Here is a 72,089-nt window from a genome sequence, read left to right as displayed (position 1 = left end):
AGGACACTTAGACCCCCTTAAGACTGATGCATGACTTCTGGTAAGCTCCTAGCATGTGTATAGGAACTAGTATTGTTTTTAATATGTTTTCTAAGTAATACTTTTACCTTAAGGCTAAATGTTTGTTTATAAAGAGCTGTGTGGTGACTTGTAACTGTTTGTTTGCAGCCTTCAAAGAGAAAGCAAAGCACAGATGCTGAGCTTTATGCACTCTGGCTTGCTGAGGATATCACAATGTATGCAGGGAACCGTCCAGCTTGGAAAAACTTTGGTCGGGAGTGAGTAAGTTGCGGGTCTGCGACCAAGAGAGTTGACAGCTGGGAGCCAGAAACCTTTAAGTGGGTGCCTTTGGTGGACTAAAGAGGGGATATACAGATGCTGTTACCATGAAAATGTGACACCTCCCAACACATGGGTGATCTGAGGTGAAATGTTAAGTATTTGACAAATACTGGATAAGATACGCTGAACACACAGCAGCTGACATTTCTCTAAAAGTTATTATCACACAGCACTAACTGCCATATTTTTTTTTAAACTTTACACATGTCATTGCTATTTACAAAAGCCAGTAGACAGTGGAGCGGAAGACTTCGTTGAAAATGCCAAGGAGAGCTCAGAGCTCTGTATGTTCTCTCTTAAGGTCATAGGAGAAAGGAGAATGTAAGTTGAATTTTTCATGACAATCTGGTGTCACAGTAAAAATGAGGGGGAAAAAAATGAAAACAGAGTTTTTCTTCTCTACAAGGAAACTCCAATAGCAAAGTGTCACCAGAAAGTCCTGACTAGCATACTGCAGCAGCAAATACAACATTGCCCTTTGCTTTCCCAAAAAGTGCAGGCTAAACAAAAGTAATGTTTTCAGTAGAACTTAGACACTACACCTAACAACTTGTTTAAATGAAAGGTATGAAAATAAACAGCCACATAAATGTTTTGACATAAGGAACTGGTCTATAGGGGTTTTTTGTTTATTAATTTCATGTTTCTCCATGGGCTGTTCTTATCCTCTTTCTCCCCGACAAATTAACTGAAGTGCAAACCCACCCAGCTACATCAGTGTTGTGTTCTTTCATAAAGTGTAAGGATTTAATATTGATTATCATTTTGATCAAAGGAAACAAAGAAGGAACAAATAAGTCTTGGGCTGTGCACAAGCATCAGAATTTGGCCCTGAGAATAACACAGTAAAGAAAACTGTCATTAAAGAGGCTTGTCTTATCTAGAAATGTACAAGCCTTGGTATTCACACACAGCTCTTATCTAATTAAATTAGCATGCTACATATTTAAACATAATGGGCCAATTCCCTTGTCAATTGCACAGGTGCAATTCCTAGAATTTGTCCCTCTTTTTCCGGATCACATTTTCCCTTATATTTATTAAACAGGTAGATACGTTTTAAGTGATAGATTTAATCCATTTTCATTTTCTCACTGGAATGATGTGCATGTGCTTTGCTCAAAGCGAATGATGGGCCTGAATACCCCTCCTCTCTCACATGCATTAGACAACAGCTCTTGGATTTTTTGCAACCCTAAAGTAGTTTTCAGGGAATCACAGCAATTAGTGATGGAAAAGTCTATAACCTAAATCAAAAGAAACATGGAACTTGCATTCAATAAAATTAATATTAATATTTGCAAAGTGCTCTGGAGCAAAAGAGAGCTAAAAGAATGCTAAATATTGATAATTACTATTAAATCATCTCATCCATGTCAACCTTCCCAATTTGCATTGCCTTATAATGCATTTTAAAAAAAGAAAGATGAACATTTTAAATAAGTTATTTTGGTGCTTAGGAATTGATTTAAAACTAAGTCTCAGGGATACAAAGCACTCTTCAAAAACAACTTACAGCAACATCTGAAGAGAGCATGGGACTGGGACTCAGGAGTCCTGGCTTGTATTCCCAGCTCTGCCACTGGGTAACCTGGGGGCACCCATCCATGTGCCTCAGTTTCCCCATGTTGTAAAATGGGGATAATGATAATGACCCCCCTTTGTAAAGTGCTATAAAAGAGCAAGGTATTATAATTATTATTTATTACTATCTCAGAAGAACATATTTAAGCATTAGAATGTACTTCAAAATATTACATTTTTCGTTTCATTATTTTATTTACTCCAGTAAATCAAAATAATTTTCCTTACTCTCTTTATCCAAAACTTAGGCCCTGTTTTCACAAAACACTTAAGAACATTCACTTAAGTGCTTTACTGAATTGAGGTCTAAGTGCCACCATTTTCTCACTGTGGAATATTCACGTGTGGATATTATTTCTAAGGAAAATGAAGACATAGAGCCAGCTTCTGTATTCTTCAGATACCCAAAACTCTCATTCAAAAGAGAAGGAATGCAGAGAAGGACCTGCAATTGGAAATAGTTATAGATCGTTACTCTTATAAAAAAGAAGTTTTAGATCAACTTTGCCTCCTTTAATTCTTGTTGCTCTCTGAGAGTATAATAAGTGAGAGGCCCCATCCTACATTCCTTATTCAGGCAAAACTCCCAGTGACTTTTGTGGGAATTGCGCTTTAGTAAAGGCTGCAAGACTAGGCCTAGGTATTAGATTTTACAGAAATATAGAATATAGTTTTTAGATGCATTGCTCTAGAGATCTGAAGATGTAAGTTGCTCAGAGAAGAAGGGAAATTTTCCATTGAATAAGAGCAGAGTCTGTCTCTAAGTGCGATAAGATTAACAAAATTCCCGTTGAAAAAATGAATTAGGACTATTTGTACCCATCTATGTTCTTCACAGCTTTCAAGTGTTCTGCCATATTCTTCTACTGCTGGCAGGTTGAGGGGGTTTCCATGTTTTTGGTAATACCGTAGGTATTGTTTGTTTGCACAAGTCAAAAGATAGAGGGAAGCCCAGTGCCAGGGCTGGACATTGACAAACTGCTGTATGCAAAGCCAGTCTAACACTAATCTCTAAGTCAGCTTGGAAAATAATCATTTTAATGATAAAGCTTTTCTCTTCACATCTTCACCAAAGCGCTCTGGAAGCCACAGAGCATCACAACAAAATTAAAATTCAGTGAAAACACAATTAAAGTCCCCCCTCCCGCCAGCCTCATTAAAATTTCAAATGAATGAAACCAATTGAAGAGATTCACTATAAAAAGAAGGGGGTGATAAAAATATGGAAGAAAGGAGGGTAATAAATACATGGCTGATAGTGAAAAATACCTTGAAAAAAAAAGTCTGAAGGTGTTCTGTGTAACTGGAGAGGGATTGACTGAGATGAATATCAAAGGGGAATGTAGTTCACTCTTTAAGCCTTATCACAGCAATGGAGTAATCGCCTGTTGACCTGAGATGTAACAGTCAGATTCCTAAAATGGGGTGGGCTCTGAGCCTAGATACTTAGCAGGGCAAAGTGTATGGTGGAGGTCTCAAATAGACCATAAGCCTACATTAAAAAACAACAGTGCTAACCCTCTTTCAGGCACTTGGAAGCCAATGCAAAGAATACAGAGAATGACATATGATCATTCCAACCAGTGAACAAATATTTTACTGCATTGAAAACATGCTGTTAGGAGCATATCACAGATAAAGAAGAGCCCCGCTGCACAACAAAAAAACCCTACATATTAAGCATGGCTTTCTCTTGGAAGGCAACAGTCTGATGTGATAACAAGATCCTTAACCTGACTCACTGCCTCTTAATAAATCTCTTCATTTAATGGGGAGATGAAGGAAAAGACTACCTTCATGACAAGACAACAGCCTCTACTCCAGAGGAAGTTGCACATCTCCAAAATGTGTAGTGTAAGGATTTTTGGCTGATTAGATATCACGGTGACCAGATATACTGCATACAATGGCTACATAGACTTTATGATAGCCTCCTTCTGTTCCAAACTCTTGAGCTAAAGGAGTAGCTGTAGTAATAAGCTGTAGTAATAAGCTTTATATCTAGAGCTTCATCACCCTTGTAGGTTCCAGTTCATGAGATTACAAGTATTAAACTCTGTAGGATCTGTTAATTGGTGTTATGGAACCTAAACATGCCAGAAAGGCTCCATTTTTCACCTGTGCAACAATGTGGATTTTGAGGAGCAGTGTCTAGACTAGTGGTTCTCAAACTTTTTTTTCGTGGACCCCTTTAATTTCTGAGTGTCTCAGCGGACCACTTAATGATCTTTCCAAATGTTGTTTATACTGTTAGATAATTATTGTAAATAGCTATATTGTAAATAGCTATATAAAAAAACCTTAATAATAATTAATGTTTTTGTTCTGCAAATAAAAGCATACAACTCATATTTTAATATCAATAGTCTTACCTTTCTAATGCGATAGATGTGCCCTCTCTCCCGTGACACAGCAGCCTCCACGCTGGGGCTGGGAAGGAGGGGGGTCTCTCCCTCTCTCCTCCACTGCGGCAGCCCTGCGCTGGAGCTGGGAAGGAGGGGAGTCTTTCCCCCATCACAGCAGCCACAGAGCTGAGGCTGGGAAGGAGGGGGTCTCTCCCCAGCAGCCGCAGCCCTGGAGCTGGGGAAAGTCACCTCTTTCTCTGGATGTTGCAATCCTGCACGTCCCAAATTCCCCCCATTCCCTCTTCTCACCCCACTGGCCCCTCCCACCTACCCCCTATTCCCCCCAAGGCCACCACCTCATCTTACATGTGCATCTTCTCGTAGGTCCAGGCACCTAATTAGTGGAGCCGCGCAGGCATGGCTCCACTAATTAGGTGGGTGGCCCTTCATTCTCTCGTGTGCTGCCACCCAGGCATGCACCTTAAAGGGAACTATCCACAGACCACCTGAATGGAGCTTGCGGACCGCTGGTGGTCCACGGACCAGAGTTTGAGAACCTCTAGTCCAGACCTCTTGGTCTGCAGAGAAATGAAGCTAGAGAAGGCGCACCCAGTGCCCCCAGAAATCTCCAAGGGGGTGGAACTGGGTCTGCTAGAAAGCAGAGGAGGGAAGGCCACTGCCTGAATGGACAACAACAGTAAGGCTGGGGGGTTACAACAATCATATGGTGAGACTATCACCAAGATACTCAATCAGCTGCACAGAGAATCCCACACAGCGCTCACTCGCTCTGTGTGTGCACGCATGTGCATGTGTATATATACATATATATGTAAAGGGGGGTAGGGCAAGCAATAGAGACTAGGGAGCTGAATCCTTGCATGTTCATGTGAATATCTCTGGCACTTTGCCCTGTTCCTGGTGCATTTAAGGGCCTCCTCCTCCCTTCTGTTTCAAGAGAAAAAGCTCATACAAATTTGCTATTTCTTTACTCACAGAGCTGTTTTCACAGACTTCCTATTTCTCTGTTCTTAGATCTCTCCTTTGATGTGAAACGTTCCCTAGGAACTGTTTATTCCGATAACAAAAATAATGACTTGGTTGTTCTGGGCTCAGCTGCTTATTTTTACCCACCTGCTCCAGTCTCCAAAGCCTTGGTTAAGTACGTATCATATGCACTGTGACAGTGCAAACAAATATGTGCTCCTGTGGGTGTGCACTTACTCACTCTGCTATGCACTGGTATCTGTTTGGGAATTTCCAGTCACTCGGTGCTCAGGCTGCCGCTAAAATAACTTTTAGGCATAAAGCTTATGAATTAATCATTGTTTTAATCCAATGAAAGCTGAGCTGTGCTAGATCCTCTCTGTCACCTGCTACCTATTTCTGTCTTGGGTATTAAGACCGCTGTATATAACAAGGTTATATTTTTTTCCACAAGTACTGGGAAGGAATTTTCAGTTTTAAGAAATAAACCTGCCTTCTGCAAGGAGTGGCTGGTATGGTAGTAGCAAATGTATCGATTAGATGTGGGTTCTTTTTTTTTGTTTTCTGTGTGTGTGTGATGTTCTTACAGCGGTGTACACGAAAACCAAATAGCCCATTACAAAGAGGGCGAATATTATGCAATTCAGATTCTGTAGCTACATGTCAGATATTCAAAAGCATTCCTAATGTCCCTTTTCTTCTTCATCTGACCAGGAGGAAGAATGATCTAGAGATTAGGATGGTAGCCAGAGACCTGGGTTCAACACTCACCTGTACCACAGATTTCCCTGTATGATCTGAGCCCTGTGAGTGGATCTTCAAAGGTGTGTATGTAGTGTGGAGGATGGAGGTGCCTGGGGAATTGGAAGGGACCCAAGGAAATATTGGAGGGTCCGTGGAAGGAAGGGCATCGATAACTATGGGAGGGAAGAGGGAGCTGGACACCAAGAGAGGATTAGAACGCCACGCCCCAATTTAAATCCAAACCATTTGGCCTCAGCCAGATCCCACTTTTATACCAAAGTTTCCACTTTGACTGAGAAGTGGGGAGATTAAATTACTACTCAGAAGTTAAAATCTGCTCAGCTCAAAATCCCACAAAGAATCTTCCTGATTCCTGACTTTTTCTGTAACCATGATAACAGCCTTTTCTCCAAGCAAAGGAGAGCCTGTGGAATTATATGATGCCGAATATTATCTAGAGACATTATTAGTCTTCAGAGGTGAGTTTGGCATCTCTAAAGGGAAAGGTGCCATTCAACCTCTAGGAAGGACTAGCATTTTCATACCCCTACCGTTTACATATCCTGCTTTCTGACCCCAATATATGAAATGCCACTTCTGGAAGAGAGTACCACCAGAATAACATTACAGTGCAAAAAGCAGTAATTTGTTGGCTCTGTGATGTTATTCTCAAAAGTAATGCAGTCTGAGGCAACTCAGAGGTGTTTCTAAAAATTATGCCACAATTTGGCAAGGATTTTGAGTGTAGATATAAGTGCAGCTATTTCAGTATCTACATATCTAATCAGATCTCTTCTATTGCCCATACTGTACAATGAGATTCTGTAGAGTTGCTTTACATATGGATGGCAATATAAAACAATGGAATCTGTTCTAAAGGGGCATGGACAACCTGAATGTTCTGAAACCGTCCAATTGCCAAAATCTGAGATTTTAAAACTCAAGAGTTTAAATTTCTTTCCTAATGATAGGTTTCAGAGAAGCAGCTGTGTTAGTCTGTATTCGCAGAAGAAAAGGAGTACTTGTGGCACCTTAGAGACTAACAAATTTATTTGTATCATTGATCAACCTCAGCCTGGACCAGTCCACACAAGAGATCCACTTCCTGGACACTATGGTGCTAATAAGCGACGGTCACATAAACACCACCCTATACCGGAAACCTACTGACCGCTATTCCTACCTACATGCCTCCAGCTTTCATCCAGACCACACCACACAATCCATTGTCTACAGCCAAGCTCTACGATACAACCACATTTGCTCCAACCCCTCAGACAGAGACAAACACCTGCAAGATCTCTATCAAGCATTCTTACAACTACAATACCCACCTGCTGAAGTGAAGAAACAGATTGACAGAACCAGAAGAGTACCCAGAAGTCACCTACTACAGGACAGGCCCAACAAAGAAAATAACAGAACGCGACTAGCCATCACCTTCAGCCCCCAACTAAAACCTCTCCAACGCATCGTCAAGGATCTACAACCTATCCTGAAGGACGACCCATCACTTTCACAGATCTTGGGAGACAGGCCAGTCCTTGCTTACAGACAGCCCCCTAACTTGAAGCAAATACTCACCAGCAACCACACACCACACAACAGAACCACTAACCCGGGAACCTATCCTTGCAACAAAGCCCGTTGCCAACTGTGTCCACATATCTGTTCACGGGACACCATCATAGGACCTAATCACATCAGCCACACTATCAGAGGCTCGTTCACCTGCACATTTACCAATGTGATATATGCCGTCATGTGCCAGCAATGCCCCTCTGCCATGTACATTGGTCAAACCGGAGAGTCTCTACGTAAAAGAATAAATGGACACAAATCAGACGTCAAGAATTATAACATTCAAAAACCAGTTGGAGAACACTTCAATCTCTTTGGTCACTCGATTACAGACGTAAAAGTGGCAATTCTTCAACAAAAAGACTTCAAAAACAGACTCCAACGAGAGACTGCTGAATTGGAATTAATTTGCAAACTGGATACAATTAACTTAGGCTTGAATAGAGACTGGGAGTGGATGGGTCATTACACAAAGTAAAACTATTTCCCCTTGTTTATTTCCCCCCACTCACCCCCCTCTGTTCCTCAGACCTTCTTGTCAACTGCTGGAAATGATCCACCTTGATTATCACTACAAAAGGTTTCCCCCCGCCCCCGCTCTCCTGCTGGTAATATCTCACCTTAAGTGATCACTCTCGTTACAGTGTGTAGGTAACACCCATTGTTTCATGTTCTCTACGTATATACATCTCCCCACTGTATTTTCCACTGAATGCATCCGTTGAAGTGAGCTGTAGCCCACGAAAGCTTATGCTCAAATAAATTTGTTAGTATCTAAGGTGCCACAAGTACTCCTTTTCTTTTCCTAATGATGTTTACAAAGCTTTTTGGGTGAGTGCCAAGCCCTATTAATACCACCAAACATAATCCCCCTTTCCTCTCTGTGCACATCTACCTGCTGCCTCTTCAGCTTCAGTTTTGCTGCTGCTGCTACTGCTAAATGCTTTCATGCAGGGCCTAGAGAAGAAAGTGCATAGGAGCTTCCTAAGACCTGTACAAGAGAATGATGTCATCCTGTTTTAGGGCATGAGACCTGACATGTGACTTCCCATCAACAGGAAAATTTCCTGTTCACAAAGTGCTGTCAAATGCACTTGGTAAACAAAATGAAAACCAGAGAAAAATATTTGCTATAATCTCTTTTGCTTATATTTTATCTGGTTCTTGCAACAGTAACTGGTACACATTTTAAAATGGCAATGTGATTTTCAAGATATTGGTTTCCCTTTAGGTGACCACTAAAGAGCTCTACAAAAGTTGATTGCTTAGTGGAAGGAGCTTTCTACTAAAGGTTCAGAAGAATTGTATGCAATATGACTGGAGATACTTTCAGATGCTCAGTTAAGACTGGAGGTTGCCTGTATCGTTTTCACCCAAATAACACTACTATTCATGAGAGAGACAGTCTTTCAGGCTTACACAGAGCTCTTCTTCAGCTCTGCGTAAGCTCAAAAGTTTGTCTCTCTCTCTCTCTCCCCAACAAAAGTTGCTCCAGTAAAAGATATTAACTCACCAGCCTTGTCTCTTTAATATCCTAGGACCAACATAGCTACAACAACTCTGCATGCTCCTATTCATGTAATATATGCAGAAAATAAATGTATGGTAATAGAAAAATGAATGTGGAATGCAATATATTGTAAGTAATGTAAATGGCATTGAGCTAGATTTGCTATACTCACATTTTAGTAGGGAAGAGTCTTCTAAAAAAAAAAGAGGAGAGGAGAAACCAAAATGTCCACAGTGATTCAGAGATGAGCTCATATGGCTTGACTTCTATATTGATTTTTGTTTCTGCCTAGCAACATGACTTCATAGTGATTATATAAAAATACAAAGGAAACTGAAAGCTGCTGTGTTGCTCTTGTAAAAAACCAGCAAAAATTATTGAATTATATCATGGAAATGTCATTAAATTAGTCTTTGGAGATTCCGACATTAAAATGCAACACTAGACTATTTGATCAGTGAGAAGTTAAATGTAAGAGCCTTCTTGTATCTGAATTAGGCGTTGTCCTTTAATTTAACTAAATAAACCTGTATATGGAGTCCTGTTCAAACATATCACAGACAGCAAACATTCTCTTTTTGTTGAACAAAATGCAAAAGAGATAGTGGGTGGAAATCAGCCTAGAAAAACACACTGTCCATCATAGCCTATTTCAGATAGGAGAGAGTTTATTAAACAGCTGTATATATTTTCAAGGAAAGGGGAAAATTTTCATTGGTATATTTCCAGATACTGCAGCAACATTATCAGAAGCACATCTTCTGGAAGAGGTTCTAGGGATAGTTAATAAATGTGGTGGTGGCTATTGAGGGAAGAATACTGAAAATATTGTTCACAAACATTTGTTTGGAGTTTTACATCAATGTGCTTTGACATTGTTTATCCTTTGTGTTTGCTTTCCATGCATATTGTAGTTGAATGAGTTCCCTGGCAGGTATGCTTTTGCCAGGAGCTGAGCACCAGCATCCAGGAAGGGGTTGAGTGCCTTCAACTTCCATTGGAATAAAGAGATTGATCCTGTAGGGAACGGTGTTCCACTTTGTTTGCCTCTAAGGATCAGACCCTCAGAGAACTCTGCTCTGCTTTTGATGGTTTAACTCAAGAAAGATGCTATATAGCTAAGATTGTTCTTCTCTGGATCTTTTCAGTGAAGATAGCTAGAGGCATTGCAGCATTTCATATGGTGGGAGAGAATAAAATCTAGGATTATTTAGCATGAAAAAGATGAGTTATAAGGGTGTTAACTGAGATACTGTATTTAATCTGAAAAGGAGACTGATCATTCCCTTTCTTTTATGCTACCTCATAATGCAGTATCAGAATGAGTCATGCAGTGACATTTAAAGCAGGTAGATTTTAAAGTAATAAAAGGATATACTTTTTCACACATCCTGCAATCCCCTTGTGGGATTTAGTAGCAAAGATGGTCATGGAGATAAATGCTGACATCCACACTGTGGCTTGTAAAGCTTTCTCCTTTCAGTCCACCCTCCACCATTTGATCCTCTCACCAAAGTCTCTTTTTTAAAGACTCCAAAAGTGGGTAAGAGGTGAAATAGCCCATTCCCTCATAATTGTGTCCAGTTAGGCCTAACTTTGAACATACCAATTTTGGTCCACTAATTTCCTATTCCATTCTCCTTTGTTTACAAGTCATGATCTTATAACAGTCTTTGGATGGTATCAACAGACATTCCTGTTTGGACTAATTCAGTCTTTTTGTCTTTAACTGTTGCTGACTTTTATAAATTATTTTATGTAACAGGTTGAGTTGGACTTTTGTCATATTGGACAATTTAGAGTATAGGTCTCCGCACAACAACACTGCCTCGTGCAGTGGGGCCCGGGTCCCTGACTGGGGGTTCTGGACACTGCTTCAATACAAATATTAAGTAATAATTAAATAGTGAAGACACAAACTACTCACCACAGGAATCAGGAAGAAATTTCTCCCTTCCCTCATGTTACAGTATTGCACAATTGACTGGGGGCATTATGGGTTTTTTCTTTTCCCCTGAAGTATCAGTTATAAGCCAGGCTTGGGGGCCGGATGCCAGCCTACATGGACAGCTATAGAAAAATTCTGTAGTGTTAGTACTGTATATTGAGAACAAAAAAAGTCTAGTTTGCAAAAATGTTATTACATTGATTATCACACAACAAAAAAGCCACAGTAAAAATACTTCCTATTTATATGCATCACCCATAGCGCTCTCTGAAATGTCATCTATTGTGTGTATCTGGCATATATCTAATCAGCAAATCTGGTTGTCATGAATAGCTTTCTTAGAACTATAATTGGTTACCAATGCTGAAACCTTATCTCAAGAAGTGTTTAAAACCTGTGCTCCAATAGTCAGTTATGCTTCAGTAGTTCAAACGACTGTAATTTTCAAGATGGATTTTAATCATTTGATATAAGTCAGCATTTGACATTTTAGATTAAAGTACACATATAGTCATTGAAGGCTATATGTTGCTAAGTGTTACTTAACAGTACAATTTGGATAATACATGGAGATGGAAATACCATCCTGCGGAGGAGTGAAGTTCACATGCAAGCTTTGCCTATATACAAACTTGCACAGGTTTAGCTATACCAGTGCAAACTCCTGTGTGGACACTCTTATTTCAGTTTTCTGTGGCTTATTTTGGTTTAGTATATACCTGTTTCTGATCAACATAAACTACACCAAAGTAAGTTCAGATTAAACCAAAATTAGAATGTCCACACAGGAGTTTGCTCCGGTTCAAATAAATTGGTTTAAATTCACACCTTCAGATCATCCACATACAGTTAAACTGGTGCAACCCTACATATGACCAAGTCCCCAGACTTATTTAAATGGAGCTACCATATTGGTGGTCAGATACAATGGTCATAGGCATGATATAAGAACTTAGCTAGATGGAAAACACAGCAACATCATAGAAAAAAAAAGTGAAAGGCATTCAAGCTTCACTCCATCCACTGAATGAGAAACTAACATGTCCAGCCACCCTTAGAGTAATGACAAATAAAGGAGGTTGTTGAAGGTAACTGAGAGCTACCATGTAGTGATTGGAGTACAGCAGAACTACCATGTGGTGGTTGCATTACTGTTCTAAAAACTATCTTCATAAGATAACTCATTCACGTTCCCCTGTATCTGTACAGATCTAACAGATTTGTATTGGACCTGGTGGAAATGCCCTTTTTCACAAATGAAAACTTTTGCAAAAAAATGAAAATTTTCATTTTTCATTGATACTTTTATTTATTTAAATTGAAGACATCTTTGAAATGGTTAATAACATTTTTGTTTACTTAAAGCTGGGGTTTTTGGGTAACTTTTTTTTTCATTTCCTTTCACTTTTCTCTCAAAGTGTAGTTGTTTTCCATTTGTTTCTTCTCCCTACCTCTTTCCTCTACCATTACATATTGCTTATCCTTTATGTGGGGGTTAAGAAGATCTTACTACTAAATATATGAGTGGAAAGCAATATATAAGAAGTATTATTTATTTATTTGGCTTCTCAAAATATTTTGTGCAAAAATTGCCTTTTTGTAAAAATGAAACTTTTCATTAAAAATGGCAGGGAACATCATTTTGAATCCGACATGAAGTTTTCTGCTAGATTTTTAATCAGTATTTAATCAGTTATTTATCAAAATATTTTTTAAAACCATAATTGAATGTATTGAATTTTTAAAATGTTCAAAAATGATGTTGATACATACAATATGACATTTCAATTAAAATATTAATAGCTAATGCAAAAAATTTTAAATAAAAAATGGGTTCATTTCAAATCCTGTGAAATGGGAAGAACTTCAAAATTACAATATTTTTCACATTTCCCCATTTTTTTAACCATCTCTGTTATCAATCATGAGAAGAGCAAGTGAACCTTCTGCATGGCCTAGCGTCTAGAAATCAAACTGTACCTTCTTTTGGCTTTGTTCCTTCCTCACGATAAAGTCACTGCTGTTTGTCAGTTCTCTTTGTGTTTTACACAGTCCTGCCTGTGCATTTTCCATGCCTTTTGGTTGAATTAACTTGAGACTTTAAATAAACAAAAGTCTACAGGTTGCTAAGAATGAAAAGATTAAGGTTGTTTCCCAACTGCTTCCTGCTTGTATACACTGTATGCAGTGGGTAATGCGTCGTGTCATTAGGCCCATATTCAATTGCATGTGTGGCTGGGAGGGCATGTTTGTGTTTCATTTATTCAGATACTGTTAGACATCCTCAGTGTTCATCTGCAGGAGAACTGAAAATGTGTCATGCGCTATTACACAAGCAAATTTAATGCCCCAAAATAAACATGCACTATTAGCTTGCAGGCAGTAATTGAAGTAAAAACAGGTGTTTCCTATATTCTGTGTGATTGCCTACACATATGGCTTCTTTTATATTAGCCTTCAATTACTTTGTAGTGTTAACTCCAGCACAAAAAGAAATAGTACTAATTATAAAGAGTGGGATTTAAGAGTGTGCTTTGGTATAGAGCCAAATTAAATCTAAGCAGGATAGCCCTTCTAATATTTAACTAATTAAACTAAATGAGCACACAACTTTTGAGCCACCAAATTATGGTTTTTGCCACTGTAGTAATTTAATTTCTTGATTTGACTTAGCAAATTAAGACTAAATGTAATATCTGGTACAAAAAAATCCTGCTTATCTGTTATTTGGTATTAACATTCTATATTTGCACTCTAGAATCAATAAAAATACTATGGACACCAAAGGCCATTTTAAAACTTTCCAGTAGAAAGCCTTGTTTTCCTTTTGAAACCGTTTAGCTCTCCTATGATATCATACTTGCTTTGTAGAATCAGTGACAAGAACCACAGAGTTTATCATGAGATGCTGGTGGTATTAGTAACATTCACTTTTTATAACACTTTTTTACAATGAATCTGTCATCTGGTTTAAGATATTCAGACAGGACAATGTTGAAAAGACCAGAAAAGTTTCAGGATCTAACCTAGAGATCTAGCTCATTAGAGAACTACCTAAATGCTCAGGGTGAAAATCGAGGTATAGTACAACACTGGCATAAAGCTCCAACTTGCACTACCCTGGTCGTGTTCCGTGCATGCCACTAGGTGCTGAGTTATGAGCACTTGTAATGGTTACAACTGTCCAAGATTGGTGTAACATTTGTCATCTGACAAAAAAAATGTTTATTAACCATGGCCCCCTTCTCTACTGCAGTAAGAGCAAGGAAGGCGTGTGGTGTCCAAGCCTCTGTGTTGGCTGTATGTGTCTACAGGAGCACCCTTGCACTGATCCGTGCACCCAACTTTTGCTGCCAAATTACACAGTGGTACAGTGCAAAGGATCAGTAAAGCCCCCCAAGGATGTGGTCCATTGTCTCTTTAAGAATAAATCTTCCTGTGCTTACCATCAAGGTTGTTAACAGTTTATCCATGAGGAAAGAACAATATTTTAGCTTTGTGGATTCTAATTATTGAAATAAGGCCCCTGTGAGCAAATAAAAATGCAGAGTTCCATTCTATATATGCAATTGACTCAAATGTATGAAGTTACACCAGAACTGAATTTGCCTTGTGTTTCACTTTATGACTTTTTTACAAAGAAATATTGATATGTGCATGATTGTTCCTTACAAACAGTATTTCTCCCACCCCAAAACATAAAATGCAGGCGTTCACCCTGAAGATGTTTGATCCTTTCAACACATCTGGGTCAGATTTCAAGTTCTTATCAAAATCAGAAACAAGGTAAGTTTTACCTGGCTTTGGTTTTCATGATTAAACTTGCATAAGTATGATTAGTCCATATTGTGGTGGTATTCTCCAAATTATACAAAGACGAGGGAATTTCATTGATCTATTTGGACTTTCCTCCAAGGTGTTTTGATTATTGATGACTGGTTTCTCATTTTGACAAGTCTCACTGTTTTGCTGCTGTGTCTTAAGTGTCTTTATTATCTGGTATCAGTATCTTTGTAGATGATATGCTGCCATTGATAGGTGTTTGCAGGCTTTTGGATCTGCCAGACCTATCATTTGTGGCAGATTTTGACAGGTGTTTTTGAGTGATATCTTGAATGGGAAAGCTTATGCATCAAATTTGCTGCTAGTGTAAACAGGTACAACTTCATTGATGTCAATGGAGATGAACCCCATGACACTAGCAATGAATATGACCCGCTGTCTATAGTGTGTGTCACCAGTTGTAGTGAGCACATTAAGGAGAAGAGCATAAAGTGCATCCATATATAGAATACATTACCATTCTCAGATTAAATTTGTTCCAGTGTTGAGATCCCACAGAAGGCCCTATAGCGTATATAAGCCATATATTAAGGTGATTGAAATGGTTCACAGGGGGCCTTGTTCAGGCTTCACCTGCAAAGGGCTGAATTTCAGCCATAATATACAGAGATGCACATACTTTTTTGAGATTTTGTACTTGGAGTTAAACTCAAGCCAATAGTGTCTATTAATGAGTTTATTTTATTTTCCATACTTTTACGGATCATCTGGTTAAACGATGGCTTCTTGTAATTTGGCAACATCCATTTCTTCTTTTCAATTAGCGATCTACAACCAATGACATTATTTCTCATTCACTGATTATTTATTTTCTGCCTCTTCAGAAAATAAAAACAGGAATATGTATATGTGACGTCAAGCCACAGATGTATGCACCAGTTCTGTGGGCAAAATTTGAAAATCTGGCCATTTGAATCACTGGAAATCTAGTTTGTTGGGGCGGGGAATGTAGCTCTTTCAGAGTTAGGAAGGGAGTACTATTATCATCTGTAAGATATATAGAAGATGTATTTTCTGATTGTAACTATTAAGATTTTGTAAGAAAAATTCAATATAGAAAAAAGGTAGTTGGTTGCTCTGTGTTCATATGATCTGGAATTAGTATTTCACCTTGGCAGCTTCAAATATTTCTGTTTTCTCAAGTAGTCATGGTGATGACATGCTCCCCATTATAACATTCTTCAAGTGCAAAACATAAATCGCTTCTTCTACGTGAGACCATTCAGAATTAACAAATAAACAGGGCCTGATTCTGAGTGGTGCTAAGCACCTATATATCCCAGTGAAGTCAATGGAGGCTGTAGGTGTTTAGCGCCTGTCATAATCATACCTACTGTATAGTTATTGACACTAGCCAGTTCAGTATATTCAGTCCTTGGTGTTATCAGCACTCACTGCTTCTGTTAGAATATAATGTCTTCATTTTCCTGGACTGCTACCTTAGGGGCTTTTTGTTGCTCTCTTAGCTTTGCACTGTGCAGACCTTTCTTAATTGTAGTAATCTCCCAAAGCAGTTCCTCAGACTACTTGGATATATATTTGTTCTTTCCTTTGTATCAATACTACAACCTCTCACACAAATTTGCTTTTTGGCTCCTACTCCCCCTCCTCCTTGAATGCAATTTAGGATGTGTTTGTCACTGAACATTTAAACAGTTCAACAGAGGCAGTTTCTGTGTGTGAGTGGTTAAGTTAAAGCTGCATAAGGGTGCTTCTGATTCACATTACAGCATCTCTGTTGCAGGCTGGTTTCAAAACATAGAAGCATGAGTGGAGATTGGAAGATAAGTCTGCATTGTTTACTTAATTCTGTTCTATCTTTAGCATGTACAATGCATGCGGAAGTTTTGTTGCCCTTTTTGACCCGAGCAGCTAGTCAAATGTTCTAGGCAGCAGCAGAAACTGAGCGAGTCTGGTATTCTCTTTGATGAAATCTTGTTCGTTTATCAGGAATGAACAATGTCCTGCTTCTCCAAACGCAGGATGAAGCAAGAACAAAAGGAGCAGTTTCTTAGCTTAAAGCTCAAGCCTCTTAACCAACAGACCCAAAGCTCTCTCTAGCTTTTTGCAGGATCACATTGTGCTCACAGACTACAGCTTGGCTTTCTTGCTTTTTGCCTTTGTCCTTCTCTCTGTTTCTGTCTGTTCTCAGTTTTTGTGTGTTCTCTTACACACCCACTCACATACACCTGGTCACAATACCCAGTGGAAACCCCTGCCCACATGGTGCTAGTTTCTGGACAACTCTTTAGGCCTTGTTTTAGGGTAGTCTCTTCACTGTCTTCTATAACTATTTTAAATGAATGATGCATTCACACATCAGTTTGAACAAGGTTTTAACTCATGCCATAAAAGTATGATAGTATGTGCAGACACCTAGATTTTCCCAGGTGGTCTCTGTTCTTGTGTACATGTTTTCTGTAGATGCAGAAATGTACATTCAAATATGTAGTCAGTGCTGAAAATCTGGCCTAGAATCTTTAAAAGTTTTATTTGCAGGGACACAGGGAAAAAAAGTACTGGGTGAATTTCTGGTCCCATTAAAGTCAGTGATAGTTTTGCCATTGAGTTGAATAGGGAAAGGATTTCACACACTGGATGAAATGACTATTTTAGTGTAATATTTACCTGAGAGTCTTGGAGCAATTTACCAAATGTTAATGAAATATTCCTCAAAACATCCCTGCGAGATAGGCATTTACATGTAGGAAAACTAAAGCACAAAGAAATGAAATTATTTACTTTGGCAGTTAGAATCAGAAATGAGACAAGAGCCTACGGTCTCCTGCCCAGGAGCCTGATTTTGTCTGTTTACTCTGATGTTACACTGCTATACTTCTTTTGACTTCAGTAGCATTATTCCTGATTTATGCCAACTTGAAGATAAAATCAGGGCCAGAGGGTTGAAATCCTGACCGCACTGAAGGCAACAGAAGAATTCTCATGGACTTCAGTGGGGTCAGGGTTTTGCCCAAAATATTTAGATACTACAGTGATGATGAACATACTAAAAATGTACAGATAAACAAATTCCTAATTTTGCACTTTAACCCTAAGACCATCCTTTGCCTCAAGAATTTTAATGATTCTTCTTAATTTATGGACTGAAAAATGAGCCTTTTCATTAATCTTTCTCTGTCCAAAGGTCAATTTTATCTTTGTCCACCTCCTATGCCATTCAAGAAACAAGTCTGCTGAAAAATGAAAAGTAATATGGGTTTAGAAAATCACTTTGTCTTTATGTTAAATTGAAGTTGTGCATTTAGAAATTTCTTTTTTTTTAAATTGGTCTGATTGTATATTAGCATATATTTAGCCACAGTACCCCTGGGTGCATCATGGAATAAACACATCTGTCACTCATAAACAGTGCAAAGTCATGGAGCATGAAACAATTATTCTTGGCTTCACCTGATTCTGCTGTACAGGCTATTGCTTTTACATTGCATTATTATTAGACAGGAATATAATGAGCTAAAACCTTCATTTTTATGACATAAGTACATAAGAACGGCCATACTGGATCACACTGAAGGTCCATCTAGCCCAGTATCCTGTCTTCTGACAGTGGCCAATGCCAGGTGCTCCAAAGGGAGTGAACAGAACAGGTAATTGCCAAGTGATCCATCCCCTGTCGCCCATTCCCAGCTTCTGGCAAACAGGCTAGGGACACCATCACTGTTCATCCTGACTAATAGCCATTAATGGACCTATCCTCCATAAAAACCAGGGTCAAGATTTTCAAAACAATCTAAGAGATTTAGACATGCAATCCCATTCATTTTAACTGAGATTCTGTAATATGAATTAGAATCACCCTTTTACATCTTTGACATAATTTCTTACACATAGATACTGCTTTTATCGATTTGTTTAAATATTGAGTGAAAAATTTATCACACAAAGCAATATGAACTTGCAATGTTATAATATTAATAAAAATGAAATAAATATCTAGGTAGCCCAAGAAACTGAACTGAGCGATTACCACAATTAAGAAGAGACCTATAATGTAATTGTCCAGGAAACTGAAGAAATCATATTCTTGGCACTGAACACGGATAAAATCAAGGAATGATTAAAATGAATTAAAATTAATGGAAGATTTGTCCTAATCCCGTAATTGGCTTTGAAAATCTCAACCTAGGTTACCATACTTCAGTAAATATGAGTATTCAAAATTAGCCGCACTAAATTCCAATATGAGTACCATTATGTTAATTGCTGTTCTATTTTAGCCTGTCTAGTCCAGTGGCTCTCAACCTTTCCAGACTACTGTGCCCCTTTCAGGAGTCTGATTTGTCTTGTGTACCCCCAAATTACACTTCACTTAAAAACTACTTGCGTACAGAACCAGACATAAAAATACAAAAGTGTCACAGTACACTATTACTGGAAATTTGCTTACTTTCTCATATTTATTATATAATTATAAAATATATCAATTGGAATATAAATATTGTACTTGCATTTTAGTGTATAGAGCAGTACAAACACGTTGTTGTCTGTATGAAATTTTAGTTTGCACTGACTGCACTAGTGTTTTTTATGTAGCCTGTTATAAAACTAGGCAATTATCTAGATGAGTTGATGTACCCTCTGGAAGACCTCTGTGTACCTCCAGGAGTACAGATACCCCTGGTTGAGAACCACTGGTCTCGTCTATTACTTACATCATCCTTCTTCTTCCCTTGGCCTCTCTAAACCTCTTGCTTCTATAATCTTACTACTTCTGTCTCCTGTAAATGTGATTAGTCTTTCTTGCCAGAATCTTTTGTCCTCTCACCACCTCTACCATCTTCTGTGTCTTTTGACTTCCTGCCTCATTTGTTTGGCACTTCAGCTGAGGAGCCCAGCTCTGCCAAATGATTGACTACAGGTATCATAAGGCATTCAGACACCATAGTAATGGGCATGGTTTAAGAACCTGAATAAAGCAGAATACAAAACTACGCTCCCATGGCACTTCTCTGAAGTTTAAAAGCAGCTTGCTTTTTCTTCGTAAAGTGTTCTGGTGATTGCAGGTTTGTTCAGCATTACTTTTCTCTTCTACCAGACCTCACCCCCACTGATGCTTCAACTACCTTTGTCAGATTTATTTTGTATTAGGAAACTAAGAATACAATTCCACTCTTGGAGCTGCATGGCAGATCTCCACTTGATTCTAGAGTGTCTGTCTAATCAATTTTTATCTAGATATTTATTCTGAGCTCATCACCATAGAATATGAGCACCTTGGTATCTGATTTCATTACATTTTGGAAGAACAGTATATCAGACTAGAGACTACCTTTGGATCTGAGAGGAGGATTTTGCCCAAAGGGAGAAGCTGTTAACTGCTCTTACATTTTAGGTGGCCCCTATGAAACAGAATAGACATGCTGGTCAGGCTGAGGAATAGTGCCAGGAAAACTGCATCTGTGCCATGATTTTGACATTTAAAAACAACTTTTTGATTTCCGTGTGCTGCATATCATTGACTGACTTGACATCAGTGGGAGCCCTGCAATTGAATGAGGGCCAAATTTGATCTTTACACCATAATGTCTCTGAGAGGATTAAGTAGGCCATGTAAGCTATAGCATACAATGTTAACATTTCTTATAGCGTGATTGCACTTTTTCTTTTCTCATACCTTTTTCTTAACTTTATATTTGTATGCACTATATGTAATGACAGGCCAAATTTGGAACATCATGGGAACAGTGCGGTTGAGTTTGGGTGGTGGGCAACAGCATGGCAAATGTATGTACAAATGCCATGTTCAGCTACATCCCTGGAAAGAGTATTCAGGTGAATTGTCTATTCTTTGTAAAAATAAACTGGGAGCATTAAGCAACCCACATGTAGTTGTTCAACTACAAAACCAAACTAACCAACTGTTTAGGATAGATGGTTAATGTCAGGCAAAGCAAGCATAGTGACTAGTCTTCAGGAGGGTTTCTGAGCTGTGGGGAGAGGGAAGAGAATGAAATGGCAGCTGAATAGCTAAATAAAATATAAAGGGGGAAATTATGAACAGATAAAATGATATATATTTATATAATATTCTGTTCTTAACAAATGTCAGCATTACTGGAGAACAGAGCCATGCCATGATATGGCAATATAATATTTTAATTCTTTAAAAATTAACAATGATACTTTATTTTAAAGATCCCTAGCACATAGACTGGGGAGCGGTGCAAATTAATGCATACCTGTGGTGCGATGGAAGTATCAGGGGACATTGTGCATTAATCAAGCATTACTGCATAGTAGGTTTTGTCTTATTAGCTTAATTGAGAAACGTTTTGTTCTCCCAGCTCTTCCCTTTTATTGCTTCTCTGTCTTGACCACAGCTCTTCCCAAGGATGGCTAGCAGCTAAAAAAAAAAAAAACCCCACACTGTAAAGGTTTTGTTTTTAATCAGATGATAAAATCTTTACTCATTTCCAGTTTTAGTACAGGATGAATCTTAGAGTTTGTGGGGGAAAACAGCAACCGTATGTTCATCTTGAGGTACTGCCAGGAGTCTGCCAACGCACTTGCCTCACAGTTCAATTACTGCCTTATTAAAAAAGAAGTTGGATCTAAAGCCAGTGTCAAGCGGAGCGGAGATTCGCGGCCGAGAGGGCATGAGACTATCTAGATGCACAGCTCACTCAGATGCAGCCGCTAGTCGCTGTCCATCCCAGCCATGCTGAAATGTGCCATACTTTGGACTGCATTTGAGCAAACCTGCACTTAGACACAGAAGGAATCTATAGTACTCTGCGCCTTCCCTGTCTCAAGCTGTTTTAACTGCACGCTTACTTCTAAGCACCTAGGATAATCGTTCTTCATCCTGACGTACTGAAAAAGATTGTACTACTAGAGAGGGGAAATAAAAATAAACCCCTTACGATTCTGAACGCTTTGTACTGTGCTAAATATCATTATTGGGAAGACGTGTAATTAAATAGGCACTACTTCCCATTTATTTTCGTGATTAAAATTTGACTTTGAAATACTTTTTCCGAGGGGTAACATCAAATATTTAGGATGTGCCTCTAACTCATTGTCCCGTCGACCCTTTCCCCAGAAAACAGCTCTTCCCGTTTAAACAGAGCAAGAAAGCGAACCGGTTTCGGATGTGTATCCTTTATCTCCATCTGCGAGCATGTGCTAGGCAATGTTATTCTGCGCGCAGCACACACTGTCATTTCCACTGTCACGCCTGTTCCCACTGCCGTGATTTTTCAAACCCCTAGTTTTAAAATCCTCCGGGAGTAAGGAGGTAAACTAAAGTTGGCTCATTAGAAAACTGCACGTCCCTTTGCTGCTATGGGAGCTGGAGCTGCTTCGGACGAGGTTAGTGCTAGCTGTTTATCTCTTGGACAGAACCCCTTTACAAGTCATCTGCCGGGGCAGTGCAAGCATTTTCCAGGGCGGTTAGAGCCAGTCTGTGAGCTGCGTCGGGCATTAACTCGTGCCTTCTGCAGGTTAGAGCAGCCACCTCCTGGAAGAGGAGCCTAAAGCCCCCTGATAAGAAAAGGCACAATACTGTTTGCTAGTGCCATGCACTTGACAGAGAGCTTATCTCTGGCAGCGCTTAGGGAAGCTATTAATGGTGGAGGATGTGTGTGGGCAGGGGTAGAGGGGTTCAGCTCCTAGCAGAGGGTTGGCTGGGTTTTATTTTTCCTCCTCTTACTTGAATGTGCGTCTGTCCCTCCGGCTTATTTTAGCAACCCCCCCTTCCCCCTCCCCGCTTGGGAATAACCCGCTCGCTCGGGGGCCAGCTACATTTGACGTCAGGCTGGCGTTCGTAGTTTTGACGTGTAAACACTCGGTTCCAGCCCGGCGCGGGAGAGGGTTTGGGCGCCGTTCAGCCCCGAGCCAGAGCCGTGGCGCGCTTGGCTGGGAGACGCTGCGCCCTCCAGCCTGCCGGGTGTCCGCATAGCAACCAGGAGCGAAAGGGCTGCAGCCGGGGCGATCGATCCGCCGCCTGGTCCCCCCCTCCCCGCGTTTCTTTGATTTCCCGCGTCCCTCGCCGGGCCATGGACGGGAGGCGCCGGGTGGCTCTGGCTCTCCTCTGCGCCTGGTGCGCGGCTGCCAGCCTGGCCGGCGCGGAGAAGCAGTTCGTCAATGAATGGGCGGCGGAGATCCCGGGCGGTCCGGCGGCAGCCCAGGCCATAGCGGAGGAGCTGGAGTACGAGCTGCTGGGCCAGGTAAGGGGCAGCCGGCAGGTAACTTTCGGACGCCTCTCCCCGGGCACGGACCGGCCCCATGTAGCCTGGAGCGCCCCCCCTCCCCCCGCACACACGGTCCCAGCCCTGGGCTCGCTGGGGCGGGGAAGGCGATGGCGGGCGCCGATCCAGTTCGCTGCGGCGGGCCCGGGTTCGCTCGGGGGGCTGCGCGCAGACGCGCAAGGCGGCAGGGCCCCGGTGCCCGGGGGCGAGGAGTGCCGGCCTCGGGGCTGCCTTGAAACTCGCGCCCCCAGGGGAGTGTTTGCAGCTCCGAGTCCTCTCGCGCCCGGCCCCGCCCGCGCCAGGGAGGTGGGTCCAATATGGCAGCACCGCGTTCCCCGGGTGTCTGGTGTGAGTGGCCGGCGGCTGCCAGCCCTCGGCGCGGGGCGCGGGACTTGCAGCGGCAGCGGGCGAGCCGGCAGACAGATGCCCGCGGCCCGCCAGCTCCCCCGGCAGGGAACGGAGCCTTGCTAACTTTGCTTTCCCCGGGAGCTGGTTCTTCCCTCCCCCGCCTGTGCGCGTTACGGAGGGAGATGCCGTAGCCCGTACCTAGCCAGCGGACAGCGAGCCCTCCCCTGCCTCGTGCAAAGCCAGGGGCTTCCGCCCCCGCCGCCCCGGGCTCTCTGCTTAGGCAAACTTCTGGCCCGGCGGTCGGGGCGGGGGGTGTCTGGCGGCGCTGGCTCGCTCCTCCAGCGCTCGGGATGCCGTGATGTCAGCGTTGTCAGGGATGAGTAACTGCCTTGACGTAACAGCATCCTTGCTGCTCCGCTTCTTCTGGAGCTCCAGCCCCCTGGGTCCTGCTGCTCCAGCCAATGAGATGGGCGGCGTTAGGAACCAAACCACCGTGCAAGGGTAAAAAAAGCCTGTATCTAAGGTTTCAGAGTAGCAGCCGTGTTAGTCTGTATTCGCAAAAAGAAAAGGAGGACTTGTGGCACCTTAGCGACTAACCAATTTATTTGAGCATAAGCTTTGGTGAGCTACAGCTCACTTCATCTAAGTAACCCAAGTAGGAGAGAGGATGCTGAAGATAGAGAGCCTGGGGACCCTAGTCTAAAATCCATCTCTCCTCTTCCAGTCCCCCATTGGCTAGCGCCACACAGTTTTCCCAAACAGTGTCTTGCCCCGCTGATTGTCAGGGGGAAGACAGGCCCTCTCCATCAAAGAGGTTTATCCTTTCCTAAAACAAACTGCAGTATGTATAATAGTAGGTCCATGATTATGGCCCGGACCTGGTCCCCCTGAAGACAATGGCATAACTGCCACTGACTTTAGTAGGATATGGATGGATATGTGTATTACTCCCAATATGTCATATGGAAATATAGATTTCATAGCTGTAAACAATAAACTGGGATAGAGAACCCCATCAGTCTAGTTTGCATGCACAAGGAGCTCATATTTGTATAGTCACTGGCTACACATTTGAATACTCCAAGAAAATATACGTTCCCTTATTCAATCCCATCAACATCCTAAAGAGATGCTGTCGGCAGTAGCATGTGCCATGGTCAGAAATAAAACCTTGTCCTTAAAATGTAATTTAATTAAGATATGTCAAAATAGGGACCAAGTTTTACTTTAATTTATACCAGTGTAAATCAAAAGTAACTACTTTAGCTTCAGTTTGGAGTGTGCCTCTTGTTTTCCCATCATTATGCCAAATAACACACAGCTTTTGTTAGTGATCAACACCTTAGCTTGGAGATAATTTTATTTTAGAATACAAATATTATAAACTGTACATTTATTCTAGTTTTCACTCATCTGAAGATGGACTCTAATTCTGACAAGTTATGAATGTTGATATTTGTTTGCAATAGGAGAAGTATCTGGCAGTATGGAAAATATTCCTTTGTTTTATAGATTGGATCACTCGAAAATCACTATCTATTCAGACACAGAAGCCATCCAAGAAGATCTCGAAGAAGTGCCATTCATATCACTAAGAGACTCTCCGATGATCATCGTGTAAGTGTAGCATTTACCCTTTCTGATATCCAGCATCCATGTTGTCAGCTTATTGCTTGACTTGTAATGTGGTCACAGACACATTTTGCAAGTCAAATATATTCTTCCATCCATACTCGTGTGGAGTAGTACATTATTCCATGAACAGGCCCATTGACTTCAAGGAGTAAGGCACTAGTCAAGGTCTGTAAGACTGGCAAAATCTGGTCCTAAGCTGCTGTGTATTTTTCTGCAAATTGCTCTTTTATAATTCCAGACCTGCAGTAATTCTGGATTGAAATGCCTATGTGTGGTTGGTGAAAATACATACAAAGAACTTCAGGGCTTGATCGAAAGTCTGTTGAAGTAAATGGCAGTCTTTCCATTGACTTCAGAGGACCTGACGGAAAGCTCATTCTGTGCTATTTCTAGGAAATCTAGGTCTAGTTCATTGTGCTTATATATTAGAAAAAATTAGAAAAAAGTGCTGAGATTTTGCTGCAATACTCTGTTTCAATAACTAGCTGTCCAATTAACATTTAAAAAGGGCCTGTTACGGGGCCCAGTCTTTCAGTATTTGAGCACTCAAAACTCTTATGGAAATCAGACAAGGCTGGCCATCTGATTGAAACCGTCAAGAGGAGTTTTGACTTTGTAGGGTCTTAGTTACACCGGTGAAACAGATCCTCCATTTATCTAATTTTGTGGATGGTAAAGGTGGTGGCTGCTTTTTAAACACACCAGGTAACTGGTTAGTTTTTCAGTAACTAAAAGCCTAGCTTAAAAGTTAGGAAATTTAATAAATTTTAAAACTACTATCTAGTGGAACAGCAAAAATCTAAATCTAAACTTCTTATAATATTTAGAGATCCAGTTGTGAAAAAACATTTAATCATTTAAGAACAAAAATATTTAAGTGATCAGTTACTCAAAGAAAAAAATTAGACTGTGAGCTTTTGTTAGGAGGCAACATTCAATATGAGAAGCTAGTCAGAGATGAGAAAAAATGGGTTAGGATATACTTTGTTCTGCTTGCTCTGTTTCAAAGTCACACTTCCCCTTGTGTCTTACTGCTAGAATTTCCTTTGATAGTGGAGATAGGTTCAAGCTGAAAAATGTGAACATTCTAAATTTGGAGATGTTTATATACAGGATTTGGGTTTGGCTGATTGTAAATAAGGGTTGCATTTCCAAATTCACATCCAGATCTGGCTTCACATTTTCAACACCCCGATAATACCAGGTTGATCTGATACAGAGTTTAGGTTCAGTTCTCTCCATTTGATCCAGTTACATTTAATTTATCCATTACTGGGGGAAATACCACCAGTTTTGTTTATAGTATATTTCTCTGCTATAACACAGAGAGTGGGGGCAATTGCGTGACTGACTTTGATGACAATCATTATTGCATATTTATCTATTGAAGTAAAGAATAGAGGGCTTTGAAATATTGCAGGTGACATTTGCAAAATCATCTCCAATTTGCTTTTTATTTACCATCTAGTATTCAGATAAGCTATTTGAAAGAGTGAGACCTAATTATGTAAGTATATACAGAAAACCAAAAGCAATGCTGTAATGCTATACAGTTATACATAGACATCTTCTCTAAAGATCTATACCTGTTCAAGAGCAGCCCATCTTAAAAGAATTAAATACATTTTTAAAAGACAGTTAATAGAATCCTGCCTTTAGCTATGTTTGTAGCATTTCATTTACTTTAGTAGGGCTGTGTGGGTGTAAATTAAGGAAACTTTTGGCCTATAGTATTGAGAATATTAATTTGTTTTATCGAAATGCAGTAAGTAAGATCCTGGAGCTATGCCTCTTTATAATCTGCCCAGTGTTTAAAGTAAAATATGTAATGCTTTTAACTGTTTTAAAAATGTGTAATTTTCTGGTCCCTAACTTCTTCCAATATTCAGACTAGTTTAAGAAATCCATTTTCTATCAACAACATTACATCAAATTCAAGGGATAATTTTAACTATTCTGTATATCAATGGCTCCCAATGGGTTAGTACAGAGCCTTGTTTCTCTCTATTAGATTGACAGTTTGAATCAAGCCAAACTACATAGTGACAAAAATTTGGCTTGTTAGACTATGTTTTTCACAGATATATGAGTTTGGTGATCTCGACTCATGTCCCAGAGGGCAGTTGTCCTCATCACAAAAATGATGAGCACAGCTGACACTAATTGTTAACAAGCATTAACTGACAAAGAGGCCAAGCACTGAATGGACATAGAGGAGAGTGAAGGATTACTGTCCTTACTTATGTAGAAGTGGTCCTCCTGCACATTGATGGGGCAGTAGTAGAATATTTCTTGCACTAATACAATCCATGCTATTCCGGTTAAGTGGATAAGGAGAGGACTACAGTCTCCAGGGCTGTCACTCAGCACACATTTTTAGCACTAAATGTACACAAAGTAGGAAAATCTATATTATGCAGTGTACTCTCAAATTACATATGTGCAGCGGCCTCAGTTTTTTTTAGCTATATTCTCTTATTTGGAGCTTTTCATTAACTTTCCCTTATGTGAAATACATTTAAATCATATCAGTATTACAATTCATTAAATTAGGTTTTTCATACTCACAATTGTGACATATCCTGTGACAGATGTGTAAAGCAAAAAGGTATGAGAGCACAGCCTAGAGAGATGAGTCCTAATAAAAAAACCTAATCTAATGTTTAGAGCAAAGGGTTAGGGAACCAGGAACATCTTGGGCTGAGGACTTGTTGTAGGATCTTGGCAAGTCACCTAGCTTGTTTTCACTTTACCAAGCTGGAAAATGGAGCAAAAAGCAAGTCTATATTAGACACCAGCTATGGGCCAGATTCTGATACCCTTACTCCTGTTGAATAGCATCTTACTTCAATGAATAGTTCCCCAACTGAATAAATAGCATTATTTGCAGAATAAAGTTACACTCAGCATAAGTAAGGGTATCAGAATCTGTCTCTGTTAAAATTGAACTGAATTTTTCTGGGTAAATAGACAAAGGAGTAATTCATTCCAAGAGACAAAATGAGAAACCTTTTGAAAATACCATCAAGTAAATTAGACATAGTCACGTATATCTATAACTGGCATGCAATTACATGCATAGAGACATTCACAAACACACTTGAACGTATTCATTTTGGTGTAACCCCACTGACTTTAATAGAGTCACACCAGTGTTGAATTTGGTGTACTATTCGCTGCTTTCTAATTGTTCACACTTTGAAGTGGAATGTGATCATAAGTGCCATTTGGAAAGAGGCTTTGAGGGACAGATGGACTATGAGTAGCAACATCGCTGTGACTGTAGCAAGAATGGCTCTTTTTCCCTCTCTAAAAATTCACGGTTCCTGTTCTTTCTAGTTCACACAGAGAGATATTAAATTGTAGGCTGAAGAGTGAAACAAATGGTGTTTTTGCTTGTTTGAGTCACTACCACAGATTAGGCAATCTTCTAACAGCTATATACTTTTAACAAATAAAAGGTACATTATAGGGCATTTGCAGAGAAAAGATTTTCACTCTAGCTGTACTTTAAATGATTTTATAGTACCGTGGTTTCACTGAATCTTCCTTCTGCTTAAGATACACTTTAATGCAGAAATGCACTTTGCAGCAACGAACCCTTCACTTTCCCCCTTAGATTCCAAGGTTCTGTTTTACAATGAAACACTCTCAAAACCAGTTAATCTCTGTGAGTTTATATGTTGTTATTGTTGATAAAAATACTTGTAGGTGTCATGGGCAGAGCAACAATATGAAAAAAAGCGAACTAAGCGTTCAGCCTTGAGAGACTCAGCAGAAAACCTTTTCAATGATCCTATGTGGAATCAGCAGTGGTACCTGGTAAGAGTTTATTTTTATATGGTATTAGCAGGCAATGAACCTTATTTCTACTAATCACTTGTGCTATTTTATTGATGTCAAAGAGGGTGCACAGAAGGGAGCAGACTGTAGCCACTTTCTTTGGTGTAGCCCATGGAAATGATAGGTCTCAGCATTTGATATCACCAAGCAACATTCTTTTTCTTTAAGCCACGCAAAGGCTATGTCATCCAGTTTCCAGTTCAAGTTTCTGATCACTGGAATTATGTGATACCTTAAAAAGCTGTTAAACAGTTAAGAGCCATGTTTACAATAACATGAATTTTAGCCTTACCAGATAATACCAGCATCTCTAGTTTTATCTCTTTAGTTGGTAGCATATTTTCTGTGTTGGAGCTAATAATGCACACTGCATAGGTCAACAGAGAATAACGCTTCAAACCTGCCAGGTGCTGAGCACCCCAACTTCTGTTGACTTTGGCTGGAGCTGAAGGTGCTCCTCATAGGATCAATCATTAATGAAGAGGTGGCAGAGGATGAGGTTTCCTGCCCTAAACATGTTTTTTGACCTCCTGTGACAACCCAGCTAAATACAGCTGAACAGCTGAGTTTTACATTGCTTTTCTGAAAATCTGCTGGACATATCATAACTAAACTTAAGCCTGTTCACCACATATGATCACACTGTGCATCTACTTATGCCTGTACCTTCAGACTTCATTGGCTCCAAAAGAGGGAATGAGGGTAAGGTACTGTCGGAGGCCCCAGGCAGTGCTGGTTCTAGGGACGGGCACTTGCCCTGGGCACTAGCTTCACTGCTGTGCCCCTGTGGATTTTTTATTTGCTCTGCTTTGATTGACCAGCTTTTCTCTTACCCCAGTGCTGTTTGGTCAGATGTGAGTTTTTTGTTTTGTTTTTGTTTTTTTGCAATGGAGACTATTCAGAATCTTATATTTCCGGGAGGCCTTTTCCCTGTGTTCTCTTTCCAGCTCATTTTCAATGGAGAGAATGCAAATATAGAGAAAGGCAGTGTGGTCTTGTGGAAAAGGAAATGGACTGGAATCTAGGAGACCTAGTTTCTCTTCCTGTCACTGCCACTAACTCACTGTGTGGCTCTGGCCCAGTCATTTCTCCTCTTTGCATCTCAGTTTGCTCATATGGGGATCATGATACTTACCCTCCTTTACAAAGTGTTTTTGAAATCCTCAAATAAAAAGTGCTATTTAAGGGTTAAGTATTTTTTTAAGGTGCTTCCCTGTTCATGTAATAAATACATTGCTCATTGGCTCCTCTGATGACAAAATAGAACTCCCTGCCCCAGGTTATCCTCACACATTCATCAGAAAAGCAATTAAATGATAGATCCTACAGAACAACCCTATGACCTAGAATATTTCCCTGAACTGCAGCTGCTAGAAAACAGGGCATTGTAATGCAAGAAATGTTGTTCCCGCAGTGCATTTCATTATCTGGATCTCACGCTTGGTTCAGCATTCTTCTGGAAACAAAGATGTACAAACATTTAAAAAATTCCTATTTAATAATGTATTTATGTGCTGAGAAACACAAAGAAAACATTAGTGATTGAATCTGTGCCTGTGTTTTTATAGAGGTATTAAGTAAAGCTGTCATATATTGAAATATATATATGGTTATGGTTAACATTACAAAAAAAATCCGTTAAAGAGTTAATCTTTAAAGACACTTCCTTAAAAGGAAAGCCAGCATAGGTGAGTCATGTTTCCAAGAGATTTTCCACTGAGGTAGTAAATAGGAAATTGTGATCCAGCACAGTCCTTCATAATCAACCCATCATTTTAATTCCTTCCATTTCCTAATTGTTTTCCACTAGCTAACCTGGACATCAAAGGAGAGACAATTTAGAGAAAACACAGCTCCTCATATCCTGGGTGGCTTCAGTTTGGTTCTCAGTGGGTGAAAAAGAACCAACCTTTGTAGATTTGACTAATAACTCAAATATCCAAGGATCATCCAGCATATCCTGCTCCTCAATCTCCCTTACTCCTGTTATCAGACACAGGATGCCCTTTTCTTACCTAAGATATCTTTTGGGAGCATCATAAGTCATAAGGTGAATGGAATGAGGGAAGCTGGGTAAGGACAGGGAGGTTTGTCAGTATCCCAGCTATTTGAACAGGCCAATCTTTGTTGATTTTTTGTAAAACTTGGGTGGAATTTACAAATTCTGGTCACACTCAAACCAAGGTTGATTTAAAGCACATTTGTAATATGGCTCAAACACAGCTTTGAACAGGTGTCATATGAATGTATAAATGTTAAAATGCTTACTATCATTTTTCCTCCCAGCAAGATACAAGGGTGACTCCATCTCTGCCAAAACTGGATCTCCATGTTATTCCTGTATGGCAAAAAGGGATTACAGGCAAAAGCGTTGTTATAACAGTGCTCGATGATGGCTTGGAGTGGAATCACACTGACATATATAATAACTATGTAAGTTTGTGCTTTAAGAATGCTGTAGAATAAATCAACCAATTGCAGATGTTTATATACAAACATTCTTCTTTGGCTTTTTCTCTGTTCAGTAAGACAGCTCCCACATGACAGAGAAACTGAAATACTCATCCCAAGCATAATTTGGACCCTGGTCTGTATCACTAGGAATTAAGTAATAAGCTCACCAGGATAGTGGGTTCTTCAGGGTGGTTTAGTCCCTGGGCATGTTTAGACATCATGGTTTAATGCTGAATTATTAAAATTCTAGTGGTCCTTTGTGGATTTTATAATCACAGCATCATAGAAATGTAGGGCTGGAAGGGATCTTGAGCGCTCACCAAGTCCAGCCCCCTGTGCTGAAGCAGGACCAAGTAAACCTAGACCATCCCTTACTGGTGTTTGTACAATCTGTTCTTAAAACCTGATGGGGATTCCACAACCTCCTTTGGAAGCCAGTTCCAGAATTTAACTACACAAAAATTAGACTGTTCAAAATTGTTGTCATTTCAAAGATTTCTTAAAAGATCCATGTTTAATTTTGCCCAAAAAAATGGACAATTAAAAAAATATTTTTGAAGATGTTATGGAAATGGTTATTTTTTTTACTGAAAACAGATAGTAAACAAAAAACTTTCACCAATTTTTCATGAAAAAATTGGTTTTGAAAAAAGCCACTTTTCATTTAACAAAAACTTGTCGTTCAAAACAGCTCTGACTGTGAGTATTCCTTAATTAAATGTTTGTAAAGTTATTTAATGATAAATAAACCATCCAGTGCCCTTCTTCCAGATATCCCAATACCTTTCTTTGCAGGCCTCCCCACACTAGCCTTCCAACATCCAAAGCTTTAATAGCAAGAAACCTTCCCCCCCGTGCATGCTAGTCAATACCTGTTCTAGAAGATTAATTTAAAGGTTATGTACCTTTATTTTATGAAAGCAAATTGTTCACCTAAACATCGAGAATGATGACTAACGCTGAGGAGAAAGTATACATTAAAGTTGATGTCACATCTATCTATCTAATTATGCCATCACCTAGTATAGACTTCAGAAACTTTAAAACTTGTTTTAGAGGATATTTTCTCATTGTAACTATAAAGTCTATTTTTTAATTTAGGATCCCGAGGCAAGTTATGATTTCAATGACAATGATCACGATCCCTTTCCCAGATATGATCCAACAAATGAAAACAAGTGAGTAACCTCTCATTTTGTGAAAAGAAACAAACTAATGAAGTATTATGCTGTGCCTTAGAACAGGCAAATGCACAGCTCTTCACCATTGACCTGAGAAATATTTGTACTCAGAAGGACTATTACATGTAAAAGGGAAAAAACATTATGGTATTTTTGTGCATATTGTATATGGACATTGAATAAGTTTCCAGATCAAGATGAGTTTTTTCAATTTAATTTCCACATTATATTTTGAAGCTCTCTTCTTCATATGGTTCTATGTATAAAGCACTGATAACATATTTGTAATCTCAAGGGAACAATCTTTTGGTGTTAGTGCTAATGAATTATAGGGCATACCAATCTGACTAAGCAGACTTTTTACTCAGTTATGCCTATAATGCATGGCCTTGCACAGGGGAACGATGAGGAACTATATCTGCCCATCGGAGGGCCTCTGGGAGGAACTGTGTCTTAGGCACTAGGGAAACATACCCACCACACCATCCCTTGTGAAGGTGCAGCAGGCTCCCTCCTACACACCTGGCCACTTATTTTATTGGAATTTTATAGCATTTTGTGGCAGGGAAGGAATGAAGAATCTTTCCGCATGACCTCCCTACAACCCACCTCTCCTCTGCATAGTGAAACACCATAGTAGTTCTGCTGCACCTAGGTCCTTCCATGATAGTCTAGGGAGAGAGCTGGTCCACAGAGAAGAGAACAGACCTCTTTACAAGCTGTAGCACAGAACAAGTTAATTCTGTAAGCCAGTTAGGATGTCACTATTTAATAATGATACAATGAGGAACTGACACTCTGGTTCCCCACTGTCCGTCAGGCATAGGGTGACCAGAAGTTCCAACTTTATAGAGACAGTCCCGATATTTGGGGCTTTTTCTTATATAGGCTCCTATTACCCTCCACCCCCATCCCAATTTTTCACACTTGCTGTGTGGTCACCCTAATTAGGCACAATGGTAGCATCCACATCATGAATTCATTGGTATAATAGAAATAAAGTCACCAGAATGGGAAGTTATCAGAGAATAAATGTTCTATGATTTTGGAAATGAATGTCTCTGTTTTGCTACAGCATTTATGTATCAGTAGGAGGCCATTATCCTCTTATTCCAATGACATTATCTTTTAAATCTACCTGCATTACCTCTAATCTTTATTAATATGTAAATGGAATTCCACCTAGAAGCATTGAAGCATTTCATTGCAACCAAGCTGTAGTACTAGATAAAGTAACTCTGTATAGTTATGCTGTCTTGTTAAGTTTGAAGGGTAGGAATCCTTCATGGCAAAAGATTTTTCATACAAAATATCTTGTTAGAGGAATCATTTCACAAAGATGAAGATATTTGTTTATTTTAAATACTACACAGTTGTATCCCAAAATAAATTAAACATCTAAATTTTTGCTTAAAAGTGGCTTTTTTCATGATTACTTTTAAGGGATTTAGCATTCCAAATTTGCCTTACTATTGCAGTCTGTTATAGCAGGTATGGTACAGCTCATGGTAGACATTGTAACAACATGATCTTTCTATTGACTTCAGCGGGGTCTGGATCAGGTTCTTAGTGCCTCATCCTGATTATCCATTGATCATGGGATGGTTCGAAATTATGATTGCCAAAGCCTAAGTACAAAAAGTGCCTTCTTTTCCAAATGGACATATTTCCAAACCTATTTAATATTCAAAGAGTTCACATCTCAATGATGAAAGAATGCACCAATTCTAGAAGAACCGTGACAAGTCTCTCTGTAGGTTAAATAAATGCACTAAGTTATAGTATGATTTAAATGGTCATTTACTTTATCCAGACATGGAACACGATGTGCAGGAGAAATTGCCATGCAGGCCAATAACAAGAAATGTGGTGTTGGTGTGGCATACAATTCCAGAGTTGGAGGTAAGAAACCAAACAATAATTTGATTTAAACTTTACTTTTTCTGATGTGAATAGAAACAAAGTTAAGTAAGGAACTGGTCCTGCAAGGTGCTGATCGCTCAGTTGGAAGTGCTGAGCACTCTGAGCTACCATCACCTTGAGCTGAGTGTGCTCAGCCTGTCTCAAGAGGCATTCAGGACCTTCCGGTATTTGGTTTCATACCAGAAATAGTTTAAGTTGCTACATGTATATTGTCCCAAATCCAGAGCAGTCATCAGTTTCTCAGGGTTTGATCCATAATATAATTATTGGTTGCAACTAAACAGAGGGCTATATTTTTAAATAAAGGACTGGTGGGTTGGTATTTAATTTTGAACAAAAATAAATAGAACCTGCGGAGAGAGAGAGAAAATCCAGTTTCCTTTATTTAGAGTGTTTTGTTCCTGTCTACACAGTTATATAGAAAGGTCATGTCAGTCAAGGTATTCATATTGCTGTGGTTTCCATTTCAATTGCTTGTTTCTCCACTTCAATAACATGTTAATTTTGAAAAAAGGTAAAGTCTTGTTTATCTGTTAGTCAACACTGCCCTTTTTTTAGAATGGTGTCTGAAAGTCTAGTTTATTACAGATCTGTGAAATAGACGTGATCAAAATATCAGTTGCTTGTGGTTATTTAGCACAAAAGAAAATAGACTTGTAAATTTGTAGTTTTTCAATTTAACATTTTTTTTCCTTGACTCAAATGGGACAGCTGAGCTGGAGTTGACAACTGTGATTACTGTTCTCACCGTTTGAGTCCTGTTTTCTCAGAGGAGTTAGAGCTGTCAGAGATGTCATTTTCCTGTCCGCCTTTGCCATTCTGCTTTATGCTTTCACACACTGTTTAAGTAAAATATCTCTCTCAGAAGAAGACATCAAGGATCAAATATTCAAAGTAGGGCGAAGGGATGAAACTGCAAAAAATGTTGAACACCCACTGTACCCACATTTCCAAGCACTTGCATATACAAAGCAGGTTACTTCACACCTGTTTCCATGTGTTATTATGTGATTTGCAAATGGAGAGACAGGTTTTTACTGGTACACTTCTCCAGGAAGGAATGCTCTTGTTTATTTTTCAAATATTTAACATCATAACTCTGGATGTTCTCATTATCCATATAAATGTCCAATCCTGTTCTGAATTCTGTTACATTCTTGCTCTCATTGAAATAATGTAACAATGAGTTTCACAGGCTTATTGTGCATTGTTTGAAAAATATTTCCTTGTACCAGTTTTAAATGTCACATTTCAATTTCATTTATTATATACATGCACTTCCCCTCCTTTATTTTCTGTAGAAAAAAGAAATGTGGTTTATCCCATATGCCATTTAGTAAATGGAATTTATTTATTTACACATACATCACCACAGCACTGTTTCTCTGATGCTGCATGGAAATCAAATGATTAAGAAGTTGTATTTTATGAAGGACTGGGCTGAGAGTTCCAACACAGTGAATGTGATGCTAAAAATAGCTGTCTGTCAGGCAGATACATGTATCTGTCTGAAATTCCTTTTGCTTTTGCCTGCTTTTGAATTCATGAGGCTGATGATGGGAAACAAGCATGTAGAAGAAAAGGGAAAGACAAATGTATGGACAAATACTATGACACTGCTTACTGGTGAAAACTAATTTAATGAAAAACCATTGCAATAATCATATCCCTGAGTTTATTTTAAAAACAAACGGAGTTTTCAGAGAGAATAGAACCGAAACAGCAGTTTTGCTTTAATTGTTTTTCACTAGTGCGCTGAAGATATAATTGTTTGTTCTTGTATTATATTACAGGTCTGTACAGCTGCCTTTATGTCTATTGGTGCTCTCACAGTGTCTATACTAGCTCCTGTGTTCTAATTGTTTCATTGCATATTACAGTCTCAGGCCCTAATCCTGCAGTCAGTTTCCTTTTTTTGTTTCTTAACAATGCAAAAGAAGGAATCAAAGCCTGAGGTTTGGTGGGTTTTTCCCCCCCTCCCATTAGAAATTCAGATCTTGTCTGTCCTTCTTTGGAAAAATGTATGTGAATTTCTGCACTAGAAGAATTATAATCCATAGTTCAGCAACTGCCAGCAATGGTACAGCTTCTCCGGTACTAAATCGCTAGCATAGACAGAGACCAAGCATTTTTATTATTGTGCCATGAAAACCTGTTCTGAATCCTCATTACCTTAGCAGTTGTACTGTTGCTACCATTGCTGTACAACTGCTGGAATTGTGTAAAAGTTCCCCACCATTTCTAACATAGTGAACAGTGTTAGCAATATTGGGAGTTCTAGTGCAGATGAGCCACTGGCTGCCATTGGAATTTGGGGCATTCTGGAGATCCTGCTCTGAGCAAGATTAGATGACACGATTCTGATGAAAATGTTAATGGCTGGCTGTCACTGGGGCTTCCCATATTGTTCACAATGGTAGAAATGAACTAGTATTAACAATGCTGGGAAAGTTCTGCAATATTCCTTTGTGTATTCAGGATTGGATAGCTAGTGAAACAATAACACCATAAAAGACAAGCTTAGTAACTGAGAGGGGGAAGGGATTCTTTAGTCTGAGTGTTTAAAATTCTTCATTTTAAACAAAACTTTTAAACTCAAAACTTTTAAAGACAAAAGACTTTTAAAAACTCTATTTTTGATAACACCTATTTAACTTTTGAAGACAAGAAATCTTTGTTAAAAGATGAGAGAGACAGAGGGAGAGAGAGAACTTAAAATAAGAGGATCCAATACATCTGCTATGAGACATTCAGGAGGTCCTCCAGAAAAACACACTGTAGACCAGATTTGTTCTTTTTTATATTTCAAAGGTAAAAAACAAACTGGGAGAGGGGGGACTCTCACATTTCTTCTCTGTAGACTTTAAAATGAAAAAACGGGGAGAAATAGTGGGGCACAGTCCAATTTTTATAGGGTCACTTTTAATATTTGTAAAATGCCCTGAATTCTTCAAAGGAAGGATGATACATACATGAAATGTTTTACAATGATATTATAATCTTGGACCAGGATCCCATTGTGTTAGGTGCTGTACAAATAGTTAACAATGATAATGTAAAGGAAACATGAAATAGATTCATTCTACCTGTTTTTTTTTATTTTAAGGTATAAGAATGCTGGATGGAATAGTCACTGATGCAATTGAAGCCAGTTCAATTGGTTTTAATCCAGAACATGTGGATATTTACAGTGCAAGCTGGGGCCCTAATGATGATGGTAAAACTGTAGAGGGACCTGGCAGGCTAGCACAGAAGGCTTTTGAACATGGGATCAAACAGGTAAGCTGTCTAATAGGTAGTTAAGTTGAAATACAGCCCAACTTGCAGGTAAAGATCATAGTTTAAAATGGTGCTTGGGGTGAGAAAATGGCAATGGTTCTTTGTCTATTTCTTGCTAAAGCGTTCTGCTCATTCAAACAGATTTGAGAAACTGAATCATTCTTTAGAAGGATATTAATATAAAGGTTCAGCAAAATTTCCCAGCTGGGACCTGACTTTTGAAAGCGTTCTTATAGTATTCTGCTTTCAAGGGGTTATTCTCTGCAGACTAGCTTTCCTTCTTCATCCTTCCTTTTGCTGCTTTTGTGCCTCCCTTCCCCCACCTCCTCTCTCTCTGCTTGTTTTGCTCTGAATAGTAATTGGATTTCTGCACAGAGGCTCCTATAAAAATTTAATACGAAGTGTTCGCTTCACGAATATTTCATTTTATAAAATGGTGATGTGTTTTAGCACTGTGTGGATGGGTTGTGTTATTCTGCTGCTTACACTATGTTAATTGCATTATGCATAACCTGATCCAATTAAAATGAAGATGGTAGGAATGCATGCTGGAGAATACTGAAAGCAGCGGCTTTTAAATTCTCTTTTATGTTATCCCTGTAGATCTGGTTAGAAGACAAGTGGTGTGTTGAATGAGAGTGCTGGGTACACACACAAAAACGCAGACACATAAACACTGTCCCCACCTGTAAGCCAGGAGGAGGTATCCAGACATCTAAAGGTGGTCTAGAGATAGTGTTGACAGGAGCATGCAGCAGAGAGATAAATGGAGAAGAGAAAGAGAGCCTGAAGCAGAGCCTGTGGAGTTGTAGAAGAGAAGGAGAGGAGTCTGGAGAAAAAGGAAAGGCCAAGAACAGCAGAAAGAGGGACAGGAGAAGGGGGAGCCTGACAACTGTGGGAAATTCTAACCAATGAGAAAGGTGTTGGTAAAGGAGAGATAGAGATAGGGAGGGAGAGGAATGGAGGTCTGAAAAGGGAGAAAGGAAAATTGAGTCCCAGGGGAGTGGGAAGGGAAGATGGACAGAAAGGGCATGGGAAAGAGTAAGGAACCAATGCCCCTGAAATCAAGGGCCTGAGCCTGGACCTGGGAAATCAGGAAATTTGCTTGGTGAAGAGGACAGCATTTTTTCAAGGTTTATTTTGTACCAAACTAACCCATTAGGGACCCATCCTGCAAGGGTGCCCTCAACTGAGTGCCCTTAACTCCCATTCAAGTCAGTCAGAGATGACAGTATTCAGCTAGCTTCAGGACTGGCCCCCTAGATCTGGATCCAGCAAAGCACTTACGCACATGTTTAACCGTAAGTACGTGAGTAGCCCCATGAGTATTCCTGCTGAAGTCAATGGAGTGTCTCATGTGTTTAAGTGTGTTGCTGGATTGGAGCCATAGTTACTAAAACAAGTTATTATTTCATTATTGTGATTTCCAATGGAGCCACCCTGACAACTCTAATAGGAAGAGTGTTGCTTGTTTTTCTATTTTTATTTTTTATTTTGAGATTGCTACAATTGCCACTTGGCCCTTGAATCAGCAATGTCAACGTTGATTAGAGGGGATTAATTGATGACCTGCTTTTCTAGTTGCTCTCTACAATGAATGTACATAAATTAATACTGAATTAGAAATGTCAGCTTCTGCTCTGCACATTAGCAGATACTCTCCACTGAAAGTCTACAAGAGTTTAAGATGTAATGGCAAATACTTGTTTAAACTAGGAAAAGCGTGGCGTTCTTCATGCTGCTCCAGCTCTCCACATCCCTAGCTATCAGCATCTTTATAGCTGCTACTAATTTATTATACATTGGAAACTGGAATAGGAAGTGGGAGCAATTGTGCCCTGAGACTGATGATTGGAAGCCCACAGACTTGGGAGTGATGAGTAGACTCTCCAATAAAATGAGCTTATGGTTTTGCAGTTTTTCATCAAGTAAATACCAAACTGTAAAGGGCATAATTACAAAGGGAGTTGGGTGGAAATGTCATCTCGCACATCAGACATATCGCTTACCAATATTACTGTGATCACAACAAATGCAAATGAAATTAACTCATAATGAAGTTCCATTCGTTGAAAAAAGTATCACTGCTTTTTGTAAACGCATTCAGTGCTAAATGTATTCACAGGGAAAAACCTCACAGCTACTGATCACAGTCTCCTGATTTGCATCCAAACTGTATTTCCAGTAGACATGGTAGATGCCCTATTAATTGTGACATTTAAAACTAGACTGGACCAATCACAAGATGATGTACTATAGAGAGCAATCCTTCACTGGCAGGGAGATAGACTGGGACATATAATAGGTCTTTTCTATCTCTAACTTGTGTGATTTATATGAACAATTATTCTTTATCACCGGCGATCATTTAATTATGTGGATTTTTGGTGGGAATGTATTAAAGAGACTGTAGACTTTCTTCCTCATGATAATCATCCCTTTCTTTTCCTTAGGGCCGAAATGGAAAAGGTTCAATTTTTGTATGGGCTTCTGGGAATGGTGGTCGTCAGGGTGATAATTGTGACTGTGATGGTTACACAGATAGTATCTACACTATATCCATCAGCAGTGCTTCTCAACAAGGTCTTTCTCCCTGGTATGCAGAGAAGTGCTCCTCGACACTGGCCACAGCCTACAGCAGTGGGGATTATACTGACCAGAGAATTGTAGGTTGTTTTTACCAGATTTATAAACATGCTTGAGGAACACATGTAGAATTGTTTTACATATGAAAACAACAAAGCAGAAACAGCTTTTAAAGGCCCGGTTTTTAAGTGCTTCATTTACTTATGCTTTATATGCCTAATACTGTCATGATGGAACCCTGGAGAATTAGCACATTGAAAAAATGGTTGCAACCCTTTAACGTCCCTTAATTTTAAAGCAATAACTACATAGTACCATCATTTCATTACAGTTGATCTCTGAAATTATACGCTATTTAAATGTGATAGAGGTTTGATATGATATCCTGCAAAAGGGAAGATATTCAGAACCACATCTCATCTATCTTTGTGTTGGAAGAGTCTCAACAAGTGGGTGGGGTCTGACCCAAAGCTGGTGAATCATAAAAATACAAAACTATGGAGGGTTCATATCGTCAGAAAACAGAAGGAAAATTCACAAGTGTAAATTCATGCTGAACTTAGCTGGAAGAATGTATGCTCTTCAGAATTCAAACGTGTGACATGAGGGGTAATTACCTGTTAGGAATATAGACAGATCCAAACCCCTACACTAGACCTGAAGGCCTGAAAATCTGGGGAAATTCAGGTTCAGATCTGTTGATCGTAACTCAAGTCCATTTCTAGTTGGGACCTTGACCTTTTAACACAAACATAAATGTGCTTCAGAATATTGCATTCCCTGCTAGTAAGAGGATCATTGTATTTTCAGGTATGTGACCTTTGAGACCAGAACAGGATTTAAATCTAGATTCAACGATTATTTTTTATTATTATTATTTTTTTTTTTGCATCTTCCTCTCATGAGATGAAATCTCCAGGTGTTAGGAAATCTCTAAGAATTTCCACTGCCTGTGATTAACAGTCAGCTGACCTAAGTGCATATCATCAGCACTAGAATGGTTGAAATTTTTTGAGCTGAAAAATTCTCTACCCCAAAATATAGCTTAGTCAAAATCAAAATTTCCAGTGGAAAAATGTCAATTCTGATGGGAAATTTTGGTTTTCCTGGAAGAATTTCAAAATGAAAATTTTTACTTCTTTGACACTTCAAAATGAAATGAAAATGTTCATTTCCCTCCAACTTAAAATGTCATTTCATGGCACAGTTGAGTCAGCAGGAATGCCTCAGCTGTATCCCCTCATTATCCAAGATAGGAGGCAGCTGGCAGGGCATTCTCTGTGAGGACTCCAGGTCTCTGGAACTTGCTCCCCACCTCGTCCTTTGTCTGAAATAGCCTGAATTTAGTGACCTTCAAGAGACGTTGAAAAAGACATCTGTTGGTGAGGGGTTTCTAAGAGGCCTGAGGGTTTGTTTCCTAGCACAATGAAAGGGATGGAAAGGAGTTTTATAGGTGTCTGGTTGGTTAGGTTGAAATTATTATCTTAATGCTGCTGATATTTAATGATGAGTTAGAGTACCTAGAGCATCGGGTCTCCTTTTTAATTATTATTGAAATGTAAGTAAATGAATTTCAGGTTTTTGTTTTGAAGTCAGGATGTCAATTTGGAACAAAAATGATCACTTTGAAGCCGTTTGAAACTTTGTTCAGTAAAAGAAAAAAGATTTTGTTCAAAATTTCTTGGGGGGGGGGGGGAAATGTGGTTTTCCAACCATCTCTAATTTTCCAAACTCTGAGGCTGATTGTGCTAGATGTTCAACCCTTCTGGTGCGGCTCTGGGCACTCTCCACTCCCACTGACTACAGAAGGAGGGAACTGATCAGCACCTTGCAAATGACGCTCAGCAGGAGGCAGAATTGGGCTCTATGTCTCTTTCATTATTTTTTTTTTATTGTGGTAACACATAGAAGCCACAGTCAAGGCTCAGGATCCCATTGTGTTAGGTGCTGCACATTATATATATAATGTGCAGCACCTAACACTGTGTCTGTGTGTGTGTTTGTGTGTGTGTATATGTATGATATCTTGCAAAATATATATAATAGTCCCTGCCATAAAGAGATTATGTGTGCTAAAGTAGCATTTAAATAACTATAACACCAGCTCTGATCTGGTTGATGATAATCTTACCATGTACTGCATAGGGGGAGGTTAAATTAACTTTTCATTTCAGTAGGTCAAAAGAATGTCCTTCCAAAGTGGCTTCTCTGCAGCTGAGATGTAAAGCTCTCAGCATATCACTTTCATATATTGCACGCACATGGGCAGAGGAATTAGGTACTTCATTTTCAAATAAAATGCATGTTTCATTTACAAATTATAGTGCTTCTGCTGAAGAGAAAGCAGAACGCTACTACTAATCCTGTGAGTAATTTTTAAGCAAGCAGTAATTTTAAATGTTCTAGACCAAACACAATGATGGGTTTTTATGATTCACAAATGAGTCTGAATCACTTATTTTTATATCTCTCAAATCTCAGAATAAGGCAAGATATTCAATGTGGGAGTACTTTGTTCCAATACAAGGGATTTTGATACAAAAATTATAGTTGAAATAGATATAGTAGGAGGAATAGACTGAATTATCCTCAGATTTAAGCGTCCATTATTTTGTTCACTGCTGGAAAGTTTTTCTACGGTGAATTAAGGTGCACTGAATAAAGGATGCATAACTATGTTTATATGTGTGGATACAGTAATGCTTATTCAGCTTTTTTCATGTTAATATTAGTCATGTTTTCTTCCAGACAAGTGCTGATCTTCACAACGAATGTACTGAGACTCACACTGGGACCTCTGCATCTGCTCCATTGGCAGCAGGGATTTTTGCTCTAGCTCTTGATGCAAAGTAAGACTTCCTAAACTCTCTACTTATGTAGTCCTCTCATACTGTGACTGTACAAAAATGGCACCATCTCACTCAACAGGTCTGCTTCCTGTCAGTTAGGTCTACTAACTTTAGTGATAAAAATAAGTTAGTAGTTCTTTTAACCCCTGCTAGCCAGGCAGATCAACATAGATAAGATAGGGTGAGCCTGGGGATTCTGTTTCATTCTGGACATCAGCAACAGTTTGTTTACTGAGGGCTTATCTACACTGCCCTGCAGTTTGGATTGTGGAGGTGTGAATAGCCTTGCGCACTAAAGTGCTGTGTGATAACTCCCCCATGTGGAAGCTGAAGGCACAAACTAAAAGGTTCCTAGTTCGCATTGCCATCACCTTCTTCAAACAGGAGTACATTAGTGAGAACTAAGAATCCTTTAGTATATGACCATGGCATCACATAGTGGGAGTGTAACAGGGTGCGCTTACCAAACTAGCACATCCTGCTGGCTGTCTTGGGAATTAGCTCTGTGTGTTAGCCCTCTTTGGGTGTGCCTTGCCACCATCACTCCTGCTCTAGGGTCCACGTCTCTCCAAGGACCACGACACCCTCTTCAGTGACACAGCCCTCCAGCCATGCCACACACTGTGCTCCCCCCTTCTGGGGGACCTGCAGTCTGCTGTTCAGCCACTTCCCCTAGTTGCTACTGCAGCAAATTGTCTGGTCACTTTCTCGTGGCCCCAGCATCCTCTTTGCCTTTGCCTCAGGGCCTCTGCCTGCAAACCCCAGCAGCCAGCCAGGAGCTGTCTCTCACTCTCCTGGTTCCTGCTAGCAGCACTGCTCTGTCCAGGGTGCTGGCAGTTCTCTCAGCTCTCCAGAGACACAGTCCTTCCTCCCTGGGCTCCCAGCAGAGAACTGCCCTCCTGTGCCCTGCAGCTCCCTTTTTGCAGCTCGGCCCTGATTGGCTGCTCCTTTCAGCCCTTCTCTGATTGACTGCCTCTGGTGCAGCCTCCTTAGGGCTGCTTTTAATCCCTTTTCTGCCAGCAAGGAGCAGCCCCCCATCACAGGGAGTTACAGTGGAGAACTTTGGTACATGCTGCCATTCACACCCCCTTAGTCTGAACTTCAGGGCAGTGTAGACAATGCTTAAGTTCCAGTCAGTTACCTATGAAGGCAATGGGGTTGCACATGTGTCAGTGAGCACCTACTCTGAAGACAATAGGGTTGCAGAGGTTTAAATGAGGTGCTAATTCAGACTGCAGAACCCTTAGTGCTAGTGATGATGCATGAAATAGAAAGCACCCAAGCCTGATTCTCTAGGCAAGTGTACACAACAAATTTGTACAATTTGCTGCAACGCTTCCAGTGAAGATGCTCTAAGCCAATGGGAGAGAGCTCTCCTGTCGTCTTAATAAGTCCACCTCCACAAGAGGTGGTAGCTATGTTGGTGGGAAAAGCTCTCCCGCTGACATAGTGCTGTCTACAACAGTGCATAGGGTGGCATAACTACGTTGTACAGGGGGTGTGAATTATTCACACCCTTGAGTGATGTAGTTGTACCAAAGTAATTTTGTAGTGTAGATCGGGGCTCAGAGAACAATGCTGAGTTTGCAAGTCTGGTAGTGAGAAAAAATGTCTTCGAAAAATCATGGAACTTCACAACAGCATTTTCACAAAATCCCTTTTCAGAGAAGAAATGCACTGTGAGGGAGGAAGGGATGGTCCAGTGTTTAGGGCACTTGGAAGTCCTGGGTTTAATTCCCTGCTTCACCAGAGACTTATTTTAGGCAAGTCATGTAGGGCCAGATTTTTAAAAGTACTCAGGTACCTAAATACATTTAAAAATCGGTCCCTTAGTCTCTCTTTGCTTCATTTCCCCATCTGTATAACAGCCATAAAAGTACTTCCATATCTTGGAGTTTTGTTGGGATAAATACATTGTGTGTGAGGCTCTCAGATACTACAGTAATGGGGCATGGGTGCATATAAGCACCTAACAGAAAAAGATTTTGCTTTTTCAACATCTTTGTGTGTGTAGAGTAAAATTATACCATTAGAGAAAGCTGACTGACAGTTTTGTAGGAATTAACCAGACTTTTTAAAACAGTCCTAATCTAACCTGGAGGGATATGCAGCATTTGGTAGTCTGGACTTCAGAATATGACCCACTGGCCAACAATCCTGGATGGAAGAAGAATGGAGCAGGGTTGATGGTGAATAGCAGATTTGGATTTGGATTGCTTAATGCCAAGGCACTGGTGGATTTAGCTGATCCTAAAATCTGGAAAGGAGCACCTGAAAAGAAAGAGTGTATAGTAAAGGACAACAGCTTTGAACCTAGGTAAGAATTTGCATTGCAATTAATACCTCATATCAATTTATCTGTCTCTAATCTAAGGCAAGAAGGTAGTATCTTGCACAAATTTGTCCAATAGGTATAAATGAGAGTGAGATATTTTATTTCCGTTTCTTTGGTTTTGCCTTGCTCTGTTTCTCTGGAATCCAGGGAGTGGGTGAGTAATGCCCCATCTATTTGTTTTATGTAGTTCAGTGTAAAACTGCTGCAAAATACTAAGATCCATGATTCAATGAATGAAGATTCTGTCTGCAGGTGTAACCAGCATCTGGATGGATGACACTGCAGGACTATTAGCACTGTTATGCTAAATCCAACCAGTTAAGATGAAGAAATACAAGAAATAACCCTGATATAGTTTAATTTGTTTTTTCTTAATTGTTCCTAAAATATTTTTTTCTGTAACATATGTGACATATATCCCAAACATGACAGTGTGATATAAAGGTTGTATCAGCAGCACTCGTGATAACTGCATAACTCACAGTCATCCTGCTGTACCTATGTACACAACCATCCCAAATGCACTCTGATAAAACCTCATATATCATACCTGAAAATATTTCCTATATATAGCACATAGACTCAATATTAATAGAGGCAAGCCATAATGACGCTCTCATTAATTAACTTGTTTAATCAATAAGGATCTTTAGACTCTCTTATTTTTGGTTTTCACAGGTTAATTTATGGCTTTGCTGTCTGAAATAAAGATAGTTATAACAAATTTTTAAATCACATCATCTAAGTGCACCAAGTAAAAGTATATTACAGCTATGTGGTGTTTTACTTCTTAGTAACCTGTTTATTTATGTTGTTTTTATTATAGTGCTTTTTTTAAACTCTCTTGCCTTTTTTCCCCAATCTGTTCTGTTTTCCTTCGTGTTTTGAATTTAATACAGAGAGCTGATGTGCATGAAACTTATTAGTTAGGTATCATTACTGCAATCCTTTTATGTTGCATTACAAAAACAAAGCTCGCTAGCTCCTACATTTTTAATGCATTGTGTAGGGAGGGATTCAAGCACCAGATTCTCATTAAAGTTAATGAGAATTGTACAGAGAAAGCCACGCACAATGCTTTGAAAATGTCGGGAAGGTGTAGGCTCTATTCTAGGAATGATTCAGAGGGCTACAGTCGCTGCAGCTTTTTCCAGCCATTGTAACTATACAATAATATTCCTGCCGGTGATTTTACTGAGGCAAACAACATGTACATCTGATACACTCGTGTGATGCTGGTTTTTTAAGAGAATGTCTTTTAGGAGTCTCTTGGAGAGCAATGTAGACATTAAGACTTGAAAGAACATATTGATTATCCCGCTTGCTTGCTTCCGTAGTGTGTGGAAGAAATCATGCCCAGTCGGTTTGAACAGTTTGGCTGATTTCTGTATTTTGTGTGCACTCAGAGCTCCCGGGGGTTCCACTGGCAGTTTGGGATGAGCAAGGAGTGCAGTACATCTTCCCCCCAGTCTGATCGTTCATGATACAGGTGTAAAATGCATCCATTGGACTTTGTGTAATAAGCTAGTAGGTAACCAAATAATCCCTGTATCTTTGCTAGGTTATTAAGAGCAAACGGAGAAGTAACCATTGAAATTCCCACAAAAGCTTGTGAAGGGCAAGAAAATTCTGTCACATCTCTGGAGCATGTGCAGTTTGAAGCAACAATTGAATATTCCCGCAGAGGTGATCTTCATGTCACCCTCACTTCCCCATCAGGTACAAGAGGCAAACAAATGTGTTCAAAGAAATGATTAGTTTCTGCTGTTGCAGTATAAGACATTGATTTTATTAATCTTTATATAAAAATCACTTAATCTCCCTGTGTTAGAAACAGCTGAATACATTATAGGAAAAGTATATGATTAGGGGACTGGAACACATGAGTTATGAGGAGAGGCTGAGGGAGCTGGGATTGTTTAGCCTGCAGAAGAGAAGAATGAGGGGGGATTTGATAGCTGCTTTCAACTACCTGAAAGGGGGTTCCAAAGAGGATGGCTCTAGACTGTTCTCAATGGTAGCAGATGACAGAACGAGGAGTAATGGTCTCAAGTTGCAGTGGGGGAGGTTTAGATTGGATATTAGGAAAAACTTTTTCACTAAGAGGGTGGTGAAACACTGGAATGCGTTACCTAGGGAGGTGGTAGAATCTCCTTCCTTAGAGGTTTTTAAGGTCAGGCTTGACAAAGCCCTGGCTGGGATGATTTAACTGGGAATTGGTCCTGCTTTGAGCAGGGGGTTGGACTAGATGACCTTCTGGGGTCCCTTCCAACCCTGATATTCTATGGTTCTATGATTCTATGATTCTATGAAAAGTAATTACTTCCAAAAAGGTGCATGCTGGGTGTGGTGCTCAGGGATCTCTCAGTGCTTCAGGTGCTTGCAAAATCTCTGCTTTCTTCTATGTCCAGTTCCAACTGGCTGTGCACAACGGCAGGCACTTCAAAGCACCTTGCCCAGACTCTGTCTGGGAAGCTCAGCCTTAGAGGCCCAGATCCTCATTGCCACTCCTGGAGGAAGCATGTGGTGAAGGCAGGAATTTGGCTGCCTGTGCCCCACTATCTACCTCTGTGTCTTTTAAGTTATTCTTGAAAGCAAAGACCTCAAAATGGTAACTGAAAATGATAACTGAAAGTAGGTTTGCCACCCATCCAGGTTTTCTGAGGATTGTTCCTTTTGTGAGGTAGCTGTCCTGAGAATTCTGTAAGCATGCTCAGTAGATACTGCCAGCTCTCCACTTTTACAGCCTCAGAATCACTCCAGAGTCCCATTTTTTGTACCTCAGAGGTAGCAACCATAAATGAAAATGATATTGCAGGGTTGGAAACAGTGATTGGTTAGTTTTGAGGCATCATTTTCTGATGTCCCTTATTCCAGAGACAAGACTTCCGGGTACAGTGTTCCAGTGCTGAGGGTGTGTAGCCCATTTTGGGGGTTTCTGTAGGCCATCAGCTTGTAGTTTATGCTTTGCAGGGGCCAGACAATGACTCAGTGAGTCAATGGAGCTCTGGGATGGGGGTGAGCAACTGCATCACCTGAATGGAGGCATTATGTTTGTATCAGGCACCTATATATTACAGTGATGGTTGCATTAAAATATATATAAAACAAGTAATCTTAACTTCGCCCTGAAATGACACAGGGTTGGGGGTAGCAATTTAATATGGTCTTTGAGATCAGTGTTATCTAATCTGAGACCACAAACACTAAACTGCATTAATCCTAATCATATACTTATGGCACAGTATCACTGGAAGGCAGAGTTAGGGTTCTTTGGGTTGTGCATTTGCACCCTTAACTCGTTTGGATTTCTTTCAAGTATAACCTTAACTCTGAATTTCCTGGGTTTACAATGTCTGTTTTTATTGCAACATCCCTGAAACATATTTTACTCTAAATTACTGAGCCATACTCTCAGCATTGACTCCATCTTAGTTTAGTTTTTGTCTGGGAATAGATAGATAGAAACTAGGGAAATACAACCTACATGGAGCTACTATAAGGTGGATGCATAACAAGTTGAAAAAACGTTCCCAGAGAATAGTTATCAGTGTTTCATAGTCAACCTGGAAGGGCATATCAAGTGGGGTCCTGTGGGAATCTGTTCTGGGTCTGGTTTTGTTCTATATCTTCATCAATGATTTAGATAAATGGCATAGAGAGTACACTTATAAAGTTTTTAGAAGATACCAAGCTGGGCAGGGTTGCAAGTACTTTGGAGGATGGGATTAAAATCCAAAATGATCTGGACAAACTGGAGAAATGGTCTGAAATAAATAGGGTGAAATTCAGTAAGGACAAATGCAAAATACTCCACTTAGGAAGGAACAATCAGTTGCACACATACAAAATGGGAAATGACTGCCTAGGAAGGAGTACTGCAGAAAGAGATCTCGGGGTCATACTGGATCACAAGCTAAATATGAGTCAACAGTGTAACACTGTTGCAAAAAAAGCAAACATCATTCTGGGATGTATTAGCAGGAGTGTTAGAAGCAAGACGCAAGTAGTAGCTTTTACTCAGGCCAATACTATAGTGAAAATGCCTTTCCCCCTGTTACAGCTCGTCACCATGGTGTTACAATGTAACCCGGGCCTGACCTATACATAAAATTTAGGTCCACATAGCTACTTTGCTCAAGGATATGAAAAAAACCACCTTCTGTATGACATAGCTACAGTCTACACTAACCTAACCCCGGTGCAGATTCAGCTAGGTTGATGGAAGAGTGCTTCCGTTCAACCTAGCTACCATCGATCAGGGAAGTGGTGTTCCTACAGCAATAGAAAAACCCCTTCCATCACTGTAGACTCTGCCTGCGCTATGGGTTACACCAGCATCGCTACGGCAACATAGCTGTGCCACTAATGTCCCCATACTGTAGACTTGGCCTGAGTATGAGGCTGGTCTACACTTAAAAGTTGGGTCAGCAGAGCTACAGTGCTCAGGATTGTGAAAAATTCATACCGCCAACGTAACTCCTGGGCTAGACATGGCTAGGGCAACAAAAGAATTATTCTGTCAACCTAGCTGCTGCCATTTGGAAAGGTGGACAAACTACAGTGATGAAAACCCCCTTCTGTTTTTGTAGGAGGTGCCTGCACTTCAGCACTACAGAAGTATGGCTGCAGTACCACAGCTGTACTGCTGTCGTGCCATTAGTGTAGACATGGCCTAAGAGACGCCCCACACTCACTGAAAACACAGTGATAAATTTTGCTCTCATTTACGCCCATGCAAACTTTGTGAGCAGAATTTGACCCACAGAGGTTAAAGTGGGGAAAGCTTTCCCCAGTTCTGTTTTTTATTACTGAATGACATCATAAGGTAGGTTTCAGAGTAACAGCCGTGTTTGTCTGTATTCGCAAAAAGAAAAGGAGTACTTGTGGCACCTTAGAGACTAACCAATTTATTTGAGCATGAGCTTTTGTGAGCTACAGCTCACTTCATGCATCCGATGAAGTGAGCTGTAGCTCACGAAAGCTCATGCTCAAATAAATTGGTTAGTCTCTAAGGTGCCACAAGTACTCCTTTTCTTTTTGCATCATAAGGTAGGAAAGCATGACAGGCCCTTCCTAATTCCTACAAGCTCTTCCCTTGTGGGTGTATGTTCCTGTCTGTTAGGCTGTGAGATCCTTGCTGGTGTGATTCTGATACTTCATTATATCTCCTGGATTAACTGCAACCCTCTGTAGTAAATACTACTTTGAAAGGGGTTTAACAGCTAATGTCCAGAAGTAACATTGTCCCATCCCATAATCAAACCAAAAGTAAGTGTAACTGCTCCAGGTGATAGTAGAGTGCAATTGGCAGTTTGATAGTATGAAAGATAAGAGAGCCTTGGATCAACAGTCAAATGGTCTATTCAGTCTTAAAGCAAGCATGGGTATTATTTAACGAGGTGGGCAGTTCTTGATGATAGGCAAAAATCTCTACAAGGTGATGAATGGAGAGGAGATACGAGGGGAGGATTTACAGGAGCTGTAGTTCAACAAAGTCCATGGATCCTCACTAACTCCATTAATGTTTCTTTGTTGCACTAACACAGGAACCAACACTGTCTTACTGGCTGAAAGAGAGAGAGATAAGTCTCCCAATGGTTTTAAAAACTGGGACTTCATGTCTGTTCACACATGGGGAGAGAATCCAAAAGGCACTTGGACTTTGAGAATTACTGATGTGGTAAGTATGCGTGCGTGCTAATTAGCCAAGTATATGAGTTGGGGACATAGACCAGTGGATCACTAACATCATCCAGTACGGAGAACAGCTGGAGTTAGTTCAGTGAAAAGCTAATTTATTTAAAAACAAAACAAAACATGCACTTGGATAAAAGTGGAAAAGGACAGGCTAAACAGGTAGAAACTCAAAAGATTGGGCCAAATTCAGCTGTGTAAAACCAGGATAACTTCATGGAAGTTTCAGAGTAGCAGCCGTGTTAGTGTGTATTCGCAAAAAGAAAAGGAGTACTTGTGGCACCTTAGAGACTAACACATTTATTTGAGCATAAGCTTTCATGAGCTACAGCTCACTTCATCGGATGCATTCAGTGGAAAATACAGTGGGGAGATTTATATACACTGAGAACATGAAACAGTGGGTGTTACCATACACACTGTAACGAGAGTGATCACTTAAGGTGAGCTATTACCATCAGGAGAGCGGGGGGGAAAAAACCTTTTGTAGTGATAATCAAGGTGGGCCATTTCCAGCAGTTGACAAGAACGTCTGAGAAACAGTGGGGGATGGGGAATGGAATAAACATGGGGAAATAGTTTTACTTTGTGTAATGACCCATCCACTCCCAGTCTCTATTCAAGCCTAAGATAATAGTATCCAGTTTGCAAATTAATTCCAATTCAACAGTCTCTCGTTGGAGTCTGTTTTTGAAGTTTTTTTGTTAGAGGATGGCAACTTTTAGGTCTGTAATCAAGTGACCAAAGAGATTGAAGTGTTCTCCAACTGGTTTTTGAATGTTATAATTCTTGACGTCTGATTTGTGTCCATTTATTCTTTTACGTAGAGACTCTCCGGTTTCACCAATGTACATGGCAGAGGGGCATTGCTGGCACATGATGGCATATATCACTTTGGTAGATGTGCAGGTGAACGAGCCTCTGATAGTACGGCTGATGTGATTAGGCCCTATGATGGTGTCCCCTGAATAGATATGTGGACACAGTTGTCAACGGGCTTTGTTGCAAGGATAGGTTCCTGGGTTAGTGGTTCTGTTGTGTGGTGTGTGGTTGCTGGTGAGTATTTGCTTCAGGTTGGGGGGCTGTCTGTAAGCAAGGACTGGCCTGTCTCCCAAGATCTGTGACAGTGATGGGTCGTCCTTCAGGATAGGTTGTAGATCCTTGATGATGCGGTGGTGAGGTTTTAGTTGGAGGCTGAAGGTGATGGCTAGTGGCATTCTGTTATTTTCTTTGTTGGGCCTGTCCTGTAGTAGGTGACTTCTGGGTACTCTTCTGGCTCTGTCAATCTGTTTCTTCACTTCAGCAGGTGGGTATTGTAGTTGTAAGAATGCTTGATAGAGATCTTGCAGGTGTTTGTCTCTGTCTGAGGGGTTGGAGCAAATGCGGTTGTATCGTAGAGCTTGGCAGTAGATAATGGATCGTGTGGTGTGGTCTGGATGAAAGCTGGAGGCATGTAGGTAGGAATAGCGGTCAGTAGGTTTCCGGTATAGGGTGGTGTTTATGTGACCATCGCTTATTAGCACCGTAGTGTCCAGGAAGTGGATCTCTTGTGTGGACTGGACCAGGCTGAGGTTGATGGTGGGATGGAAATTGTTGAAATCATGGTGGAATTCCTCAAGGGCTTCTGTTCAATGGGTCCAGATGATGAAGATGTCATCAATGTAGCGCAAGTAGAGTAGGGGTATTTGGGGACGAGAGCTGAGGAAGCGTTGTTCTAAATCAGCCATAAAAATGTTGGCATACTGTGGGGCCATGCGGGTACCCATAGCAGTGCCGCTGATTTGAAGGTATACATTGTTCCCAAATGTGAAATAGTTATGGGTGAGGACAAAGTCACAAAGTTCAGCCACCAGGTTTGCCGTGACATTATCCGGGATACTGTTCCTGACAGCTTGTAGTCCATCTTTGTGTGGAATGTTGGTGTAGAGGGCTTCGACATCCATAGTGGCCAGGATGGTGTTATCAGGAAGATCACCGATGGATTGTAGTTTCCTCAGGAAGTCAGTGGTGTCTCGAAGAAAGCTGGGAGTGCTGGTAGTGTAGGGCCTGAGGAGGGAGTCTACATAGCCAGACAATCCTGCTGTCAGGGTGCCGATGCCTGAGATGATGGGGCGTCCAGGATTTCCAGGTTTATGGATCTTGGTAGCAGATAGAATACCCCAGGTCGGGATTCCAGGGGTGTGTTTGTGCGGATTTGTTCTTGTGCTTTTTCAGGGAGTTTCTTGAGCAAATGGTGTAGTTTCTTTTGGTAACCCTCAGTGGGATCAGCCCCCAACTAAAACCTCTCCAACGCATCATCAAGGATCTACAACCTATCCTGAAGGACGACCCATCACTCTCACAGATCTTGGGAGACAGGCCAGTCCTTGCTTACAGACAGCCCCCCAACCTGTAGCAAATACTCACCAGCAACCACACACCACACAACAGAACCACTAACCCAGGAACCTATCCTTGCAACAAAGCCTGTTGACAACTGTGTCCACATATCTATTCAGGGGACACCATCATAGGGCCTAATCACATCAGCCGTACTATCAGAGGCTCGTTCACCTGCACATCTACCAAAGTGATATATGCCATCATGTGCCAGCAATGCCCCTCTGCCATGTACATTGGTGAAACCGGAGAGTCTCTACGTAAAAGAATAAATGGACACAAATCAGACGTCAAGAATTATAACATTCAAAAACCAGTCGGAGAACACTTCAATCTCTTTGGTCACGCGATTACAGACATGAAAATTGCCATCCTCCTACAAAAAAACTTCAAAACCAGACTCGAACAAGAGACTGTTGAATTGGAATTAATTTGCAAACTGGATACAATTATCTTAGGCTTGAATAGAGACTGGGAGTGGATGGGTCATTACACAAAGTAAAACTATTTCCCCATGTTTATTCCATTCCCCATCCCCCACTGTTTCTCAGACGTTCTTGTCAACTGCTGGAAATGGCCCACCTTGATTATCACTACAAAAGGTTTTTTCCCCCCCGCTCTCCTGATGGTAATAGCTCACCTTAAGTGATCACTCTCGTTACAGTGTGTATGGTAACACCCACTGTTTCATGTTCTCAGTGTATATAAATCTCCCCACTGTATTTTCCACTGAATGCATCCGATGAAGTGAGCTGTAGCTCACGAAAGCTTATGTTCAAATAAATGTGTTAGTCTCTAAGGTGCCACAAGTACTCCTTTTCTTCATGGAAGTGCAACTATCAGCAGAATTTAGATTTTAATAATTTATCATGCTGTATATACTCCTCATATGGCTGAAGAATAAACATTTAATGCAATTTTTATGTGATTTTGGAGTGGAATGTGTAGTGGCTTATTTGCAAATTTGTTTCCTGGGGAGTAAAGCACAAGGAGAGGTCTAGTCTCTTCTTGGTACATGTGCATAATTTTCATAGACTCAAAAGCTTGTGAGTCTATTAATTCCTGTTGACCTCAGAGAACAATTCTAATGTATATCTTCCCCTATATTGATTCTCAAAGTAATGAATGATCCACAAGGATTATAGCTAAGAAATCTAGAGATATATAATACATGTTTACTAAACCATGTGGGAATATAGATTACAACAGTGAGAGGTTTGAGGAGAAAGCTGCTTGGTAGATGACTGAGAAATCATTCTCTTCAAAGGGAGAGCAATCAATCCAAGCTCACTCATCTATCGAGAATTGCACTGAAGTAGTTTGGTAATAAGCTTGTCACTAAGGGCAGATCCTATCAGGTGCTGAGTGCCTCCTATGAGACATATGAGTATCCAACCACTTTGGTCTCTATGGTCTCTATAGAAATCAGTGGGAATTGAAGGTGCTCAGCACCTTTCAGGATCTATCCTTTACACCTTAGTCCTGGAAAAGGAACACTGATTCTGTTTTTCTCCGTGGGACATCTTTAATTGGAGGATCACCATGTAGGGAAATAAATGGTGTATTGTGGAATGAGAGGAACTTGTAAGTAGCAGGGTAATGCCAAGCACATAGCAGGTGAAGAAGGCAGCAGAAACAAACATTATTCTACACCGGGAGTAGTGTTAATACTATGTGTAGGACTTGTAGGATTGTCAGATAATCCCATGGTTAGAGGTGCCCTAATCAATAGCTCATTGTAACAAGGCGTAACATTTCTTGGAATGTATATAAGAAGAGCATTTTGTTTTTAGTTAGATGGATAGTCATGTTCCATCTTCAAATACGAGGTACCTGAACTCTCATACAAACCCCGCTTTCCCCTCCCTGAAAAACATTTCTTCAGCTTCTGGCACTCTTTGTTATTCCAGAAACAGTTTCTCACACTACTGAAGCATACTTGTAATTATAGCTACCCAATGAGATCCTCACTTAGATTTACTGCTAATTTTAAATAGTGTTCGTTGCCTTTAAATCTCAAGGCTAGTAAGGTAGGGTTTTATTAGAATGGATGGATCTTCAGCAGCTGTCTTAGTTCAGGTAGACAGTTGAGCAAGAACTCCAAAGATGATGTTTGTTGAAAACATTTTCCAGAGAATTCCATACTTGACTTTTCCCTTATCAGATTTTAAAATTACTGTATTACATAGTCCCGGTCCCAAAACCTATTGCTTGCAGTAGTGAGCAGTGTTACTACTGTACAACATTATTGAAAATCACAGTGCAGAAATCACTGTCCAGTGACTCAGAACAAGTACTAACATTATGAAATATCTGGTTTAGTAATTTTTGACATTCTGTACTATATTTCCACCTGTAATGACTAAACTAATGATAATGGTACATATTAAAAACATACGTGTACTTTTGGCATATTTGGGATAGTTTAGAATCACTGGACTCATTCTTACCTTCCACTATGCATCATACATTATGTATCATATTGACGGTATCTTTCAGTGCTTGTAAATCAGCATCTAAATTTACATTTAAAAAGTACTATAAACCATTTGTGTGACTCCTGTCTTTGTTGACATCTGCTGTCCTCTCTCTTCTTCTCTCTCATTCCCTGAGTCTATGCTAATACAATACTCATGCTTGTCTTTTAGTCTAGGAGAATGCAGAATGAAGGGAGAATTGTGAATTGGAAATTGATTTTGCATGGCACTTCTACTCAACCTGAACACATGAAGCAGCCTCGTGTATACACATCCTACAATGCAGTGCAAAATGACAGAAGAGGAGTGGAGAAGATGGCAGACTTTGTAGAGGTATCAGTCACTTTGTGGTGTTTCCTACATATTTTACTTTTAATTCTTAAAACAATTTAGAAAAATGGTGGTTTGCTTTTATGAATGTGCCTATCTCTCTATTCATTTCACCCAGCCCTTGTTCTTTTGTGAGCTGAGTATTGTGATGTGATATGTACCAACAATGGACTGTTTAATTTATCTTGTGGTTTGATATGACATGATATGAGAGACCTCGTGATCATTTTATGTTATCAGTTCTCAAAATGAACTATCCACTCAGTCTGTAAAGAAGGTGAATAGTGGCGGGGGGGGGAACAATCAAGCTGCATTTTAGGGTCTAATCACTTATAATGATTCCAGTGGGAGTAGGATCAGGCCCTAAAAGAGCATGCCAGCTCTGATACCTGCTGTGAGTTTTGGAATGAAGCACACTACAAATGGTTCTATATAGTTTAGGGAATCTCTGATCCCGAATGTTTTTCTGGTAACTAGAGCTGTTGCCTTTGTTTCCTTTTTCTCCTCTTTCTTTGCTTGGAGGTGAACTGCTAATTATTTTTGAAAAATAATGTTTCAAGCCTCTGTGTCTGGGAGTTGGTGCCAGATAGTATGATTATACTGCTTTGCACTTTTACAATACCTGCTTATCTGAAAGTTTTTCATAGCATTCACAGGCATTAACAACATAGTCTCACATCAGCCCTAATAAGTAGGTAGGTATATCATTAGGATATATTTAGATATCAATTCATCAGCCACTGAAGTAGTTGTGTGCACAGCAACAGTCCACAACAGTGTATAACAGGAAGAGAAGTAAAACTGTAGTCAGCTGACACTGCAGGGGGAATGGTGGGCAGAATGTATCTGGACATCATTTTCATGTCTCATCTGAAACAGCACCCCCAGCAGAAATGTATTCATTATTTTGGCGTATTGGTATAGTCCTGTTTGAGAGGTGAAAATGCCACCTACTAAGTCACCACTTCATGCACCACCTCCTAAGAGATGTTCTTTCCAAGTTCGTACCCAATCCAATTATATTTACCTTTTAAGATCTGCAGGGATCACTATATAATGTAGGATGGTAGCTAGATACACAGAATGGGTAACTGGCTAGTAGAGTCCAAATTAACACTTTTGTGATCTGTTACTTATTTGGGATATTAAACATTTTGCACGAGATATTTGCAATCCTTTTCCTGGTGCCAATGGTTCCTAAATGATCAATATAGCATTTATTCAAACACACAAATCCCTATTAATAACAAGACCTACTTCAGTCAGCGTTTCATTGATACCTAATACTTTTGATACTGTTCTGTATTTTAGGATCCTACCACACAAGAGAACCTGAGTGCAAAACCCAAGGTCACCGAAGGTACCAGCAGCAGCACTGATAAAATGGGAGACAAAATCCTGTCAGAGGCAATGCTTCGTCTATTGCAAAGTGCTTTTAGCCGGCACATGGCCCAGAATCGAGCACCAAAGAAGACTCCAAATGAAAAGTTAAATATTCCATATGAACATTTCTATCAAGCCCTTGAAAAATTAAACAAACCCTCCCAGTTAAAAGACTCTGAGGACACTCTGTACAGTGACTACATTGACCTTTTTTACAATGCCAAACCATACAAACATAGAGATGATAGACTGCTGCAAGCCTTGGTTGATATTCTGAATGAAGACAACTAAAATGTAGGGTATGGCACTGAGTTGGAAATATTCATGCTCCCCACCCCCACTGCCCTTTTCTGAAGTATATTCTACACTTTACTCATGTGATTACTACTTTGATTGCTTCATACTTAACCAGGATGTGAAGCAGGGTGGGAAACAGATAGGAAGTGTAATTTGTTCGTGGCGAGGCACTAAGCTGAAGGGTATAAGTGATCGCTCTATTACAGGGGTTCTCAAACTTCACTGCACCACAACCCCCTTCTAACAACAAAAATCACTACATGACCCAAGCCTTAGCCCATCCGAGCCCCACTGCCCCGGGCGGGTGGGGGGTGGGGAAAGCCAAAGCCCGAGCCCCACTGCCCCAGATGGGGGGCACGGGCAAAGCCCAAGGACTTCAGCCCCAGGCAGGTAGCCTATAACCTAAGCCCCACCACCCAGGGCTGAAGCCCTCAGGCTTCGACTTCAGCCCCTGGTTCCAGCAAGTCTAACGCCAGGCCTGGTGACCCCATTAAAATGGGGTCCCGACCCACAGTTTGAGAACCACTGCTCTATTCAAATCTTGTCTTCATTATCACCAAAAGAGGTAGTTTCTTCCTTCTGGCATGAAATGCAACTATATTCCTCTGAAAACACTACAGCTCCACTTCAAACCCTTTTTCCTTTCCCTGTTGTTTTCCACTTGATTCCTTTAGCAGGCCGTGGTTTTGAATAGGACTGCCAGTGCTACGTGAACTGCCAAGGAATGGGGGAATATCATCTTCTCTTGTAGTGAGCATATCAGTTCTTCTTATACCTGGTATTCTCATAAGACTTAATGCTGGCTGCAAATTCTGTCTCAGTGCAAATTCTAGAGCAGAGAGGAAGCTTGCAATGGGTTTGAGCTTTGCAGATAGTTATAAATCAAGAGAATTCAGGAGTTTAACTATTCCTTATGATCCATGGCTGGAAGAAAGTATTGGACTTGATTCTTATGACACACCAGGGAGTTACTCCTGATTTACACTAATCCAGAGTCACACTGGTGTAAAAGAGCTTGGCATCAGTAACTACAGTGTTGGAAATATTGCACAAAAGCCTGTGACCAGCTTGTCTTCTCCCTAATCTCACTGTGGCCTAGGGAAAGGACTTCTATCCACAGAGAACAGGGCAAGACTGGATGTGGGCATGCCAATGGCTGATTGCAACATTTCTTAAATCTTTCGGAGAGGTGAGGGGCAAATGGAGAGAGAGAGGAAAACAAGATAGGAAGAAATCGTATGGGCCTGAAAAAGGAAGGAAAGAATAGGTAAGAGGGGAAAAAAGGATGAAATGGAATGTGAGTAAAGAGGAGGCAGCAGTCAAAGACAAGGAAGAGAAAAATGAAAGGTCAGAAGTCAGAAAAGAAAAGAGAGGAGGGAGAGAGAGATGGAGGGAAGTCCCTCAGAATGGTTCCAGCAGCTCTTGTCAAATAAAGTGCTGCATCCAGAAGATCTGATTCAAACTGGGAGGACTGGCTGAGTGGAGTGGTCAGATCACCTTATCTAATGTAGGAAGACATAATCTGGGACAAAATGGCTGAGGGATGGTGGATGTCAGAGTAGCAATGTTTCATACATTTATTTTAATTGAAATCAAAATGGGTACAGGGGTGCTGGAGCTAGGGGTATGGAGTGGCTTCCATCATATACAGAGTTTACAGTTTTGTTCAGTGGCTTTCAGCACCCCCACTATACAAATTGTTCCAGTGTCCCGGATGGGTATATGATTTGTTACTCATAGGGTCAAAAAATAGCACACAGCTGAATATCCTGCTAAAAAATTGAGGGAACCCTGGGCAGGGGAATACAAAGTCTCTAAATGAAATGGAAAATGCAGTGTTTCTCTACAATGCCAAAGATACCTGAATAGATATTGACTAGATTTTACATCATCTATCTATCTATCTATCTATAGTTTCCAAACAGCTTTTAGAAATACTTGTCACTGTTTCAGTATCTCCATTTCATAAATGATGCTGGTATCTCTCAAACTAGGAGCTTAACATTTTGCTAATACTTCATCAAATTGGACACAGACTTTCAAAGCTGTTGTGAAATTCTGTTATTTAAAACAAAACCTGGTTACTCTCATAGTAACGACTGTTAAATTAACCAATAAAAAATAGCAGGATTTCTTTTATAACAACTTTGAAAATCTCTGATTTCTCATTCATTCCAGTAGTAGTATACATTTCTAGGGCCTAATTCTGCATGAAGCCAGCTTTACACTAATGCAACTCAATTGATGTAAGGAATTTCTCCTGATTTACACCAGCATGAGTGAAAGGAGAATCATATTCTACCCACTTCTCAAGGTTGTGACTTCCTGTTTGATTTGTCTCTTGTTACTAAATCTCCTCTTCTCTCTGTGCTAATTTGTAACATTTTCTTTAGCATGGAAAGCAGTCAAAATATTGAAATGGTCCAAACCAAAAAGCATTCTCATGATGTTCCTTAATTCTACTAGCATTTAGAGAGACAGGCAGTTCAGAGACGACTGGCCTTGACTAATTTGAGAGGTAGCACTGGGCAGGAGGAAGTGCAGGACAATTTCCACTCACATTTTAATTTTCAGAACTGGGAGCTACCCTGTCAAGAACACAACACTGTTAGGATGTGTGTACAGCTGAATGAATAACTGATTTTCTGATGCACTGGCAATTCCAAAAATGTTTTAATTTTATTTTCCGGTTGGCCTCAAACCAAAATCTTTCAAAAATTCATTAAATCCAAAAGTGAAAAAATGGTTTTGGGTCAGACATTTTGTTTGACTCAAAAGGAAATGTTTCATTTCAATTTCAAGTAGTTTTGTTTTTTAAAAAAAAGTGAAGGAAATTTCAAATCAAAAAGGCGCTTCAAATCGAAAATCAAAATGTTTCATTTAAAAAATGTCCAAATGACATTTTCAGACATTTTCTTTTTTTATATATGAACAGTTAAGATAAAATGGACACAAATTTGCTAAATGTTTTGGTGTCACCAAATCTGCATTTTTTGCCAGACAAAATTTCAGGTGCAAAATTTCACCTAGCTCTTGTTGTATCAGTCCAGCTCTATTATTGTGTCAAGATTTTTAGAGGCTGCTTTCTTCAATGAACATCAGTAACCACTAGTCCTCGCTGTCAGTGAAAATGATTACTGCTTACCTTTGGTAGCAGCAGCAGCAACAATGGCCAGTCCGTGAATGCAGTGCTCGTGTTAACCATGTGGAATAGACATGACTCTTCCTTTGTTTAAGTCCAGTCCTCATGCTGTAGCCAAAGTTTCATCAGAGACCAGCTTTAAAACTAACCTGCTGAAAATCTGTCTCTTGAATCTTTCCAACCCAGAGTATATTGTACAGACGTAAATTATTTTTGTTAGTCTTTTCTTGGTGCCTGTGTAGGTTTTGTGAAAATGTAAAAGGAAAAAAAAAGACTAAAATGTTTTCTCTCAGAATTTTAAATTATATTTTCTTTACAGGTATTTATAATATATCAAAGCTTTTATCAAACAGACAGAATTTTAAAAGGCATAATAAAATATATTAAAGCACCAGATTTTTCTTGAGAAAGAGACAATTTCATCCAATAAAGTATTTTTAAAAGGCATGTTCCAATTACAGCTGCAACATGTATGTGATGTGATGTTAAAATTACATTTGTCTAATAATAGCATAATACAGTATGTTAGCAGAGCCCAGAGTGTGTGGTCTTAACATTTTTGAAGAAAAGACAAAGGCAGGTTATGGATTCGTTTGGTTGGGAAATATGAAATGTAATTAGAGTTACAAAGGATGAGTGGCCTCATCCCTGAGAGAGGGGCAGCAGGAGAGAGAAGATAATATATATTTTGTTATATACAGAGAGTTTACAAAGGATTTCTCTGGCAATGCACAAGATGATATTGTGGGCCTGATCTTTCACCATTCAAGGGAAAGAGAGTTTTGCCATTGACTTCAGTGACAGCAGATCAGTCCCTGTGGGTCTGAAATATAAAAGCATTCTGTCTGCCTGTGATCACTAACAGAAGCTTGTGTGTCACATGTACCAGCTTTATAATGAAGTGACACACGAGCATAGAGATCTTGATTTTTCCACTCCCTTGCATCAGAATAGCAACATTTAACATCTGTTTTGCAAAGGTGGTAAAGAACAACCCCAGGTACCAGGCAAGGGAGCATCAGGCCCTTATACAGTCTCACAGTAAATTGTCCATGGACAATTTTCTTTGAAAAGGGGAACTCTTGGCTGGTGTAAGTCTGATGGAGATTTAGGGTCATGGCAAGGAAGGGCAGGGCAGGGGAGCCAGGGGCTGGACAGGGACATGGTGGAGGGCAATTCTGCTATATCAATCCTCCACTGACATACAGCTCATTAGGAACCATTGACTAGTTATTCAATTTAGAGCACACCGTAGGCTGTTCTTATGTTAGCACCAAACCAGCTCAGGGTCAGGAAGATGTAACTGGCTCCATAAAGTGTCCCCCATCCATTCACTACTGCACCAGTAGTTCTCGTGCACAGGGGAAAATTGAGCCTTTAAATGTTAGCGTTCTAAATTTAAGCTAGGTGGAAAGGCTTAAAGTTCTACTATGTGTTGCCTTATATACAGCTGGTAGGCTTACAGAAATGATATTCGAGTGTTCGTTTCTGTGTGACTAGGAATAGAAGGAGGCAGCTGGTGAATCATTACAACTCATAGATTTCTGTTGGAACAGCAAACTAAAATCTCCCAGTGCCATTTTTCTAACATTACAGACTTTAGGAAGCAATAGGCTCCTAACCAGTAGGCTCCTAAAGTCTGCAGTGTTCAGCTTTGAAAATAAATTTAAATGAAAACATTTTAGGAAAACCTTTTCCAATCATTTCAGAAGCATTATTATGATTGGGGGAGTCTAAATCAACTAAGTCCTTACCTTACCATACCTTACCTTACCTACAACATACTTGCATAGTTAAAACCTTGCTAGACAATCAGATGTGTCCTTTTATAATGCCCATTTTATCCTGAGACCTGTGGATATATCCAGCCTCATGAAATGAGAACTCACCAGCTACTCATTCAAATAAATGGCATTCTGGAGAGCTCCAACCATGGAGAATGTATATTTTCCCTTGAATCAACTCAACCATTAATGGTTCAGTTCACAGATTGAAAAGACTCAAGCTTCCATCCCATTAGGCATAAATATAAATTATTTAAGCAAACACTTTGCGAGCCTAATGACAGGCACTTATTAAAAATATCATTTTGTTGTATTGTCACAATTTATGAGAAAATGTGAAACAATAAAGGATGGAAGTTTTGCTTCAAACTCAACGAATACCAAATGTAAAAATGTAAGCCAAGCACTGTCAAGTTCCATTAATATAACAGAGGAAAATAGAAAGATGGTGTATAAAGGAATAGATAGTTATCAGGAAAATAGCTCTTAATGGTTATACTATTCCAGCTATTTAGATCTCTATGACCGCATGTAGCAGAGAGTAAATCTTTTTCCTGTTGTGACATTCTTTACCAAGAATAAATGGATTTGCTGTTATTTCATGTTGTAACATTTTATTTAACTATGCATGTATGTTATCAGTCAGTGCTCCAACTCATTAGTATGCAATATAATGCCGTGCCATGTGTTCTGATAAGGAGATGCACTTAGAACTAAAGGCCTGCAGTTTTGCTTATGGTGATTTGCAAAGTGCCCCTGTGAAATAAAACAATAAAGGTTAGACTAAAAATCAAGCCATATGTCAACTCCATTAAATGTAGTGAATTAGTGCAGTAGTCCTACATTTTAAGACCAAGTAGGCCACAGTGCATGGCACTGCAAACATCCAGGAAGCAAAGGGCATGGCCAATCAATAGCTCAGTCAAATATCCTGTGGCTCATAGTTATAAACAAAAACGTTAAAAACAGATTTTTAAAAAGCTGTAGCTATTAATTTATCTCTATTATTTAATAGTATTTTAGTTATTTGGCTTTTAGACTGATACGGCATGCCTGAAAGATGTTTTTCAAAAATACTTAAAGATGTAAAAAAAAGACTCTCAGTTAAAAATGTGTTTGTCATGGGCAGAGTGGGCCCTGACTCCTATTAAAGGGGCCAGTCACCCTGTGACAATATTTAACCATTAACTTCCATCAGCTCCTCTCAGGCAATTGCAGTTGATCAGTCATAAAGAAGATGCCATTAGAAGCAAGCTTAAATACATAATTATATGATCTTAAAGATCATTCACACTGATGGCAGAGCATGGCATTATTTAGAAAGAACAGGAATGGCAGAGGATCATACAGAAGGAGCAACAGTGTGATAAAGGCTGATTTCTAAGCTGCATTTTGTTTCCTTGCTTTTCTTGATCTTGTGTCAGGCCTTAATAGTAACAATCTGTGGACACTTGGGCTTTTTGGGTTTTTTTGAACTGTTAATGTGATAAATAGCTGATTTACATACTGCTATATATCTGCCCTGGTAGAAAATTGACCCTTATTCATAACAAACTATTGATATTTCAAAATTAGTAGTCAACTGTTTGGGAGCCTTTAGGACGGAGAGAGTTAAATTGTTTTTAAAAGAAATATTTGAGTGACAAGAGCTATGTATTTCGTTAGGTACAGTAAATGCTTGATCTTGGATCTTTCATGAAGACACTACAGTGAAAATTTTTCCAAAGTATCCACTGATTTTGGATTGTTCAAGTTTTGGGAGCCCAATTTCAGACACCTGGGGTCTGATTTGCAGTGAGGCTGAGCATCCATAACTCCAGCTGAAGTCAATGGGAACTATTGGTGTTTAGCATCTCTGAAAATCAGGCTCAAGCTGTATCCGGTTGAGCATGCACCCCAGAATGGAGACACTCCAAATCAGTGGCTAATTCTTAAAAAATTTGGCCTACGTATAGTAACTGGGTCAAAGGCTGCACTCTCAGAGGGTGTGATGGGGTGTTTACACCCCAGTTGCCTAGAAGGGGTTAATGCAGAGTGAGAAATGGTTTAATAAACCCAACAAGCCACAGTTGAGGGGAATTAGGTGGCTAAGTAATCCCCTGACTGACTGAGGGAGCCCAGCTGAGGGGGAACGAACTGGGCTGGGACTATAAGGACAGGAAACTGGTAGCAGAGTTGGGGTAGTTAGGAAATAGACTGCAGTCACTCCCTAGGAAAAGGAAGAAGATTTTAGAGGCTGCAGAGATCAGTAGATTGCAGTTCCCTCCTGGGAGGAGGGAGTCATGAAGCTGGTGAACCTGGGGTGGGGGCAGGGAGTGCTAGATGGTAAGGAAAAGGCTTGGGGAAAAGCAGTAAGGTAGAGGGGGAACAGACCTTCTGCTGGCTAGAGGGTCCCTGAGCCACAACCCAGAGTGGAGGGTGAGGCTGGGTTCCCCTGTCAGCCACTGAAGGAGAAGCACTATGTGTCAGTGAATGGGAAGACTGTTTAGGATTGCAGAAGGAAACCTTTAATACCCTGGAAGGGGAAAATATGTACAGTGACCTGGCTGGAGGGCTGAGTCATGAAGAGGCAGCAGCTTGTGGAGCAAGGGGTGGGGGTTGCAGACTGACAGAGGCAAAGAGATGGTGTGGAATCCTGTGAAGGAGTGTTGACTGTGTGAGATATTCTGCAGAATGACCAGGAGGAGGTGTCATCCTAGTGGTATGCGGAACATTCGCTAACAGAGGACCATACACACACTATCTTCAGGTGAAATTCTTGTTGCCTACAATGGGCCCCACTCAGCCAACCATTTAAGTACATGTTTCAGTCCAACCTTCTGAAGCAAAACACCTTAGCATGTCTCTAAACTCCGGCTTAAGTCCCACTTAAATATGTGCCTGAGATTAGGAATGTGCTTTGCTGAGTCGGAATGGACTGTTGAATTATGGCCCTTCTGCACAGAATAAGGGCAAGTGAATTTAAATGTTTGTTTTAGTTATCCTGAATGTCCATCTGCAATTCTATATCAAGAGTCATGCTTAGATTTCATACACTGGGCCACTCAATTTCATAGAATGCTTACATTCCAATGTATTGGATTTCAAATGAGTGAATCTCATTCCTTCTTTTTCTTTAGCAGTTAGTTTAATAATAATTCTCTAACAGCAACTCCAGACATCCTACTGTCTACACAACTTAATTTTTATTTTACCAGCCATCTGACTGTCTTAGAGTCTCTTGGTATATCTGTGACAAACCTTCTGACGGTAAGAGAATTTTATCCTTTTGGCATAAGATGATAAAACAGTATCATCTAAAATATTATTATTGCCTGTCCAGCATCTTGAGAGATGAAACAAGATGCAACAAAGTTGATCCACCAGTGGTGCTTAGCCATGGTATGGAAAAAGAGCCTGATGAGCGAGTGGCAAACCTTCCCGCTGTGGCTACAGGTCCACTTGCCAGATGGAGGTTGAAGCACACTCTGCTTCCTGGCTCGCCTGTGAGCCTCAGCCTGGGCTCTCTGAAGGCTCTCTGCAGTGACTGCACCAGCCTTAACCTGGCTTCTCCAAACTGAGCGATTGTAGACAGGATTTTCCTGGTTGTCAGTGGGAATGCTGAATTTCTTGAGGTCTTGCTTGACCATGTTGGTGTACCAGAACTTTGGCCTTCCTCTGCATTGCAGGTGGTTCTTAAGTTGGCCATAGAGTACAGCCTTCAGCAGCAGATCTTGAGGCATTATTATAATTCATGTAATCTTACTGTACAGTGCTTTACAAATACCTAAGACCCTTGCCCTAAAGAGCATACAGTTTCAGGGACAAATTCAGAATTTGCATTGCGGTAAGTAAGCACAGAGTAACTCCACTGTCTTCGGTGAACTTATTCCACATGTGTAACTGAGTGGTGAATCTAACACTCAGACATCATATTACAGGCAGAGAGAATTGCAAAAGAGTAAGATGGCAAACTGCAGAGAAGAAGGCATAGACCAGGGAGAATGTTTTCTGCCTTTTTCTTTCTTTTCCTTTACCAATAACTTGCTATTGTTACATTGTCTTGTTTTCAAGTTTCCCTTATAATCTCAGGGATATTCAGGACAGTACCATCAGCGATGAGCAGCGAAAAAATTTTGTGATCAGTTGTAATTTTTGTTTTAAAATCATGTGCTTGCTTGTTCTCTGGTGTCTCCGATTCCTGCCAACATCCTTACCCCTAAAACCTCAAAGACAAAGGCCAGCGTTTTCCAACTGGAGTGTCCAAGTTCAGCACCTTAGGCCAGATCCTCAGTTGGTGCAACTCAGCATACATCCTGTGGTGGGGTATACAAACCTCACACTGGCCAGGAATGGGTTAATGAGGTGCTATGGTCTCAGTCTGCCCACCCTGCTGCACCTGCAGTAGGTGTCAGGCTTGGAGGCGGGGGGGCTTAAAAGGGGAGAGCAATGCTCAGGTGAGAGCTTGAGATTCTGCTGCCTGTTAGATCCTCCCTGCGGGAATGTGGGCCTCCCCTTGATGTCCTTGAAAGGCTGCTGCCTGCCCAAGTCTCCCTGAGGAAAGGTAGGCCTGCTGTGAGACTACTGGTGTGACTTGCTACCAGAAACTTGCATCAGAGGCTGTTGCTTGCCAGAGCCTCCCTGAGGGAAGGTAGCCCTGATGTGAGACCACTATTTGCTACCTCACAGGCAGAAGCAAGGCACTGGTAAGACTGGCAGGTGATGCCTTGTCTGACAGGGTAATAGCTACATAAACCCCTGTTGGGTTATGCTACATATGGCTGAGGTCTTGCAACTGTGACCAGGACAAATCACTTCCATTGACTTCAATGATGCCACTTAACACCAAGTGAGGATCTGGCACCTATGTCCATATTTAGGCATATGAATTAAAGTGTCCTGATTTTCAGAGAAGTTGAGCACTCTGGACTCCCAGTGAAGTCAATGGCAGTTGTGTGAACTCAGCAGTGGGGCATCAGAGACAGAGTTCAAAACTCATCTAAAGCTTCTACAGTATAATTACTAACTACTATTTAGCACAGTCTGGGATTTTCAAGAAGCCTGAAGATGCTTGGTGCCCAGCTCCCATTTGGCTTACAATAGCATATGGGCATCTAACTTCCAGGCTCCTTTAAAAATGCCAGCCCATTACACAGGCTTCTGGAACCAAATATGCCTGCTACAGGTTGCAGTGCATGACAAAGGGATTATTCACCTTTTCTTTAAAAGCTAACATGGGTACAAGCATTCTAATTAATTCAAGAGCTGAAACTCAAGTGGCCAATGTATCCTATCTGCCTGCTTCTGCTTCATTGTCCAGTCATACAATGAGCTTCTTTGTGTGGATGGGAGTGACGATCAGTTGTAGAAGAAAATATTTAATTTGCTGCATTGTACCTTGCATGCAAAAGAGGTTGCTAGCTGGATTCTGTTGTCGCTTGATGGTGGTCAGCATACTCTCTTCTACATCACCAATGGAGTTGATCCACCAGCCATAATTACTTTTTTATATATTAGCACTATGGTCTTTCAACCCATTCAAAAGAACTGAATCAAGAAAAAGTTAGCAGCATATTTAGCCACTTACATTTTAAGAGCGACCTGTTTGCTTCGTTAAGAAATCTTCTGACTACTGAATCCACAGAAAATGAATAAAGGAAGGTGGGTTTTTTAGAGTTCATCTGCATTATAGAAACACATGGGGAAATTGAGCAACATTATTCAGTTTCCAAATACAGTGAAAGCTAGAATCATCTAGCAGTTTGAAGACCTAGTGTAGACAGAATCACAGCGTTCACAAATTATACTACCTGACAGCTAGAATACCATTCAGTCCCCAATTCTCCACTTGCATGTACTATTTGTAGGACTGAGAGAGGCAGGATTAGGTCTGCCCAAAACTAAAGGCCCATCCCCTCACTAAGGGGAAGGAACTACTAAGCCCAGACCACAGCTGAGTATGTGGGACAACTAAGGAGAGAACAGGAATAGGAGTGAGCTCAAATGTTAAAAATGAGGGGGCACTGAACAGAGAAACCTGGACAGCACCTACCAGTCCTCAAAGATATCTAAGGAGTAAGTGGATGCTGCCCAGAGGAACTCTGCCCAGAGACATAATCAGATGAGGAACTGGAAATAGGCCCCACAGTTGCAGAATGCCCCTCATTCACCTGCATGTACCTGCAAAAAGGGGAACTGAAAACTCCTTTCCTGTCAGTTGACTTCCCTACGCTGCCCCCTAAAGACACTCCAGTTTAGGCCTTGCACTGTAATGGATTTCCCAGGATAGCTAATGTAGATGCTGCTCACACTAACAAAAGAGCTTTTGCTAGTATAGCTTATAACCGTTCTCTGAACAAAATAAAATGTTCTCTTGCTAGTATACCCGTCTATACTACCGCTTTTGCTGGTATTTAAATGTCATTTACAAAAGTCACACCCCTAACCAACATTACTATACCAGCAAAAGCTCCTAGTGTAGGCTTGACCTTAGTTTCTCTCTGTCATTTGGGAGTGGGGGGAAACCCAAACTAATCAAATTAACTTCATTTTTTTTTAAATCAGGAAAATAATATATTCCCGCATAAGCGGATCTGGAGAACTGTGGGACTCATGCACTGTAAAATTTTGCCACCTGTCTAGAATCTCTGGGTCAGATTTCCCAGTTCCCCGATGTAAGCAGTGTCAGGATGAGCTCCACCCTGACATCTGGTGGTGAGGTGTGGCAAGTTGTGGAAAAGAACTTCAGGGGCCAATCTCATTTGCATAGGCACACCCACCACGCCTAGAATGAGACCATAGCTGCCCAAATGGTCACTTTGGCTGCTGTGGGATCCCCAGTGTCTCTGTTATTGGGGCAGGAAGAATAAATTGTTATTACCCTGATTATGGGAACTGTGCTTGGAACTGTACGTGGCCTTTTGTTATGATGGAGGGATTCACCATCAACTAAGTAGCACTCGCTAGGCAAGGGTCATGGGTTCCAAAACTGTGTGAATGGAGAGAGGCTGGGGACAAGTATTAATACTTGGTGGCATGGGCCCCTTGGTGAGGGCCTTACATGCTGATTGCACTTCCTCCTCTCTCCACTGTGGAATATCAGAGCTAATTTTGATTTCATTAGAAGTCTAGTTATAGGCTGCTGAGCTCACTTTGGGCTGACAGTGCACCAGCACTGGGGCTCCCCTACTATAAGCTGAATTCACCTAAGAGCTGAAATCACTGAGTGTTGTGTTAAGTAGTGGGGGAGCCTGAAGATATATTGTGGAGCAGTTTGCGGGACGGCTGGTGAAGCAGTTCGACGCGGAGCAGTGTGTGGATGGCAGGAGCTGCTTGTGGGCCGTGGAGCTGAGCGAAGGAGTTCGTGGGGTGGCTGGCGGAGCGGAGCGCAGCTGAGCGAAGGAGTTCGTGGGGCGGCTGGCGGAGCGGAGCGCCGCTATGGAGCTATGGGGCGGTCAGCTTCAGATCACGTAAGGTGCCTCTTACCCCCGTCCCATTTCCACCCAGGTTGGGAGGTAAAGCTCCGCCGATAAACTTTCGAACTCTGGGGCTGCCCTGACCAGGGACAGAGACTTTTGGGGCATTGGACTTTTGGGACTTTGGGTGGTTTGGGGTTGCTGGACTCAAGAACCAAAGGGAAAAGGGCATGCCCCAATTTGCCTGGGGTGGGGTTGTTTTTGCTCATGGGTTGTGTTATGAATCCTGTTGGTGGTGTTTCCCCAACATAATGCCACATTGTTTCTCTCTGTTATTAAAAGACTTTTGCTACACTCAGACTCTGTGCTTGCGAGAGGGGAAGTATTGCCTCTTGGAGGCGCCCAGCGGGGGTGGTATATATTTGTCCCAGGTCACTGGGTGGGGGCTCGAGCTGGTTTGCATTGTGTTATTGGAATGGAACCCCTAGATATTGAACCCGGCCCTTGTTGCTGCCAACTCTGACGGGCAGAAGGGTTACACCTGTATTGCACTTGATGTGTGAATGGAGCTGAACCAACACTCTGTGTCCCACTCAAGCCCAGCAGTCTTGTACGTGGGGAGCCAGCTGCAGAAATAAATTGACTGGGATCATTCAACAGCTGACTCATGTGCAAAGGGTTTCTTCTGTAAGTGCTACTCCTTGGCAGCTGATGGTGACCCAAAGAAAAGGAAGACAGTGCTTCTGTATACACCTAACATTGCTTCAAGCACGACAGCCGTTATATAATTTTCCACATTCTTTAACTGTGGGAGCTGAGTCTTGTTCTGTTGCTTTGTGCACCATCTGCTGTATAATACTTTAAGACTCCTATCCAAGTCTGGATTCTTCTTAATAGGTATGGGATATGTCTATCATGAAGTAGATTGAATGGATTTCTCCCCCCCCAGCCCCCAATTGTATCTCTAATTTAGGTTTAGAAGATACCCAGCAGCCTAAGTGCATATGTGGATCTGCAGTGGCATTTAACAATTTATTCTAACTAGCGGCCTCAGCAAGGTTGAGGCCACATTGTGCTAGGTATTGTATAAACACAGAGTGTTACGGTCCCTGTCCCAAATAGCACACAATGTAAAACACAAGACCTAATAAACAGAAGTAAAGGGACAGGGAGGTAAGGAGAAGGGCAGAGGTGACAAAATAATAGGATGCCTTAGCATAGATTAGCTGTCTGCACAGTTCATACCCAATCTATTCCATTTCCCAGCAGCAGTGCTTTGTTTCTGAGTGAAGTCCATGCTGGTGATTACAGCATCCCATTTGGTACCGTCCTGATCCCCCTGTAGCAGCATTTCCTCTGCATGTGAAGGATTTGCTATTTTGCCAAAGAATCATAATTACTGCCTTGAATTTTCTGAACGAAATGGTTTTCCTTTGCTTAGTGCAGAAAGGAAAACAAGGAATTCTCACAAGCAGACCCTGGTACCAGTTTCTAGGGAGCGCTCTAGTCACTCTTTCGGACTGTTGTTCAGCTTTTTTCCAGGTACTCAGCCCAGCATTTTCAGTCTCAGCCAGGCTCAGACACAAAGGGCCAAGTTTAGCCCCAATTCAGAGAGATGGCTGAGAACATGAGACAAGAAGAGTGTGATAAATGAGAGGGGGGATAGCTCCCTTTTGTGG

General features: G+C 40.6%; 1 protein-coding gene across 1 annotated transcript; it reads left to right on the top strand.

Annotated features, from left to right (window-relative positions):
* Positions 1-22,707: 22,707 nt before the first annotated feature.
* Positions 22,708-64,367, top strand: PCSK1 (proprotein convertase subtilisin/kexin type 1). The gene is made up of 14 exons (XM_073344550.2): positions 22,708-23,073; positions 24,955-25,059; positions 28,789-28,899; positions 31,207-31,353; positions 32,476-32,552; positions 34,369-34,457; positions 37,585-37,757; positions 40,211-40,423; positions 43,092-43,192; positions 45,276-45,509; positions 47,089-47,246; positions 51,077-51,210; positions 56,252-56,413; positions 57,722-64,367. Exons 1-14 carry the CDS (start codon positions 22,903-22,905, stop codon positions 58,082-58,084), a joined length of 2,238 nt encoding a protein of 745 aa, XP_073200651.1. The 5' UTR covers positions 22,708-22,902; the 3' UTR covers positions 58,085-64,367.
* The last annotated feature ends 7,722 nt before the right edge of the window (positions 64,368-72,089 follow it).

Source organism: Lepidochelys kempii, chromosome 5 (assembly GCF_965140285.1).
Source record: "Lepidochelys kempii isolate rLepKem1 chromosome 5, rLepKem1.hap1, whole genome shotgun sequence".
NCBI classification, from domain to species: Eukaryota; Metazoa; Chordata; order Testudines; family Cheloniidae; genus Lepidochelys; species Lepidochelys kempii.
Note: the sequence above shows the minus strand (reverse complement) of the source record. Positions and strands in the feature narration are given on the sequence as shown.

What these genes read in the sequence shown, in the direction of transcription:
- PCSK1 (XM_073344550.2), top strand. Translation starts at nt 22,903, where the DNA reads ATGGACGGGAGGCGCCGGGTGGCTCTGGCTCTCCTCTGCGCCTGGTGC. An exon ending in GACAACAGCTTTGAACCTAG is followed by an intron (nt 45,510 to 47,088) that starts GTAAGAATTTGC and finishes TATCTTTGCTAG; the next exon opens with GTTATTAAGAGCAAACGGAG. An exon ending in AGATGGCAGACTTTGTAGAG is followed by an intron (nt 56,414 to 57,721) that starts GTATCAGTCACT and finishes TCTGTATTTTAG; the next exon opens with GATCCTACCACACAAGAGAA.